At 41.7% G+C, this 72089-nt stretch overlaps 2 protein-coding genes across 2 annotated transcripts in view; one reads left to right on the top strand and one right to left on the bottom strand.

Annotated features, from left to right (window-relative positions):
* Positions 1-20011: 20011 nt before the first annotated feature.
* Positions 20012-44725, bottom strand: LOC143974203 (immunoglobulin lambda-1 light chain-like). The gene is made up of 4 exons (XM_077475357.1): positions 44638-44725; positions 37949-38058; positions 35608-35961; positions 20012-22079 (listed from the first exon to the last, which is right to left on the bottom strand). Exons 2-4 carry the CDS (start codon positions 37995-37997, stop codon positions 21727-21729), a joined length of 756 nt encoding a protein of 251 aa, XP_077331483.1. The 5' UTR covers positions 37998-38058; positions 44638-44725; the 3' UTR covers positions 20012-21726.
* Positions 44726-67245: 22520 nt separating this feature from the next.
* LOC143974194 (lysozyme C-1-like) overlaps positions 67246-72089 on the top strand; it is a 7373-nt gene continuing 2529 nt past the window's right edge. Inside the window, exons 1-3 of the mRNA XM_077475346.1 lie at positions 67246-67507; positions 69224-69382; positions 71091-71169. Of these exons, the coding sequence (XP_077331472.1) occupies positions 67261-67507; positions 69224-69382; positions 71091-71169 (485 nt within the window). The 5' untranslated portion in view covers positions 67246-67260. The remainder of the gene's footprint in view (positions 67508-69223; positions 69383-71090; positions 71170-72089) is intronic.

The following is a 72089-nucleotide window of genomic DNA, read 5'->3' as shown; positions in this document are numbered from 1 at the left end:
ACACACACTTGTGACCCCTGCTGTATATTTACACTGATTCTTGCTACACTATGACTCTAATCAGCTGTTTAAATAAGACCTTAACCACTTACCGACCGGCTCCTGTACATAATATACGTCGGCACTAGGATATCTTTTTAACGGCAGCAGCTGCTGCCACAACCGAGGTATCCATCTTTTCTGGAGACGGTCTTGTTTGCGATAATGGTGGTCTCTGAGGCAGATTCGCCATGAGATCAGCGTTATTGGTGGCGGGAGAGGTCTCTCCCGCGCCTCCCCGCTGCTTACCGGAGCCGTCGGCAGCGGCGAATGCGATCGGGAGCTGTCATGTCTGTGGTATGGAGACGAGTGAGGGGACGATGGCCCACACCCATCTCCATACCATGGGAGGGCGGAAGCGACGTCATAACGTTAGCTCCGTCCATACGTCTTAAAGGCCATTTTTTTTTTTTTTTTTGCTTTTAAGCCCAAATATGAGATCTGAGGACTTTTTGACCCCAGATCTCATATTTAAGAGGGCCTGTCATGCTTTTTTTCTATTAAAAGGGATGTTTACATTCCTTGTAATAGGAATAAAAGTGATCCAATTTTTTTTTTTTAAACAGTGAAAAAATAAGAAAAATAAAGTAAAATAAATAAGAAAACCTTTTTTTTAAAGCACCCCGTCCTGACGAGCTCGTGCACAGAAGCGAACACATACGTGAGTAGCATCCGCATATGAAAACGATGGTCAAACCACACATGTGAGGTATCGCCGCAATTGTTAGAGCGAGAGCAATAATTCTATCCCTAGACCTCCTCTGTAACTTAAAACATGCAACCTGTAGAATTTTTTAAACGTCGCCTATGGAGATTTTTAAGGGTAAAAGTTTGACGCCATTCCACGAGCGGGCGCAATTTTGAAGCGTGACATGTTGGGTATAAATTTACTTGGCGTAACATTATCTTTCACAATATAAAAAAAATTGGGCTAACTTTACTGTTATCTTATTTTTTATTAAAAAAAGTGATTTTTTTTTCCCAAAAAAAACCCAAAAGTACTTTTTTAACACTAATATTCCTTTATTTTGGCTTTTGGAATTTACAAATGCAGCAATTTAAAAATCAGATGTGAGGTTTAGCACTGGGAAACACTTTTTGATAGATAAATAGTGCATTTTATATACATCTATATAGATCAGACCAAAATGAGGGACGAATGAGGCTGAATGAGGGACACAGGGACATTGCTCCAAATCAGGGACGGCCCCTCAAAATCAGGGACAGTTGGGAGCTATGGCTTACGTTCTGGGGTGGTAAAGTGCTATGGCTCATTAAACAGGAGATTCAGTGTTAAGTATTCAGGAAGGATACAGCAAACCCGCTATAAACACCTGAGCTTTTTTTTGCTTGTTTCCCTAAGCCAGACTATGGGGGAGATTTACTAAAACCAGAGCACACGAAATCTTGTGCAGTTGTGCATAGTAACCAATCAGCTTTTAACTTCAGCTTGCTCAGCTGAGCTTTGACAATGAAACCTAGAAGCTGATTGGTTACAATGCACAGCTGCACCAGATTCTGTGTGCACCAGCTTTAGTAAATCTCCCCCTATGTCCAGGACTGGACTGGCCTACCGGGATATTGGTAAATTTCCCGGTAGGCCACCTGCCCTGGGGCTGCTTTGAGCTATGGCTCAAGCAGGGCCACTCCTGCGCGGCTGCACTGCGCCTGGGAACTGAAGCTTCCATGCTGTCCTCCCTTCCCTCCTCCCCATTCCTGGCACACAGCGGACAGCGGGCAGAGGTGATCTCCCCACTCCCGCAGTGTCATGGAGCTGGGATTCTTAGCTGTTCGGCGGCACTGTAAGAAAGTTCCGCCTTCTACACCGGCTTCTGTGATTGACGGAAAACTGATCCAATGGGGCATTGAATCAGTGTGACGTGTCTCACAGGAGGCGGGACTTTCTTACAGCAGCCGTCCAGGCGGGCAATTGAAATCCAAGCTCCGTGACACCTGAGATCATGATCCAGGTACTGATAGGCAGCATTTGATGGGTATTGCAAATTTGGGCTGCTGGGCATCTGGTGGGCAATGCACTGGTGGGTATTGCACTGGAGGGCTGCATCTGGAGGGCATTGCACAGTTGGGCTGCATCTTGTGGGCTGCATTTGGTGGGCATTGGACTGGTGGGCTGCATTTGGCAGGTATTGCACTGGTGGGTATTGCATTGGTGGGCTGCATTTGCAGGGCTGCATCTGGTGGGCATTGCACAGGTTTTCTGCATCTGGTGGGCATTGCGCAGGTGGGCTGCATTTGGAGGGCTGCATCTGGTGGGCATTGCACAGGTTTTCTGCATCTGGTGGGCATTGGTGGGCTGCATCTGGTGGGCTGCATCTGGTGGGCATTGCGCTGGTGGGCTGCATCTGGTGGTTATTGTACTGGTGGGCTGCATCTGGTGGGCTGCATCTGGAGGGCATTGCACAGGTGGGCTTCATCTGGTGGGCCTTATCTGGTGGGCATTGCACTGGTGGGCTGCATTTGGTGGGTATTGCACTGGTTGGCTGCATCTGGTGGGAATTGCACAGCTTTTCTGCATCTGGTGGGCTGCATCTGGTGGGTATTCCACTGGTGGGTTGCATTTGGAGGGCTACATTTGGAGGGCTGCATCTGGTGGGCATTGCACAGGTTTTCTGCATCTGGTGGGCATTGCACTGGTGGGCTGCATCTGCTGGGTATTGCACTGGTGGGCTGCATCTGGTGGGTTGCATTTTGAGGGCTGCATCTGGTGGGCATTGCACTGGTGGGCTGCATCTTGTGGGTTGCATTTGGAGGGCTGCATCTGGCAGGCATTGCACTGGCGGGCTGCATCTGGTGGGTATTGCACCAGTGGGTATTACACTGGTGTGCTGCATCTGGTGGGCTGCATTTGGAGGGCTGCATCTGGTGGGCATTGCACTGGTGTGCTGCATCTGGTGGGCTGCATTTGGAGGGTTGCATCTGGTGGGTATTGCACAGGTGGGCTGCATCTGGTGGGCATTGCACTGGTGGGCTGCCTCTGGTGGGCATTGCACAGGTGGGCTGCATCTGGTGGGCATTGCACAGGTAGGCTGCATCTGGTGGGCTTTGCACAGGTGGGCTGCAGCTGGTGGGCATTGCACTGGTGGGCTGAAGCTGGTGGGCATTGCACAGGTGGGCTGCAGCTGGTGGGCATTGCACTGGTGGGATTTATTTGTTGGGCTACATCCGGTGGGCATTGCACATGTGGGCTGCATCTGGTGGGCATTGCACAGATGGGCACTGGTGGGGCTGAATTTGATGGGCACTGGTGAGGCTGCATTGATGCATTGCTCTCTTGCTCCTGAGAGGAGGTCAGCATCAGCGCCGTCAAGCCAGTCTGAGGGGGGTCAGTGATGTAAGGGGGGAGTGAATACAATGATGTAAGGGGGCACTGATATAAAGGTTTCCCCCTTAAATCAGTCACCCCTTACCTTAGTGTACTCTTCCTGTGGAAAGTGGTATCTGGTCACCAACCCCCCCCCCCCCCCACATTCCCAGAGTCCCTTGAGTCCCCCTTGATAATTACTACACTTTTACCACTTTAAACTGGAACTTGCTCATATATATATATATATATATATATATATATATATATGTACCGCCGACTCCTGAAGAGGACACGCTATGTGTTTTTTTTCTATTTAGAGTTCCTAAAGCCATAGTTGGGTTTTAGGGTTAATTATACCAAATTATGGTTTCAGTACAAGTCTAGCTGGATTGCACTGGGTTCTGCTTGGCCACAGGTATCGCTGTCACCACTGGCAAGTGTGAGAATGCAGTTTAGCTAGGCATATTGAGCGCCATTCTTTCTCGGAACCAGCCCATTGGGAGTATCATCTTGCTGTGCATTCTGGGAGAGGGTACTTAAGGTGCTGACATCACGTGTCTCTGGTTTCCGGTCCAGAAGATCTTTCTGTCTGCTTGGTCCTGGTCCTCCTGACCAGCTCCCATGGCCCTCATGGCCTGGGGTGCGGATCCATCCAATTTCAAGTCTCAGGGCTGGCTAGCCTGAGGCAAAGTAGCGAGAGAGAAGGCCACACATAAGGCTGGCTTCTCAGGAGCCTGGAGGCTCAGTTGAAAGACACCAAGTGAATCTACACTCATACGATAGCTCTCTAAATGAATCTACGTCCCTCAGTTACATTCAAGTCTGTGGCAGAGACTTTATTCACAAGTGTTTTACATTCAAGTCTGTGGCAGAGACTTTATTCACAAGTGTTTTACATTCAAGTCTGTGGCAGAGACTTTATTCACAAGTGTTTTACATTCAAGTCTGTGGCAGAGACTTTATTCACAAGTGTTTTACATTCAAGTCTGTGGCAGAGACTTTATTCACAAGTGTTTTACATTCAAGTCTGTGGCAGAGACTTTATTCACAAGTGTTTTACATTCAAGTCTGTGGCAGAGACTTTATTCACAAGTGTTTTACATTCAAGTCAGTGGCAGAGACTTTATTCACAAGTGTTTTACATTCAAGTCTGTGGCAGAGACTTTATTCACAAGTGTTTTACATTCAAGTCTGTGGCAGAGACTTTGTTTTATTTAAACACTCTATCGCAGTGGCGGCCCGCTCATAGGGGGCGCCCGGGCGCCGCCCCCCCTCTCCCTAGGTGTAAAAAAAATAAAAGTAAAAAAAATAAAAATAAAAAAAAAGTAAAAAAAAAAGTAAAAAAAAAAAAAACGGGCCCTTAAGACATTTAAAAAAAAAAAAAAAATGTCATTTAACAATTTGACATAGTGTACTGTGGCGCCGGTCACAGTGCACTATGAGAAGCGCCACGTCGATGCAATCACAAGATTGCATCCATGGCGCTTCATTTGCGGGTTAAAAACCCGCCTTGCGGCGCACTGCAGAACGCCGACTAGTTTCCGCCCGTAAAATCACTGTGATTCTACGGGCGGGAGCACTGTCATTCTTAGACAGGCAGTCACTTCCGGCTTTCGGCTGCTTCACAAAACCCGGAAGTGACGTCGGCAGCTCCGTTCCTTAGCCCGAGCGGAGCTGCCAGACAGTGAGAGGTGAGTCACCGCATAAAGGCTTTCTAGCTTCTACTTTGTGGAGAATGTTCATGCATTTAGCTGAATGAATGCAAAAAGCTTTCACAGCCAGAAAAGTTTCCCCAGGCCAGGCGACTTTTGCCGTGGCCAATCAGAGAATGAGCTCTCAAGGGGGAACTCCACGCCAAATTTCTGAAAAAAAATTTGATGTGGGTTCCCCCTCCGAGAGCATACCAGGCCCTTAGGTCTGGTATGGATTCCAAGGGGAACCCCCTACGCCGAAAAAACAGCGTGGGGGTCCCCCCAGATCCACACCAGACCCTTATCCGAGCATGCTACCCGGCCGGCCAGGAAAGGGGGTGGGGACGAGCGGGCGGCCCCCCCTCCTGAGCCATACCAGGCCGCGTGCCCTCAACATGGGGGGTGCCTTGGGGGAGGGGGGGCGTTCGGCCCCCCCACCCCAAAGCACCTTGTCCCCATGTTGATGAGGACAAGGGCCTCTTCCCGACAACCCTGGCCGTTGGTTGTCGGGGCCTGCGGACGGGGGGCTTATCGGAATCCGGGAGCCCCCTTTAATAAGGGGGCCCCGGATACCGGCCCCCCACCCTATGTGAATGAGTATGGGGTACAATGTACCCCTACCCATTCACCTGTGAAAAAAAAGTACAAAAAAAACACAACACAGGGTTAAAATATTTTATTGCACAGCTCCGGGGGTCTTCCGTCTTCGGGGGTCTTCTCGCCGGACTCCTCCGCTATCTTCTTGTAGCTCTTTTGCTAGCGGAGGAGTCCGGCTTTCTTCCTCGCCGCCGGCCTCTTCTCCCGACTTCGGGGGTCTTGTCCCCCTCTTCGGTTCTTCTGCCGGGCCACCGCGCCTTCTTATAGCTCTTTTACAGGCGGTGGCCCGGTCTTCTGTCGCCGCCGCCGCCGCCCGTTCTTCTTCTTCTTCTTCTCCAGGAGATGTTGCCTCGACGATCTCCCTGGCCGGAATGCCAGGGACGCGCTGCCACTTATATAGGGACAATGGGGCGGTGTCACATGGGTTGATGTCACATGGCGACTGTGACATCAACCCATGTGACCAACCCATGTGACATCAACCCATGTGACACCGCCCCATTGTCCCTATATAAGTGGCAGCGCAGCCCCTGGCATTCCGGCCAGGGAGATCGTCGAGGCAACATCTCCTGGAGAAGAAGGAGAAGAAGAAGAAGAAGAAGAACGGGCGGCGGCGGCGGCGATAGAAGACCGGGCCACCGCCTGTAAAAGAGCTATAAGAAGGCGCGGTGGCCCGGCAGAAGAACCGAAGAGGGGGACAAGACCCCCGAAGTCGGAAGAAGAGGCCGGCGGCGAGGAAGAAAGCCGGGCTCCTCCGCTAGCAAAAGAGCTACAAGAAGATAGCGGAGGAGTCCGGCGAGAAGACCCCCGAAGACGCAAGACCCCCGGAGCTGTGCAATAAAATATTTTAACCCTGTGTTGTGTTTTTTTTTGTACTTTTTTTCACAGGTGAATGGGTAGGGGTACATTGTACCCCATACTCATTCACATAGGGTGGGGGCCGGTATCCGTGGCCCCCTTATTAAAGGGGGCTCCCGGATTCCGATAAGCCCCCCGCCCGCAGACCCTGACAACCAACGGCCAGGGTTGTCGGGAAGAGGCCCTTGTCCTCATCAACATGGGGACAAGGTGCTTTGGGGTGGGGGGGCTGAACGCCCCCCCTCCCCCAAGGCACCCCCCCATGTTGAGGGCACGCGGCCCGCTCGTCCCCACCCCCTTTCCTGGCCGGCCGGGTAGCGTGCTCGGATAAGGGTCTGGTGTGGATCTGGGGGGACCCCCACGCCGTTTTTTCGGCGTAGGGGGTTCCCCTTGGAATCCATACCAGACCTAAGGGCCTGGTATGCCCTCGGAGGGGGGAACCCACGCCAAATTTTTTTTCAGATTACATAAGGGGCGTGTTTTATGAGAAGTGAGAGGGGCCAAAATGATGTGCGGGGTCATGATGGGCGGGGTCTGGTGCCCCCCATCCAAAAACTTCACCAGCCGCCACTGCTCTATCGGCTGCTAGGCCTAGTGAGAGGAGGTCTATCCGGTAGCTGTGAGAATCCAGTTGTAAGCGGTAATTCTCTGGATTTCTATAGTGAGAGACTTCCTATCTTTTGCAGTTCCAAGAGTACCTCAACTTTCTACCCAACCTTCTACTCTTCTTTGAGAGATTGTTTTGTCTACTTGTTGTCAAATAAATATCCCAAAAGTGGATCCAGTGTCAGTTTCTGCAGTTCTTTGGGCCATCTACCTCGGGAAACCCCTAGACATACACGAGTCAAGAAGGTAACGGTAAGCCCAATAAAACCATCCGCTCCTTCGGAGCTCAGTGCTACATATATATATATCTATATATAAAAAAGCCCTATGTGCTTTAGACATGTGCAAAAGGGAAAAATTCATTTAGTTTCGTTTCGTTTTAATTTGTTAATTAATTAATTTCATTTAGTTATATTCGTTAAATTCGTTAAATTCGTTTTCGTATTTCGTTTAGTTTTCTACAGAATTCGAAAAATCGGTCGCATTGGAAAATATTTCAACCAAATTAAAAAATATTTCTACCGAATTCGAAATGATTTCAACATGATTCGAAATGATTTCAACCGCATTCGAAACTATTTCAACCGGATTTGAAAATATTTTGTGGCCCGACTTTAGGGCTATGTATCTCGGGGTCACTTAGTGCTAGAAACCCCAAATTTGGATATTGTGTTTGCATACCAAATTTGGTGTTTCTAGCCATAAGTGACCCCGAGATATGTGGCCCCAAATTCGGGTCGCAAAATGTAATTCTCTGCTGCAGAAAAGTGCTTGACATTTTGTGACCTGACTTTGGGGCCACGTATCTCGGGGTCACTTGATATGTTGTAGTGCTAGTTCCATTGTGTTTGCATACCAAATTTGGTGTTTCTAGCTATAAGTGACCCCGAGATATGTGGCCTCAAATTCGGGTCGCAAAATGTCATTCTCTGCTGCAGAAAAGTACTTTCATATTGCCCATATCTGGGGTCGCTTGGTGGCAGGTGATGTGGCAAGTGGACAATCCACAACTTGGTCACGCGGCACTCGTGGCCGGTCACGTGGCACTCGTGTCAGGCCACGTGGCACTTGTGGCCGGCCATGTGGCACTCGTGGCAGGTCACGTGGCACTCGGATAATACACAACATGTGGCAGGTGACGTGGCAAGTGGACAAATACAATACACAACTTTTGGCAAGTGGATAATGACATACAGCATATGCACTTGCCTTGCGATCGATATCTGTGACTTCTTCAATCAGGCATGCTGACAACGTCATTGATACCATAAATATAAATGAAATAAGATGTGTGTGTGTTTTTTCGCACTGGTACACTGCAAGTATGAAAAGTTGATGTGACAGATATATATATATATATATAAGTAAGTATAAGTAATTAACCGTCTTCCAAAATTTCGAATTCAAATAGAAAAGATTAGAACAGAATAGAAAAAATATATAATTTAATAGAATAAAATAGAAAGAATATACAACCATCTTCTGAAATTCAAATTTGAATAGAATAAATTTGAATTTCGAATAGTATGAATTCAAATTTTTAAATGAATTAATTTTAAATTTGGATAGAAAAGATTATAATAAAATAGAAAATAGACTAGAAAAACGATAGAACAGAACAGAATAGAATATATTATATTTTATTCTGTTCTGTTCTATTGTTTTTCTAGTCTATTCTTTTATATTCTATTAAAACCTTTTCTATTAAAATCGAAATCATTATATACTAAATACGAATTTCGGAAGATGGTTTTATATATATATATTTCCGACATTTGAATTTCGTATAGAATGAATTCGAATTTGAATAGAAAAGATTAGAATATAAATAGAGAATAGACTAGAACAATAGAACAGAATAGAATATAGATACTATCTATTTCATTTTTTTGCAGATTACCATTTGTTTTAATAAGATCTCCTGCAGACTATTAGCCACTATTTCATTTTTTGCAGATCTCCTGCAGACTATTAGAATCTATTTAGTTTTTTCACCAGATCTCCTGCCGACTATTAGCATCTATTTCATTTTTTGGCAGATCTCCTGCAGACTATTAACATTTATTTATTTTTTAGCAGATCTCATGTAGACTATTAACATCCATTTCACTTCTTTTTTTTGCACATCTCCTGCAGACTGTTAGAATCAATTTCATTTTTCTTTTTTTGCAGATTACTATTTATTTCCATCAGATCTCCTGCAGTATATTAACATCTATTTCATATTTTTGCAGATCTCCTGCAGACTATTAGCATCTATTTCATTTTTATTTTTATTTTTTTGCATTAGAACAGCCATTTCCTTTAGATATAGATGCTAATAGTCTGCGGGAGATCTGCAAAAAATGAAATATATGTTATTATACTGCAGGAAATCTGATGGAAATAAATAGTAATCACCAAAAAAAAAATGAAATTGAATCTAATAGTCTACAGGAGATCTGCTAAAAAAATAGATGCTAATAGTCTGCAGGAGATCTGGTGAGAAAACAAAATAGATACTAATAGTCTGCAGGAGATCTGCAAAAAATTTAAATAGATGCTAATAGTCTGCAGTAGATCTTATGGAAACAAATAGTAATCTGCAAAAGAAATTAAATATGAAAGTATCTATATTCTATTCTGTTCTATTGTTTTTCTAGTCTATTCTCTATTTCTATTCTAATCTTTTCTATTCAAATGCATTCTATACGAAATTCGAATGTTGGAAAGAAATATATATATATATATATATATATATATATTATAAAACCACCATCTTCCGAAATTCGAATTTAGTATATAATGATTTTGATTTTAATAGAATATAAAAGAATAGACTAGAAAAACAATAGAACAGAACAGAATAAAATATAATATATTCTATTCTGTTCTGTTTTCTCGTTCAAAATTTTTTTATTTTATGTTAAAATAAATTACATGTACAGAATATAAGGCAAATTATGTGATACCAGAAATAAAAAGTAGACATATTGAAGTACGGATGATACAAAGCAAAGAAGAATTTCAAGATATTCTCGTGGGAATGACAATAAATGGCCTTATATATTTTAGAATTTGAAAACATTCTTATAGCTGAGTTTTAAACATTTTAATCCCAAGAAAATATAAATATGTCTAAAATAAAATATATGATTTTAAAGTTTTGACCATAACTTCTAAAGTATGTTTATAGTAAGTATTATATAGTAAGGGAAGAACATAAAAGGTATATAGGAGGGGAAGGGGAGGGAATAATTCTCCGGAGGAGGTTTTATATATCATCTAATGTTGTAATTCTATAAAAAATCTTAATCACCATAACAATAAAACTTGGTTGTCAATATTATCTGACGTATAATATTTAATCCAGGGTTTCCATATGATATCAAACTTTGTCATCTGGTTTTTATCTATAGCGTCCATTTTAGCATGGATGAAAGATTGATTCATTCTATGTTTGGTTTCTGCAATATTCACCACATCTGTTTTCCACGCATTGGCTATAGTCTGCTTTGCGGCTATCAGGAGTGTAAGAACTAATTTGAATTGTTTCTGATTCAGAAAGGCTGATTTTAAATTAAGGAGAGCTATAATTGGGTCTGGAAAAATTGGACGATCAAAACATTTTGTAATTATCAGAAAGATCTTTTTCCAAAATGATTGTACAATTGAGCAATGCCACCAGGTATGTATATAAGTACCTTTTTCTGGACAGCCATGAAAGCAAAGGCCAGTGTTGTCTGTTGAGAATTTGGCGATTCTCGCAGGAACCAAATACCAACGTGTGAGAACTTTATATGATGATTCAGACGCCAATATATTTATAGAGGAAGATTTTGTGAAAGGCCATATGTTGGACCAAGACCTAGAATCGATCGTACAATCCAAATCTTTTTCCCACTTGGCCACATATTTAGGTATAACAGTATTAGAATTAGATATCAATTGTGTATACAATGATGTAATACGACCTTTAGCATGTGGTTCCTTGAGACAAAATCTTTCAAATTGAGAAATATTATGTAAGTTTACATTTAAATTGAGAAGAGGAGTATAAAAATCTTTGATTTGGAGATATCTGAATATTTCTGATTGTGGAAGCTTATATAATTCACATAGATCTGTAAAAGATTTTATTGATGTAGTTGAAGTTAAATTATATAGACAAGTGATACCAGCCTTAGACCAAGCTTTAAAGGTTTTGGGATATTTCCAGGCTGGGTAAAAAGTCGGATTCTTGTGGAAAGATAATAGCGGATTTTGTGGAGATTGCAGACCATGTGAATTTCTATACCTATCCCATATAGATAGAGAGTGCTTAGAAATGGGGTTATTTATAGACTTACGATCCGCAGGTTGTAACCATAATATATTGTTTATAGGAAGAGGATCACAGTCTACAGCTTCAATGAGGACCCATAAAGGAATCTCTGTAGAAGAGTGATATTTTGTTAATTGAGATAATTGAGCTGCCTTATAATATATGTTAAAGTCTGGGAATCCCAAACCACCCAAAGCTTTGGGGAGAACAAGTGTTTTTTTTTTAAGTCTGGGTTTTATTTTCCCCCAAGTAAATTTCGTTACTTTTTGTTGAATCAGCCTAAGAAAATATGCAGGAATATGAATCGGGAGAGTTCTGAATAAATATAAAAATTTCGGAAGAACAGACATTTTTATGATATTGATTTTCCCAAACCATGATATCGGCATTGATGACCAATTAGATAACGACCTTGTAATATTTTTTAATAGAGCTGGGTAATTAGCTGCAAATAAATCGGAGGAGTTAGGAGTAAACTGCACACCCAGATATGGGAGGCTATGATCTACCCACTTAAAGGGTAGTGAATTTTGTAAAGATTGTTTATCTTTTTCGACAAGTGAAATGGTTTAACCTCCTCGCGCCCGCCCTATAGCCGAATTACGGCCGTAGAGCAGGCGCGTTCGTTTGGGCGGTCGTCCCTGGACGGCCTGATGTTTACTTCCGCAATGCGCGCCGCCGCGGGCGCGCATCGCGGAAGTTCTGTGTTCGCCGTGTCCCCCGGGGACAGGCAAACACAGATCGCTGTAAACGGCCAATCACAGCGGCCGTTTACAGCGTGATCGGCGTGTCCAATGGGAGATGATCTCATATGTAAACATATGAGATCATCTCGCAGCGCCGCTCTCCTTCCTCGCACAGACAGTGCGAGAGGGGAGAGATGAACGGCTGCAGCGGCAGCCGTTCTGATTCCGGAAAAAAAAAAAAAAAAAAAATGAAATAAAAAGTGCCATCCGCCCCCAGCAGTGCCATCCGCCCCAGCAGTGCCATCCGCCCCCAGCAGTGCTATCTGCCCCAGTGCCATCCACCCCGGTGCTACCTGCCCCCAGTGCCATCCACCCCAGTGCTACCTGCCCCCAGTGCCATCCACCCCAGTGCTACCTGCCCCCAGTGCCATCCACCCCAGTGCTACCTGCCCCCAGTGCCATCCACCCCAGTGCTACCTGCCCCCAGTGCCATCCACCCCAGTGCTACCTGCCCCCAGTGCCATCCACCCCAGTGCCACCTGCCGTCAGTGCCACCTGCCCCCAGTGCCACCTGCCCCCAGTGCCACCTGCCGTCAGTGCCACCTGCCGTCAGTGCCACGTGTCATCAGTGCCACATAGTGCCATCTGTCATCAGTGCCACGTATCAGTGCCATTTGTCATCAGTGCCACCTGTCAGTGTCACGTGCCATCTGTTGTCAGTGTCACGTGTCATCAATGCCACTTATCAGTGCCATCTGTCATCAGTGTCACGCGTCATCGGTGGCATGTATTAGTGCCATCTGTCATCGGTGGCACATATTAGTGCCACGTATTAGTGCCATCTGTCATCGGTGCCACGTTTCAGTGCCACGTGTCATCAGTGCCACGTATTAGTGCCACGTGTCATCAGTGCCACGTATAAGTGCCACGCGTCATCAGTGCCACATATTAGTGCCATCTGTCATCAGTGCCACATATTAGTGCCATCTGTCATCAGTGCCACCTGTCATCATTGCCACGTATCAGTGCCATCTGTCATCAGTGTCACGTGTCATTGTCCTGGTGCTTCAAAAGTGTAATAAATAGTCAACAAGTTAGATGTGTAACTTATGTTCCTAGAACACATGATGGCGCTACCTGCATGTTGGGCCTCTCTATGTGGCCAGGCTGTGAAAAAGTCCCACACATGTGGTATTGTAATACTCAGGAGGAGTAGCAGAATTTTTTGGGGGGTGTCATTTGTGGTATACACATGCCACGTGAGAGAAATAACCTATTACAATGACAATTTTGTGGAGAAAAAAAAAAAAAATGAAAAATCTTAATTTTGCAAAGAATTGTGGGAAAAAAATGACAACATCAAAAAGCTCACTATACCTCTTACTAAATACCTTGGAATGTCTACTTTCCAAAAAGGGGTCATTTGGGGGGTATTTGTACTTTCCTGACTTGTTCGGGTCACAAGAAGCGAGATAGGCCACCAGTACATCAGATGTGATCAATTTTGTGCGATTCGCACCACAGCTTGTAGACTCTCTAACTTTCACAAAGACCAAATAATATCCACTAATTTGGGTTATTTTTACCAAAGACATGTAGCAGTATAAATTGTGACCAAAATTTATGAAGAAAAATTAATAATTTGCATAATTCTGTCACAGAAACAAAGAAATATGCGTTTTTTTTCAAAATTTTCGGTCTTTTTTCATTTATAGCGCAAAAAATAAAAACCCCAGAGGTGATCAAATACCACCAAAAGAAAGCTCTATTTGTGGGAAAAAAAGGACAAAAAATTCATTTGGGTACAGTGTTGCATGACTGAGTAATTGTCATTCAAAGTGTGAGAGCACCGAAAGCTGAAAATTGGTCTGGGCAGGAAGGTGTTTAAGTGCCCTGTAAGCAAGTGGTTAATGCTGAAGATTTTTGAATATTGACCTTAAGGCCCGAAATAAACGAGAATTCTTGTAGTACAACCATAAGATTTGGGGCCGAAACATGTGGAGAAGATAGAAAAAGGAGAATATCGTCTGCGAATGAACAGAGCTTATGATGAAAGCCACCCATTTCAATACCTGTTATAGTGGGTTCCATCCTAATTCTTTGTGCTAAAGGTTCAATGAGTAAAGCAAATAATAATGGCGAAAGTGGACATCCTTGACGAGTCCCCCTCAATATATTAAACTCGTCCGATTTGTACCCTGCATATCTGATATAAGCTTTGGGATCTTGATACAAATTAGAGAGCCATCGTAAAAAATGAGGGCCGAATCCCCATTTGGAAAGGGTATAGTTCATATATGACCAAGATACTGTGTCAAAAGCTTTCATAATATCTAAAGAAAGAAAACAAGTGGGAATACGTCTTTTTTTAGCGGCATGTGACAGGAGTGTTGCACGTCTAATATTATCTCCTGCTTGACGTAATGGAATGAAGCCCACTTGATCACGATGTATTAGATTGCCTATAATAGTATTTAATCTGTTAGCTAGAATTTTTGCTAAAATTTTTATGTCCAAATTTAATAATGAAATAGGGCGATAATTAGACCATATTGAATCGTCAGTGTGAGGTTTAGGGAGCATACAGATAATTGCAGTTAGGGTTTCTCTTCTAAAAGAATGACCTTCCAAAAGGGAATTAAAAGTGAAAAATATGTCAGTTCTGGAGAATTTAGAACTTTCCACTCAAAAAGACTTATCCCCTCCTGTAACGCTGAAACAAATAGAAAATCTGCTTCAAAAATCACTAAAAACCACTGCAGATATCATCACCACAAACCTTACCAAAGAAATTAGAATACTTGGTCAGCGTACATCAGCACTGGAAATTAGAGCAGATGATCTGGAAAATTATACATCTAACATTGCCTCAGAAATTGATTTTCTTAAAGAGGAAAATGACATATTACAATCCAAATTGGAGGATTTTGAAAATCGTGCAAGACGCTCCAATATACGTATTAGAGGAATACCCGAATCTGTGACTGATTTAAACGGTGCTATTACTGCACTTTTTCAAGAATTACAACCAGCTATCCCACTAGAGCGTCTTGAAATGGACCGGGTTCATAGAGCCCTAGCACCAAAGAAAATAGATGGTCCTCCCCGTGACATTATCGCAAAATTGCATTTCTACCGCACTAAGGAACTACTGCTAAATACAGCTAGAAATAAAGATCCCCTAATTTTCCAGGGTCATAAATATCAATTATTCACAGACCTCTCACAGATTACAGTCAACAAAAGAAGAACCCTGAAACCACTACTGCAAATATTACAGCGAAATGACATAATCTACCAATGGGGGCCCCAAAGTCGGGTCGCAAAATGTCAAGCACTTTTCTGCAGCATAGAATGACATTTTGCGACCCAACTTTGGGGCCCCGTAACTCGGGGTCACTTGTTGCTATAAACTCCAATATCCAATATGGATATGTTGTAGTGCTAGTTCTACTGTGTTTGCATACCAAATTTGGGGTTCCTAGCTATAAGTGGCCCCGAGATACATGGCCCCAAAGTCGGGTCGCAAAATGTCATTTTTCTAATTTGATTTGAATTTCGTTTGAATTCGTTAGCATTGTAATTCGGATGCATCTGAATGTCTGAATAATGAAAATTCGTCCGAATTTCGATTCGGAATGAAACTAAATGCAAATGTCTAATGTGCTTTCATATCTGTCTTATCTATATATATCACACTCTTCAAATATGCTTTAAAATGCATGGTTTTCCCTTTTATGAATACGAAAATTACATAATCGTGTTGGACTGGTATAATAATGCTATAGGGCTACGAATTTCAGAAGGTTATATATATATATATTTCTGACATTTGAATTTCGTATAGAATGAATTCGAATTTGAATAGAAAAGATTAGAATAGAAATAGAGAATAGACTAGAACAATAGAACAGAATAGAATATAGATACTATCTATTTCATTTTTAATTTTTTTGCAGATTACCATTTGTTTTAATAAGATCTCCTGCAGACTATTAGCATCTATTTCATTTTATTGCAGATCTCCTGCAGACTATTAGAATCTATTTAGTTTTTTCACCAGATCTCCTGCAGACTATTAGCATCTATTTAATTTTTTGGCAGATCTCCTGCAGACTATTAGCATTTATTTCTTTTTTAGCAGATCTCATGTAGACTATTAACAGCCATTTCACTTCTTTTTTTTGCAAATCTCCTGCAGACTGTTAGAATCAATTTCATTTTTCTTTTTTTTCAGATTACTATTTATTTCCATCAGATCTCCTGCAGTATATTAACATCTATTTCATATTTTTGCAGATCTCCTGCAGGCTATTAGCATCTATTTCATTTTTAATTTTTTTTTTGCATTAGAACAGACATTTCAATGCAAATGTCTAATGTGCTTTCATATCTGTCTTATCTATATATATCACACTCTTCAAATATGCTTTAAAATGCATGGTTTTCCCTTTTATGAATACGAAAATTACATAATCGTGTTGGGCTGGTATAATAATGCTATAGGGCTGGTATGAAATTTTTTCCAGGGCTGGTTTTTATTCCCAGTCCGGCAATGCCTATGTCTCTCTATACAGAATACCATTCTTCTTAATTTATCCTGTTCACACTTACCGTATATGCTACATACTACACTCAAAAAAGTACATAAGCTTTTTTACTAGCATAGTCAGGTGTTTTTTGCTCCATAGAGTTCAATGGGAATGCCTTTTACATCTGAAAATTTCAAAGACTCTGCCCACCTCACTTTGCCCAATCCAGGAAACAAACTCCTGAAGCTGGATACATGTGCAAAAATTCCTGTAATACACCTGAAAAATGTCTGACAAAAAATGCTTTGAAAACTCACCAGGAATACACTCTGCTCAGGTGTGAATGTGGGCTTAAAGGTAAAGGGATGTTTCAGTGTAAATTATACATTGTTACTTTATAAAACACTTTTAGCGATACCCCTAGAGGAGCCGCTGAATTGTTTCATGATTTCTGTACACCTGAAGATGACAAACCTCACTCATCCAGCACTTACCGACACACCTCGTTCACATTGGAGCAACTTTGACAGGTCAAATCGCATGACAAGTCACGCCCATTGTCGGCAATGTGACTGTTCAAATTGATGCGACACCGACTTTGTGGTATCGTTATGAACAAGCAGTTCCTGAACTACTTTTGGTGATTTCAGGTGCCACTTGAATAAACATCTGTGCATGAAGCCGCACAGATGTCTTCCAAGTCACACCTGAAGTCATACTGACATGCGGCTTTGATTTTCAGAAGCCGCTGTCAGTGTGAACAAGGACTAAGGTATTCCAAATAAAATTGACGTCCTTTTTTTGCCACAAATAGAGCTTCCTTTTGGTGGCATTTGATCACCTCTGCGTTTTTTATTTTTTTGCGCTATAAACAAAAAATAGTGGCAATTTTGAAAAAAACACATTATTTTTTACTTTTTGCTATAATAAATATACCCTCAAAAAATATGTAGCGGCCACAACCTTTGCTGTGCGGCCTTGAATTGTTGGGCTTACCAGTTACCTTCTCCTGGCCTGCTCCTCCACATCTAGGGGTTCCCAGGGTTGATACCCAATGACTTGTACACTGACACAGATAAAGTCCTTTCCAAAAAGGTTTATTTTGCAGTAGAACTTTCACAAACACAGTCTCTTAGGGAACAGAGGGCACGGGTGAAGAACTCAGGCACCTTGAACTGCAGATTTAGCAAAGTCTCTATTTCCACCCAGAGAGTAGCCACTCGCAGCTGGGTACTTCAAGGCTTAACAGATCTCTAGCCTGAGATCATGGCAGTCAGCACGTTGACTCAAAACTTGAACAATCAACTGAGAGTATACAGGAACCTTTTTCCAACCATACTTGGAACGTTTCCCGCTTCCTTTGTGGTACTGGAAAATTGTGAATTCGTCAATGTCCTTCTCAACTCAGTAAGCTGGCACTTCTCAGGATGCCACTTGCCGGACCTCCTCCGAAGAGTCCTCCCTGGTCACTTCCACGAGCTGTGATGTCCCTCCAAGCTGAGAGCACACCTGGACACCTTGAATCCTCCCTCAGTTACAGTGCCAACCGGTTCTGAGACTCGTCTATCAGGGGCCACTGACAGGAACATGTTGCGGGATGTCGAACACCCCATGACCGGGAGCCAGAACAGACCACACAGGTCTCACGAACAACTCCGGAACCCTAAACACATGACCCACACCTGTTTAAGTACCCCCTCCCAGACTCCTCAGCGGGTCCCAACACTCCCGCTGATTGGCTCAGAGAGGGCCGATGCCAAAACATCCAACCAGACTTGGTTCTAGCCTGTCATGTGCACCTCACCGTTCACATGACCAGGCAGAACTTCTAAACACTGCCTGGCCAGACTGGTGTTAGGCCTACTTGCAATAATTAACCCTCAGAACCTTTACTGTCCTGAGGTCAAAAACTAAATTTACAATGCGTGTGACATTTGATCCCAAATGTCATCCACTACAAATATAAAAAAACATTTTTTTCTATTCATCTTGCTTTGCACCCACCATGCCATGTAACTCACACACTGAAGGATGTCAGCTGTCCTTAACTCTGGAGGTCACAATTGGGCTTCCGGGGCCCTGGGACTTGGCTACACTAGGGTGGACTGAACTCACTGCGGAGTACTTAGACATGTGCAGAATGAAAAATTAGTTTTGTTTAGTTTCGATTAGTTAGTCACATAAATTTGTTTAGTTAAAATAGTTTAATTGGTGTCATTTGTTTTTGGGATTCGCTTTGTTTTTTTTCCGTTTTCAAATCAGTTTCAAATTCGAATAGTTTTCCAATTTCCAAAAAGAATAAAATAGAATATAAAATAAAGGAATAGAAATATTTTTTTTTCTATTCTATTCCTTTATTTTCTATTCTATTGATTTCTCTTTGGAAATTTGAAAACTATTGGAAACATTTTCGAATTTGAATTTGAAAACTATTCAAATTCGAAAAGTATTTGAAAAGTATTCGAATTAGAATTTTGTCCGAATTTGAATTTCATTATTTCGGATTTGTTTAAATTCAGTACTATTCTAATTCGGAAATTCGGATGTATAATGAAAATTTGTCCAAATTTGAATTTGGAACGAAACAAACCGCATATGTCTAGAAGTACTACATTTGAGCTAATAATCTCCGAAAAATCACTATATATATATATATATATATATATATATATATATATATATATATATATATATATATATGTGTTTAGAAAGCTGTGATTTTCACAAAACACTGATGAATGTAAATCACTGTCATTTAAGCACGTGCCCTAAGAAAATTCACCTGCAGTTAATGTTTGGTGCAAGTCAGATTAATTGCTGAATAAATATACCCCATAATGTTATTTGGTAACACAGATATGTGACCTATTGATTCATGTGAGGCATGATTTTTTTTTCAATTATAGGCAAATTTTATGTTGCAATTTTGTCTTGCACAGTTGTACAGGCTCCTCTCTTTTATTGAAACAGCGTACTTTGATTTCACTGCACACTGCAAGCTTCTCACAATGTGCATTACAAGCTGCAGCAAATTAAATGGAGCCCACCTAATTTCCTGCCTGGAGAACATCCAGCATTACTATCCCTGGCATACCCCATATATTCACTGGATTTCATTTTTTTAAATAATGAAGGCTCAGCGTCACATGTGGGCATTATCACAGATTCCTGTTTGGGGGACGTTATGTACAGCCACTCCCACCAGCTATGATCCGTTCGCATTGCATAGAAAATCACAGAGACCCAGTGATGACATCACAGGGTTTGAAAAAAAGCCTAATGAGAATGGAAAGGTCTTTTAAAATTATTTAATTAATATGATGAGAAGGAAGGAAAGGAAGAAACAGGAAGGCAAAATAAAAGCAAATTAAACCTCAGATTTAAAGAAATATTTATTGATATCACTGTACAGAGCTGTTGCCACAAAGAATATTTACAAAAAATCCAGGCTTCCTGGCACTTTATATAATTAGTTTGGGCCAGCTTAGACCAAACAAATCATTTGCATGCCAGAGGTGATTGGCAATACTGCTCAGGCTGTTGTATACTGTATTAGCTTGTGTTACATGTAGATGTACCAAAAACTTCCCCGGTAATGGCAAATATAGGGAACGTTGCCTGTACTGCATCTCCGCTTTGAGTGAAGCCTTGTATTTTTATCAATGTAGGCTTCCTCTGACTGGCTGAGGTGGAGAGGTGGGTGAATGATGTCACAATCTCCACCTCGACCAATCAGAGGAAGCCTTTTATTCACTGATCCTATATGGCAAAGATTCCGAATGAGAGACTCTCTCTAAATCTGGCAGTAGAGGCCGGTGGTTGTGCTGTACACAACACAGGCTACTACAGTATACAGCTATGGCCTGTCCACTCTGGCATTCAAATGATTTGCTTGGTCAAAGGTGGCTCAAACAAATTATCTACAGTGCCATGAAACTTGGAATTCTCTTCTGTTCCCCTTTGTTGTCTTTGCTTTTAGATATTTTTCTTTAATTGAATGAAAAATACAATGGCACGTGAATTTTGAACCTGTAGACGAAATGAAAGTATATATGCAGTACTGTATATCAAAACCTTTTTTAGTTTTAGATAGAGCAAGGAATGATTGGAACCGCTGTCTGTGTCTCATTGCTGTCTGTGTCCCCATTGGGGAGATTAACCCTGTGTCCATATTGGGGAGAATAACCCTCTCTCCTTGATCTGGTGATCATTGTTAGAGTGACAGAAAGTGATAGAAAATTCTAAATATTATTTTGGTAATGAAGTAGGAGGCGGGGGAAAATTACTCAACTGGTGACACCTGTTCCGGTTACAACTGTCTAAGGTAGTGGGTTGAATGAAAAAAATGATCTGATTTCAACATCCACACACTCATAATGGATGGGGAAATCATCACTGTCAGAATACACTGATCAGCCCTGCAGTCTATAGCCTGGGGAGCTGATCGAGCCGTGAAAATCTGACAGGGTGGTTGTACATAAGTTGATTGGTAGATCGGCTTCAGTATGGCCACAGTGTTCATACACAGATCAAAATTTTGAATTTCGATCCATGCATGGCGAGCTTAAGAGAGGATTTTTACTGGCACTTCATTTTGTGTCTCTAGGACTAGGAGTTAACAGAAATCTAAAAGGAGCAGACATGAAAAATAAACCAGTTTTTTTTTAACCCATTCCAACTGTATGCAAAACTAGAAAAAAGTTATGGCTATGGATACACTTTAAGTCTGTCTCAAACAAAATAGTGTGTGGGTTTACAAACAATGTGCATCTTCCACACCCAAGGTCTTGTGGACCCATTATAGCACCCAAGGTTCACATTATTTTCATTGATTAGTTGATTCTTTCATTCTAGATATTATACCTTTACCTTTATTTAAGATTTGGACATGCCATTTACTGGACCCAAAATGTACATACTTTTCTTTTCATATGTAACAGTTTATTCACTGAGATTAATCTTTTAAATTTAGTTGAGGTGTGGATGTGCCCTTTACTGTACCCACAATATGCAGGACCTTTATTTTGAATTTTGTAATTTACATACTCCGTGTGTGGCAAAATCAGATTCACAATAAAAAATGTATCTTCTAGAGTGTTTTCCATGGCAGTTTGCATTGATCCCCATAACAGTCAAGGTAGTCTTTTGTGATCAGAGTTCTTGAGGAATCGTGACGCACCTCACATGAAACTGAGGAGATGTTCTTTCTGTGGTGCATTGGAAGCTCCAGGATGCTAATCAAGGCATACGAGTTGTCTTCTTCTGACAGCGAGTGTTCTGAAGTTATTATTCCTGGAGTAGACTGACCATCTAACTTCCATGTAACCTCAATGACTGGTGGATAAAAACCACTTACAGAACATGCAAGATAGAGTGGATGGGAGCTTGTTGGAGACACCAAACTGGTCATAATGGATACAGAAGGTGCCTGGACATCTTCACCTGAAAAATATGTAAAATATAAATTCAATACTAAACCAAAGCAAATAAGAATAGTTACTCATAATAAAGATCTAACAATAGCATTCACAAATACAGTTATGCTCAAAAGTTTGCATTCCCTGGGAGAAATTGTGAAATGTTGGCATTTATATTGAAAATGTGACTAAAATATGACTCTTTTATTCAAGGATAGTAATCACATGAAGCCATTTATTATTACATTGTTTTTTGGCTCCTTTTAAAATCATAATGATAACAGAAATTACCAAAATGGCCCTGATCAAAAGTTTACCTACCCTGGAATGTTTGGTCTTGGACAGAAGGTGGCACACACAGGTTAAAATGGCTATTAAAGTATGTGGGTATGTATAGTCAATGAACTGTCTTTTATTCAAGGATAGTGATAACATGATGTAATTTATTATCACATAGTTTTTTGGCTCCTTTTAAAATTATAATGATAAAATAAATCACCCAAATGGCCCTGATCAAAAGTTTACATACCCTTAAATGTTTGGCCTTGGTACAGACACAGAAGGTGCCACACACAGGTTAAAATATAAATTAAAGGTTAATTTCTCACTTTTGTGGCTTTTTAAATCACAATTATTGTCTGTGTATAAATAGTCAATGAGTTTATTAGCTCTCACATGGATGCACTAAGCAGGCTAGATACTAAGCCATGGGGAGGAGAAAAGAACAGTCAAAAGACCAGCATAACAAGGTAATGGAACTTTACAAAGATGGAAAAGGATATAAAAATATATCCAAAGCTTTGAATATGCCTGTCAGTACTGTTCAATCATTTAATAAGAAGTGGAAATTTGGGGGATCTCTTGATACCAAGCCAAGGTCAAGTAGATCAAGAAAGGATTCAGCCACAACTGCCACAGGAATTGTTTGAGACACAAAGAAAACCCCACAATTTACAATAAAGGCTGCTCTGGAAAAATATGGTGTGGTTGTTTTTAAGGCGCACAATATGATGATACTTGAACAAAAAAGAGCTGTGTGATCAAGTTACCATAAAGAAGCATTTACTGCACAAGTTCCACAAAAAAGCCTGGTTACAATATGCCCAACAATACCTTAACATGCCTCATCTGGCTTTTTTATGGCATTGGCGCAGTAAAGGCTTCCTTCTGGCAGATCAACCATGCAGCTCTTTTTTGTTCAAGTATCATTGAATTGTGCTCTTTAAAAACAACCACACCGTCTTTTTGGAGAGCAGCCTGTATTTCTCCTGAGGTTACCTGTGGGTATTTCTTTGTATCCTAGGCAATTCTTCCGCCAGTTGTGGATGCAATCTTTCTTGGTCTACCTGACCTTGGCTTGGTATCAAAAGAGTTTTCCACTTCTTAATAAGGGATTAACCGCTAGCCGACTAGCCGTCGCAGCTATACTGCAGCAGTTTTGCACAGCCGTGCAAATCAGTATAGCTATACGTCGCTTCTTTAAGACATCACAGCAGGCGTGCCCCCACCGCATGTCCCCAGAGCCAATGCACATGCTCGGCGGGCACTTGCGATCGCTCGTGACAGAGCGAGAACCGTGATCTGTGTATGTAAACACACAAATCCCAGCTCAGGGAGAGGAGACATATCGTGTGATCATACTAAGTATGAACACTAATCTCTCTCCTCCCCTAGTCAGTCTAATCCACCCACAGTTAGAACACACCTAGGGAACACAGTTAACCCCTTGATTGCCCCCTAGTGTTAACCCCTTCCCTGTCAGTGACATTTATACAGTAATTAATGGCTATTTTTAGCTCTGATTGCTGTATAAATGTCAATGGTCCCAAAATAGTGTCAAAAGTGTCCAATCTGTCCGCTGCAATGTCGCAGTCCTGTCGCAGTCAGAGCATTACTAGTAAAAAAAATAATAATAAAAATAAATCTATCCCCTACAACTTTTGCGCAAACCAATCAATATACCCATATTGCGTTTTTTTTTTTTTTACCAAAAATATCTAGAAGAATACATATTGGCCTAAGCCGAGGGAAAAAAAAATGTTTTTTTTAACCCCCCTGGCGGTATTCCCGAGTGAGGCTCGGGGTGAAAATTCAGCACCATTAGCGGTAACCCCGAGCCAAACTCAGAATCGCATCGCAAGATGCAGGATGAGTATTCTTACCTTATCCCCTGGATCCAGTGATGTCCCCCCGCTGCTCGAGCAGCTCGTCCTCCGCTCTATCGATCTATCACAGAGCCGAGCTCCGTTCCCTGTGAGCGTTGCAACGCACGGGGACGGAGAACGGAGCCAAATTTAAAAAGTAAAACACACACATTACATACAGTATAATGTAATCTTACAGATTACATTGCTGTATGTAATTATTTCACCTCCCTTTTGACCCTAGTGGTCTGTCCAGTGCCCTGCATGCAGTTTTATATTATAGAAACTGTTCTTTCTGCCTGGAAACTGGAGATTGTCCATAGAAACTAAAACTGTCCCTATACATCACAAGTGTTTTTTGACCAGCTAGAAAACAGCGATAATAAATTAGAATCACTCGCAGAATTGAGGGATAGTGATTTGTGGGGAGATCCATCATCAAATACCGAAAATTAATGACAGTGACAATTCTGCAACTGAGCAAATTTCAGTGTTTTTGATTTGATTACATTATTGCATTTTTATTATTATTATATTATTATTTGGTATAATTCTTTATAGTTATTTATTATATTTTAATTTATGATTTTGTTTTTCAGATTTTATCATACCCGGGATGTCTACTAGACTGATTTGGACAGATTTAAGTGAGTTATTCCTAAGAATTACAGGACTACAATATAAAACTCCAAATTTCCATGCAAAATAATTGTACCGCTTTCAGCACCAAAAATTTAAAATAATCATACCGCCAGGGAGGTTAAAAAAAAAATGGAATATTTATTATAGTAAAAACTACAAAATATTGTGTCTTTTTCAAAATTGTCTCTATTTTTTGTTTATAGCACAAAAAATACAAGCCACAGAGATGATCATTTACCACCAAAATAAAGCTTTATTTCTGGGGAAAAGAAGGACATAAATTTTGTTTGGGTACATCAACGCACGACCGCACAATTGTCAGTTAAAGTGACGCAGTGCCATATCGCAAAAAATTGCCTGGTAAGGAACGGAGAAAATCATTCCAGGGCTGAAGGAGTTAAACAGTACTGACTGGCATATTCAAGGCTTTGGGTATCTTTTTATATCCTGTTCCATCTTTATAAAGTTCCATTACTTTGTTACGCAGGTCTTTTGACTGTTCTTTTCTACCTCCTCATGGCTCAGTGTCTAGCCTGCTTAGGGCTTCCAAGTGAGAGCTAACAAACTCATTGACTATTTATACACAGACACTAATTGTGATTTAAAAAGCCACAAAAGTGAGAAATGAACCTTTAGTTTATATTTTAACCTGTGTGTGGCACCTTCTGTGTCTGTACCAAGGCCAAACATTCAAGGGTATGCAAACTTTTGATCAGGGCCATTTGGGTGATTTATTTTATCATTATAATTTTAAAAGAAGCCAAAAAAAACTATGTGATAATAAATTACATCATGTTATCACTATCCTTGAATAAAAGACAGTTTTTTGGCATGATTAGTCATATTTTCAGTATAAATGGCAAAATTTCACAATTTCTACCAGGGTGCAAACTTTTGAGCACAACTGTATATACAGTGTGATTTCAAAAGGATGGTACAAAAGCAAAGCTGATTTATTCATAATGGAATGAACCAAACACAACATGAAAAGACACATTAAGGGCTCATTTACACTTGTTTCGGCTTCAACAAAATCAACAAGGCTTCGGACAGGCTTTGTTAAAGCTCTCTGAATACTAGTGAAAGCTCCTGTCACTAAGTAAAATAGTTAGCTTGCAGTCCTGTTTACACATGCTTTTGCTTTACTTTGCTTCAGCTTCGCTTCAGAAATTATACCCCATGTAGCATCAGTGGTGCTTCAAACTGTCTTTAACTGCTTCAGCCTGGGAAGATTTTACGCACCTCCTGACCAGCGCACTTTTTGTGATTCGGCACTGCGTCGTTTTAACTGACAATTGCGTGGTCGTGTGACATTGCACCCAAACAAAATCAAAGTCCTTTTTTTCCCCCCAATAGAGCTTTCTTCTGGTGGTATTTATCACCTCTGCGGTTTTAAATTTTTTGCACTATAAACAAAAAAGAGCGACCATTTCGAAAAAAAAAACACAATATTTTTTACTTTTTGCTGTAATAAATATCCACAAAAATATATTAAAAAAAACAAATGTTTTCCTCAGTTTAGGCTGATAGGTATTCTTCTACATATTTTTGGTAAAAAATCACAATAAGTGTATATAGATTAGTTTGCGCAAAAGTTATAGCGTCTATAAAATAGGGGATAGTTTTATGGCATTTTTATTATTCATTTTTTTTATTAGTAATAGCGGCGATTTGCGATTTTTTATCATGACTGCGACATTATGGTGGACACATCGGACACTTTTGACACTATTTTGGGAGCACTGTCATTTATACAGCGATCAGTGCTATAAAAATGCACTGATTACTGTGTAAATGACACTGGCAGGGAAGGGGTTAACCACTAGGGGGCGATGAAGGGGTTAAGTGAGTCCTAGGGAGTGATTCTAACTGTGGCGGGCAGGTAAATAAAACTCATAACATAGTTTTATTTACCTGCTTATCCTGCCATTAGATCCATTATTTTTACTATTGCTGCTAAAAGCCAAACCGTTCCACAAAACTGGTGGTTACAATTACAGCCTGAGCCTCAGCTTCTAAATGATCAGAGCAGCTGTCAATCAACCAGCAAAATAAAATACCAACCAGCAACAGAGATTTCTGTATATATTAGGGCTATTACTGATTAAAATTTTCGTGTTCGATTAATCGACTAATTCCGATTAACTATAATGCACATACAGATCCAACTACTTTTAGCTGATCTCCTTGCATTGCAACTCTGCATTAGTCAGTGGTAAATGTGGTATACACTATATACAATCACCCGACACTAGTTGACACTGACAATACGTTTTAAACTCAAACTGTAGCACTGACGTAAGTAATTTTTTTTATTAAACTTTAAGAAAAACTTAGAAAGTTAGTTTAACTTTAATTATAAAAATTATCTAGTATATTGACTGTCAGTCACTTTATAGTAGGCAAGTAGGCATCACTTTAGTAAGTCACGTAGACATACCAGTTTTTACATTTTGTTGTATCTTTTTACAACAATGTTAAAAACGGAGGTTATCAAATTTGCCTACACTTAGCTCACTGAATTATCCCAGTTAACCACATCCATATTTACCATCAGGCTGTCCGGTGACGTCGATGTCCGTGTCGTCACCGGAACTCCCTGAAGACGGCCGGCGGAGAGGTGAATACCGATCAAAAGAATTTTGATCGACCGAAAAAATTAACAATTAATTGAGGAATTAATCTTTAATTTTCACAGCCCTAGTATATATATATATATATATATTTTTTTTTTACTGATCCATATGCAGTGAATGTTATGTGCCTGTGTGTACAGGCACATTGAAAACAATAGTCTCCATTTACATCAGTTAAATAAAGGCCGGTATACCTAAAAACACTGTGTTTTTAGATATCAATGTGCAATAGACTTTAACTGAAGCTGACTGGATGAAAGCACAGGGGGTGACCACTATCCTGCATGATGGGACACACTGCGAGGGGCCTTCAAATGAATTTCCACACTTTTATACATATAACTTAGTTTAAAAAAGTTCAGAATTTTTTTAAAGAACCCTTGTATTAAATGAGGGCCTCTGAGAGAGCGAGATATTGGCAGAATTATCAGGCATTTATACCAATATGAGAAAACTCCCACGACTTCATTTACAAGGCAAAAAATTGAGTTATTTACATAAATGTAGCATTTAGATAAATTTTAAATATTTGACACTTGTCTAAGGTTGCTGTGCTGCTTTTTCTCGCCTATGTTCAGCTACTGGAGGCTTATCAGTGACACCCAGCAGTATCCTTTATGTTTGATAACTGAACAGAAAGCCAGCTGTGAAATAGCTTACCATTCCACCTTCTTTTCCATTATTTACAGAAATTGTTAAGTACATATAGTATTAAAAACTAGAGATGGGAAGGTTGGTGGCAATTAATTCAGATACAGATTAAATTGATTTGGAGTTCATTAACCGAACAACCCAGACTGCTTTTTTTTATTACCGTTTTTCATTTTTAACATAAAAATAACAGAAAAAAAACAATTCTTCGTCTCCTAAATGATATGCATTTATGGCCCTTTTGCTAAGGGCACACTCGTTTTTGGAAGCTTCGTTTGCTGTTATTTGTTTTTTTTTTTTTTTTTTTTTTAAAGGCAGGGAAAAAAGATTCTTGTTAGCCATAGATAGTAGCTAAAAATGGTGTTAACAAATTACAACACTGTACTGTTAAAAACCCTAATACAAAAAACGGTATGGTCAGATCTGAACTCTTCAAACCGGAAATGTACAAGTAAACCAGTAATAACACTTAGGCCTCTTTCACACGGGGCAGATCAGTAATGATCCGCCCCATGATGATCCACTCGCTCAGCGGGGATCGCTCCGTTGTCCCCGCTTAGCCGGCAGCTCTCCGCTCTCCTCTATGGGGATCGGATGAGCACGGACCGTGTGTCCATGTTCATCCGATCCGCTCTGCAGACGGATAGAAAAATAGGATTTTCCTCCGTCTGCAGAATCGGACTGTTGCGGAGGCGGAGGAAATCGGGTGTCTGCGGATGTTCATTCTCAGACACCCGCTATCCCATAGGGATGAATGTATGCCCGTATTTCATCCGCAAACGGATGGATGAAATACGGACATATCATCCGCATGTGTGAAAGGGGCCTTATTTTATCTTTTATTCTTATGTGTTTTTTTGTTGTTGTTTTTTGTTGTTGTTGTTGTTCTGGACAAGGGCAAAATTTTAGCAGTTCATTTGCAATTCAATTGTTACCAATTACCTGTATCTGCATTTTGCTCTTGAGACACTTTTTGGAATCAATATTGTTCAAATATATTTTTTTGATTGTAACAGGAAGGGCTGTTTTGGGCAAACTGCCCATCCCCTACAATGATTAGTGGAGTTTGCAATGATAAGTAGAAGTAGCAACTGCACATGGTCGCAGTCCTGATAAAAATCGCTACTAGTAAAAAAAAAAAATAATAATAATAAAAATGTCATAAATCTATCCCCTATTTTATAATGGTCTACACTACTATATATAGTAGGTGAGGTGGAAAAAAGACACAAGTTCATCAAGTTCAACCTATGTGTGTGATTATATGTCAGTATTACATTGCATATCCCTGTATGTTGTGGTCGTTCAGGTGCTTATCTAATAGTTTATTGAAACTTTCAATGCCCCTCGCTGAGACCACCGCCTGTGGAAGGGAATTCCACATCCTTGCCGCTCTTACAGTAAAGAACCCTCTATGTAGTTTAAGGTTAAACCTCTTTTCTTCTCATTTTAATGAGTGGCCACGAGTCTTGCTAAACTCCCTTTTGCCATTTTGTAGGCGCTATAACTTTTGTGCCAACCAATCAATATATATATATATATATATATATATATATATATATATATATATATATATATATATTACCAAAAATATATAGAGGAATACATATTTACCTAAACTGATGAAGATTTTTTTTTTTTTTTTTACATTTGGTATATTTATTATAGCAAAAAGTAAAATATATTGTGTTTTTTTTTTCAAAATTGTCATAGTTACATAGTTACATAGGTAAGGCTGAATAAAGACAATAGTCCATCCAGTTCAACTTGTGTGGGTGCATGTGTATCAGTGTCTATAATGCTTTCCCATATCCCTGTATGTTGTGGCCTTTAAGATGTACATGTAAAAGTCTTTTAAAGATATCCATACTCCCCGCAGCCACCACCAATTGTGGGAGAGAGTTCCATATCCTTATTGCCCTAACAGTGAAGAACTCCCTATGCAGTTTAAGGTTAAACCACTTCTTCTCCAGTCTCATTGTGTGGCCCTGTGTCCTTTTACACTCCCTATGACTGAATAGTTTATTTCCTATGCTGGGATCCCCATTGAGATATTTGAAGATCGCTATCACATCTCCTCTTAAGCGTCCTTTCTCCAGCGAGAATAAATTAAGTGTTTGCAGCCGTTCCTCGCAATTGTGGTCCTACAGTCCCCTTATTAGTTTTGTTGCCCTTCTTTGGCCTCTCTCCAGGTCCAGCACATCCCTTCAGGGGACTGGTGACCAGAACTGGACTGAAAACTCCAGATGAGGCCTAACCAGAGTTTTATAAAGTGGGCGAATTATTGTTTTATCCCTGGAGTATATCCCTCTTTTTATGCATGCTAATATTCTGGCGGCTAGTACCCCTAGATCCTTATCCATCCTTGACTTCCCCAGCTGTAGTCCACCTTGTGAGTATTTTACATTTATGGTTTTTGAACCCAAGTGCATTACTTTACATTTCTCCACATTTGCCATTTGTCTGCCCACTCCTTTATTTTATTCAGGTAATTCTGAAAAATGTCTATGGCCTGATGAGAGTTTATTACTCTGCTTAACTTGGTGTCATCCGCAAAAACTGAGACTGAACTATTCATCCCATCCTCTATATCGTTTATGAATATGTTGAATAGAATTGGTACCAAGACAGAACCTTGGGGTACCCCACTCACCACTCCAGACTAGTCTGAGTACATGTTATTTATCATTGCCCTTTGAACTCATCCCTGTAACCAGTTTTTTTACCTAAGTACAAACCCTATGGTCTAAGCCTGTAGACCTTAGCTTGTAAATTAAGCATTTATGGGTGACTGCATCAAATGCTTTTACAAAGTCCAGATACACCACATCTACAGCCCTCCCCATATCTAGATGGCTGCTCAGTTCCCCGTAGAATGTTAGCAGATTGGTCTGGCAGGAACGACCCCCTCATAAACCCATGCTGATTACCACTAATGATATTCTTCTTTTCAGCAAAACTTTGGATGTAGTCCTTAATCATCCCCTCCAATAATTTACCCACTATTGATGTTAGGCTGACTGACCTATAATGCCCAGGAATATGTCTCTGTCCTTTTTTGAATATTGGTACCACATTGGCTTTCCTCCAATCAGCTGGTACCAATCCTGTCAGTATGCTGTTCACATAGATCAGGAACAATTGTCTGGCTATAACTTGACTGAGTTCTCTGAGGACTCACGGGGGGAAAGCCACCTGGTTCTGGTGATTTATTTGTGTTGAGCTTACTAAGTTTACCTTTGGCTCTGGCCTCTGTTAGCCACGTGGATATGTCTTGTGTTGTGCCACTAACACTACAGTCGCTGTCCGCAAACCCTTCTTTTTCTTGCGTAAAAACTGTCGCTCTTCTTTTGTTTATAGCACAAAAAATTTAAATTGCAGAGGTGATCAAATACCACCAAAAGAAAGCTCTATTTATAGGAAAAAAAGGGCATACATTTTGTTTGGATACAACATCGCACAACAGTGTAGTTGTCAGTTAAAGAAATGCAGTGCCGTATCTTAAAAAATGGCCTGGTCATTAAGGGGGTAAATCCTTCTGGGGCTGAAGTGGTTAAGCATTGCAAGCAGCATTGAAAGGTGTAAAATGCAAACGCTGGGGTAAGAATTTTAACAAATAGTTTAATGGGGAATATTTATTTTATTCAGCTATAAAGCACTGAGGATTTAAAACTGCTCGAAGGGTTGATTTTTAATGACAAAAGGTAGAGATTAAAACAAAAAAAAAAACTGTTTTATATTTTCATGTAATTAATTTATTTATGCAGACTTGCATACTTAAAAGGAAAAATATGTGTAGCACTATACCAAAGTACTAAGTCATAAATATACGTGAAAACATATATCCAAAATACAAACTTGGATCTAATTCATATATAATATGTAAAACCAGACATAGTGATCAAAACAATATTCAGTGAATAAATATTATTTTAAAATTATAGTTTTAGAGAGTGTAGTCCATAACCACTTTTTAAAGTGCAAGTGCCACCGCAGTCCTAAAAAAAGAAAATCGGTACCCAATTTAAGTAAAAACTTCCAGAGAAGTGTACTCTTCCCAAGTGCAACACCACCACCACCATGAGAATGGAGGAGGCTTACCGGAGAACTTAGACTTAGCTAGGCATATGCCCCCCAAGTCATAAAGGCTTGTGTACAAAACTTGGCCCGATGAATGTAAGTAGTCCACAGTCTCAGCTCACACCACAATTCATGAGAACATCAATTGGCAGAAGATCGTTATTGTCCAATAAAGGACGGGATAGTAGTATTGTGCGTGGAACCATGAAAATAAAAGTCTAACATAGCGTAATACTGTCATACAGAAAAGCTTTAATATAAAAAGTGAATAAAACACTCACATTTTAAAGGTATCAATCAGCATATAGATAAATGCAAGCGATGTCTGCAAAGAAGTCCACCCAACGTGTTTCGACTACGGAGTCGTCATCTGGGGTGTGGACCCCCCACAGCATCGCTTATAAAGAGATGGTGACCCCCAAGACGTTTATGGCACCAAAACACTTCCACCTGATATCACGTCCGGTTGGAAACCGGAAGGACGTGACTAATTACAGGCCGTTTTTTTTAAATAGTAATTATATTTCTCCTTTAATGCTGTCATGCATATCAAAAATGGGTACTAGAGTCCATTGATAAAAAGACCGCCCCATCAGAGCATCTAAAAACGTATTCTGTCCCCCACTATACTAAGCGTATATTCCAAATAGCCAAGCCTCACTTCTAATGTGCTACCGGCCAATGAGCTGTCTCCAGCTTGGCCTCTCCATGAGAAAGAGGCTTGGCTCTACCCACTTCCGGTTCAACACCTGTCTACCTAGCCACTTTCTGAAAGCGAGGCTTGGCTAAAAAAAACTAAACAGGAAGCACACGCCGACATAGCACACATCCGGTGTGCCGTCGGCTAATCGCAGCACATAACATAAGCGAGGCTTAGTTATCACAGCATCTGATGACTTGCATACTTACCAACTGTCCTGAATTTGCCGGGACAATCCCGATTTTCAGACAGTTGTCCCGCAATGTCTGTATCTTGGGCAGTGTATTGGATCTGGGCATTGGGGGGCATCTGAAACCTCCCTGTCCCAGAACCAAGACAGCCCCTGTCACCTGTAGTCAAGCAGCCAGCTGCCATTCCATGTGGTCTCCAGCCCCCAAGGACACATTTGGACAGCATCATTGTCAGTTTGGGGGGGGGGGAGTGTTAGATGCACTAGCATATTTAGATACACTAAACAAATTGAACCAAATCTCCAGCTAATACTTTATAAGCAGTTACCGTTTTTCCTTTTGAGATAAAGGTTTTACATAAATGAATAAAAGCTGATTATTGTAAACACCCTTGTCAGTGGCAAATGACTTGTCTCAGCACTTTTACTGCCACATCTGCAGGACAGATTGTTCTCTTGAAAAACAACAGACTTACTGGCAGGATCACCAGCTCAAAATAAAGGAAAGAAAAATAAGAAAACAAATGCAGCCGTCACATCTAACAACTGGTAAGCTGCAATATAATAACTGCTTCTGGTTTTAATACTGCTTTAAGTGGGCATAACGATACAATTTAACAGCGCTCTAAAATATTATAATATAGGAATGAATTTTCACATTTTTACATGCACATTACAGTTCCATTCTTGCTATGATGGATAACCGGGCTTAAAACAATGTTTTCTGCAAAAACAGTAATGTACTCCTAAATTTTAGCTTTGTATGTACAAACACACTAAGAGACCCCTCTATTGTAAAATATTCTAAATTGTATATACAATAAACCCTTAACTCTCAAATGTGTAAATTGATATTTTTCTCATTGCTCTATATAATTGTGTTACAGCACTTACTAGAACATTAACCAAGTATAAATGAGATTGCTTTTTATGCTATTATAAATGTTTTCACAGTTTGCACAACTTTCACCCAGGACTTTAGAAAATGTATAAATCCCGAGTGAAGGTTGTGCAAATCTGTGAAAATAATTTTAAATAAACTGTAGACACACTTTCAGTGAACATATAATTGTATCAATTCTGCCTATGGATTTTATCAAAAATATTCGGTGCCATCTAGTGGTAAATAATGTGTAGTTTCATTAAGATCTAGCAGGATGATGATGAATATAATCCAATTTTGAGGGAAGAGAGGGGAGACAGAAGAAAGAAAAGGATATATGCTATATAGCAGAATGTATACAGTGGAGCAGTGTGGAGTATAGAATGCATAATGCAGCATAGCGGATGGGGCAGTGCTAGCTATAGAACGTACAGCACAGCATTCAAGGTAGGGTGGCCCGGATTATGGATTGTACAGCACCAAGTTCAAAGTAGTGCATTATAGGGTATTATAGTGATAGGCAATGCAGGGTAGGTCAGTGCAGAATAGAGTGCAACAACATACAGGGTAGTTTGGCGAGGATCACAGAATGTGAACCACTGCATATTATGCCCTGTACACACAGTCGGACATTCCGATGTCAAAATCCGCCTGATTTTTTCCAAAGTCAAAATCCGTCCGATTTTTTCCAACAGATTTTGGGCCAAACTTGTCTTGCATATACATGGTCACACAAAGTTGTCGGAAAATCCGATCATTCAGAACGAGGTGACGTACAACACGTAAGACGGGACTATCAAGAGGCCAGTAGCCAATAGCTTTCGTCTCGTAATTTATTCTGAGTACGCGTGGCACTTTGTCTGTCGGAATTGTATAAACATGATCGGAATTTAAACAATCGTATTTTGTTGTCAGAAAATTTTAGATCCAGCTCTCAAACTTTGTGTGCCGGAAATTCCGATGGAAAAGGTCCGATGGAGCCCACACACGATCGGATTTTCCGACAACACGATCCGATCGCACATCTTCCGTCGGAAAGTCCGACCGTGTGTGCAGGGCATTAGCGTTGGGTGGCACAGAGTACGAAATGTACAGCTGGGATGGAAGAAATAATGCACAACCCCTGCGAAAGCAAAGTGACGGTGTGAAATAAAGATACTATAGTTCAGCATAGGGGGATAAGAATGTACAGCCTAGAGCAGTGGTTCTCAATCCTGTCCTCAAGTACCCCCAACAGGCCATGTTTGCAGGTTTTTCTTTATCTTGCACAGGTGCTTTAAATCGGAGTCAATGGTTTGGTATTTTGGACAGCTATTTTATCTAAGAGAAACTCCCAAAACATGGCCTGTTGGGGGTACTTGAGGACAGGGTTGAGAAACATTGGCCTAGAATAGAGAATGGGACAGCATGACGTGAAGAATGTAGCGCAAAGCTTTCAGAGTGAGGTGGCATTAAGTAGACCAAGTTCACAAAGTGGGATAATGGCTGCCCTTAGTGTTCTATGCACGCCAAACACCCCCAAAAAACGACAAAACCTTTTTTGGAGTGAAATGTGATGCGTGGTCCACTAAATTGTTTTTAGTAAGCCCGCCTTCCAAGACCATTTGAACAATTTATTTTCACTTACCACCATAAACGCTGAGCTGGGTCCCATCTCCCCAGATGTGAAGATAGGGGCTCTTAGTCATCAAGCACCAGTACAAAGCGCTGTCATTTGTGGCGACATTAGCGATGTGCAGAAAGTGAGTACTGCTGTTGCTTCTGATTGGCCGGTAGCGCTCCAGGGAGGTGTCACCCCAGTGGATGGTGGTGTCATTGGCATGGTGGAGGATATAAGTGGGTGGACTCCCAGGCAGCTGTTTAAACCACTGAACGCTTAAATGCCAAATCTCCTCGCCTTCAACAAAGCAGCCCAGAATAGCCGAATTTCCTTCAGCGACTGAAACGTGTTTATATTGGTTGACTGTGAATTGGGAGGTGCCTTTAATGCAAAAAATTGTACATTTATTAGATATAGAATGCTAATTAAGAACAACACCAAACAATAAAATACCCAGTATTACACAAAAGACCATTTCTGACAGTTTTTCTGAATACCAATGGTTTCATGTTATCTGAGCTGTAGCAGCTCCACCCACCACAGGTTGCCTGCAGAAAAATACAGGAGGAAGCAGAGACAAGACAAGTGACCCTGCACAAAGAGTGACCAGTCTTTTTTAGAGGAACAGTTAGTTTCACACTAGATTACTGTGCAGATCTGGAAGAAATACACAAAATTTAAGACAAAATTTGCTGATCCCAGAGGTCAGTTTTAACCACTTGCCGACTGCGGCAGCATGGCACGGCTGGGAGAAATTACGTTATGTAACTTCGCTTCACCCTGTGGCCACTAGGGGTGCACGCACGCACACCCACTGCTCTTCCACGAAGCCGATGCGAGTGCCCAGCGGTTACGATCACCGTCGGGCTCCTCCGATCACGGCTGGCACACGGAGAACTGGGATCTGTGTGTGTAAACACACAATTTCCAGTTCTCTGAGGGGAGAAGAGACAGATTGTCTATTCATACAGAGTATAAACAGTGACCTGTCATCGCCCCTACACAGTCCCCTCCCCCTTCAGTTAGAATCACCTCCCAGGGAACACAATTAACCCTTTGAGTGCCCTCTAGTGCTAACCCCTTCCCTGCCAGTGCCATTTTTACAGTAATCAATGCATTTTTATAGCACTGATCGCTGTATAAATGCCAATGGTCCCAAGAAGGTGTCAAAATTGTCTGATATATCTGCCATAATGTCGCAGTCCCGCTAAAAATTGCAGATCGCTGTCATTACTAGTAAAAAAAATATAATAATAATAAAAATGCCATAAAACTATCCCTTATTTTGTAGACACTATAACTTTTGCGCAAACCAATCAATATACGCTTATTGGATTTTTTTAACCAAAAATATGTAGAAGAATACACATCGGCCTAAACTAAGGAAAAAAATATATTTTTAATGTATTTTTGGGAAATATTTATTATAGCAAAAAGTAAAAAATATAGCATTTATTTTTTTCAGAATTGTCGCTTTTTTATGGTTTATAGCGCAAAAAATAAAAGCCACAGAGATGATCAAACACCACCAAAAGAAAGCTCTATTTGTGAGAAAAATTTTTTTGTTTGGGTGCAACGTTGCGCGACCGTACAATTGTCAGTTAAAGCAACGGAGTGTCGAATCGCAAAAAAGGGCTCTGGTCGGGAAGGGGGTAAAATCTTCTGGGGCTGAAACAGTTAAACCAGAAGAGGGGTGTAATCTATTTTCTGCATGACTCCATTTTTAATTATTGCATTCCCATGCAGCATGCAATGCAAAACTCCATATATTCCCTAGGACGATAACGACAACAGGGCTATGTTGTCACTGACTCATAACTGACTTTTTTCCCATAGGAGAAAATCTTACAGAGACCCTGTCACCAACTTAAAATATTGCAGATAAAACTACTGAAAGATCAAAGATTTTAATGCATTCTTGCTGCATTTTACGTTTTATTCTCATGAAATCTGAACTTGCTAGAAAAGTTGGCTACTCGAGGACAGTCAATTCACTAGCACAGCCTTCTCCCTCCTTGCATGTCTGTCATAGCCCTCTCCCTTTCTGGGAGTGTCTAATTACTGCCCCTCCTCTCATTTCCCTACATCATGGGTATATTATAGTTGAAATGAAATGCCCGATGACAGGGTCTCATTAAAAAATGCAGCTCTCAGACAGGGCACAGGAATTTCGTTGTTACAGCCATGATAATGACTCAGCAACAATTCACTGATAAAGAACTAGCAGGGGATCAAAGCTGGCCTCCACCCAAAAAAAAAAAAAAAAACATGTTTAAGGTAGTGCTCCACTTTAAAACATAAATATATTTCAAGCCTCATAAAATGGATTTGTACCATGTATCCTGCATATACAGTTGAGTTCACTTACTAGAAATGGATATGATCAGCAGGAAACAAGTGACAGATGGGATCGCCATGGCTGGAGGATGTCTTGGAAATGACAGCTTGCGCTCGTCAGCTCTGAATTATTCTGGTTTCCTGTAAATAACTGCCAGTTACTACAAATAAAATCAGGACTTTATCATAGCTGAATACACTATAGGTTCAGTTGATCAACGTTTTCACCCATGATGCACACAGCCCTCATCAGCCAAGATTCACCCAACTCACATACGTTTCAGGTAAAAAATGGGTGACATTTGGGCACATTTTAGGTGAATATAGATAAAAAGACCCCAATGTTTACATCTTAATTTTTTACAGTTAATTAACTGTTCTTATTTCCTCCCTTTGGTCTGTTAAATATACCATTTGAAGTGTTTTGTTATCTTTGTTAAATGCCAAAAAAAAACCTGTGGGTCCTGTGAGAAATCCAGTGCTGTCTTGTGTACACTGTAGTTTTATCTCAAACATCCTTATCAGGAAGTATCCCAGGACTACAGAACACCTCCCACTACGGTATTAAAGTATTTGAGAACCATCACCTTGAAAAACAACCTATTCAGTTTAAAATAGAAATGAAAGGCATAACATTTTACAAATAATAAATCTAATAAATACCTTAGGTATATTTTAGGTCTGTTACTGATTACAATTTTCGTGTTTGATTAATTGATTTTTTTAAATCGAATAATCGACTAATTTCGATTAATTATAACGCACATACAGATCCAACTACTTTTAGCTGATCTCCTTGCATTGCAACTCTGCATTAGTCAGTGGTAAATGTGGTATACACTATATACAATCACCCGACACTAGTTAGTTTCCACAATCCATGACTTAACTTCACAGTTCACACAAATACGTTTCAAATTCAGACTGTAGCACTGACGTAAGTAATTTTTTTTCCACAGTAGGTGACAATCCCTCCACCTTCGGTCTAACTAATCACTCTCATCCTATGGCATGGTCCCCTGTGCAAACCGGTGGTCATGCAAGCGGGTATCCAAAGGGTTAACACGGACCATAAACTTGTATCACGTCTCCTTAGATCTCAGCAAGGATGCCAGGCCATGGGTAGAAAGAAAAGATCTATGTGCTCAGCGCTTAAGTATAAGATTTCATTTTTGTGTTCAAACACAAACTACTCACATACAGATGATAAAAACACAGCATATAAAGCCGACTTAGTTCCGTAGGGCAGCAGCAGGTGACGTCATGCGTAGCTCCTCCCCCGTACGCGTTACGTTCAATCAGAACTTCGACATCACTGGACTTCTCCCCCCTTCCCTTCATTAGCAGACAGAGGCACTTGAGAAAGGGGGAGGAGTCCAGTGATGTTGATGTCTGTGACGTCACAGGATTTCCGACGGAACTCCCTGAAGACCCGGAAGCCAGCGGAGAGATGAATACCGATCAAAAGAATTTTGATCAATTAATCGAGGAATTAATCTTTAATTTCCACAACCCTAATTATTTTCCCTTTTTATCCCCTCTTTTTCAGCTGCACAAGAAGCAAAAATGCCCAGAGAGGTGGGGGAGGAGAAACAGCAGTGGTTTTCCTAGTGGTTTTCCTAGTGAATGATTGTGCAAGGTGGGGGGGGGGGGGGGGGGGTGGGTGTCAGCACAAGTCTGATCATTAGAGGAGAGCAAGCTGAGTTCTTAGTATATACAAAGAGCAGGGCCAGACTAAGAACATCATGGGCCTGGTGCTGAGGATTTTGGTGGGGCCTTTTATAAACAATAAATAAATAAAAAGGCAAACTATTTTTTGTTATAACAAATTAAATTAAAGAGGGAGAGGGAGGATGAGAGAGAGAGAGAAAGAGAGAGAGAGAGAGAGAGAGAGAGAGAGAGAGAGAGAAAGGGGATAAAAGAGGTGTGAGGGGTAAGGGAGGGAGGATGAGAGAGAAAGGGGGGGATGAGAGAAGGAGGATGCACATGAGCATGTGTGGGAATGACATCAACGCAGCCTGGCCAAGGCAAGTCACCGAAGGCACAGAACCCAGAAGGAAGACCGGGTGAAGATGGAAGTGCCCGGGCCCCACCGGATTGATCACAGCACAGCACTGGAGGGCTCAGTCTGACAATATAAGTGTACCCTAATGTGCTAATATGCTGTGCATACTTGTACATTATGGCATAACCTACCCCAGGGCCTCTAAAAAGTAGTAATGTTAGAAAAGTTTACTACCGCTTTAATATCACAAGAGCCTCTCATGGGGCCCAATACTGACCCTGTGGCCCTTGGGCAGTGCCTAAGTGCATAGTTGTCAACATTTAAAAAATAATTTCAGGGACGCTTTTTTTTACAAGTGCTATATTTAGAGTAGCTGACATCCCCTATGTTCCTCTATACATCACAATAGTAATTTCAAAATTAAATAAGTACTAATAATGGGGCAGAACAAATATGAGGACTGTGAGATTTCCTTTAGTTGAACTGACAAAGGTGTACCCATTCTAGAGCTGGTAACATTGAGGATATTCAGTATAATTTTAAAGAACAGTTTTTGTGGGTAAGAGGCATAGGGGAGGAGTATGGATGGTATAAAAGTGGGAAGTATGTGCAGGTGAGGGAGAGGAATGTGGAGGGTCTAACAGTTGGCACTATGTACATGAGAGGAGTGCACAGGGTATGGCAGAAGGCAATATGTACAGGAGAGGAGTGTAAAGGGTATGACAGTGGGCAGTATGCTCAGCAGAGGAGTGTAGAGGGTATGACATTGGGCACTATGTATAAGAGAAGAGTGTGGAGGGTATGACAGTGGGCACTATGTACAGGAGAGAAGTGTGGAGAGTAGGACAGTAAGCAGTAATTACAGGAGAGGAGTGTGGAGGGAGGGTATGACGGTGGGCACTATGTATAGGAGAGGAGTATGGAGGGTATGACAGTGAGTAGTATGCACAGGAGAGGAGTGTGAAGGATATGACAGTGAGCACTATGTATAGGAGAGAAGTGTGGAGGGTATGACAGTGGGCACTATGTATAGGAGAGAAGTGTGGATGGTATGACAGTGAGTAGTATGTACAGGAGAGGAGTGTGGAGGGTATGACGGTGGGCACTATGTATAGGAGCGGAGTGTGGAGGGTACGACAGTGGGCACTATGTACAGGAGAGAAGTGTATGACAGTGGGAACTATGTACAAGAGAGGAGTGTGTAGGATATGACAGCGGGCGTTATGTATAGGAGAGAAGTGTGGAGGGTTTGACAGTGAGCAGTATGTATAGGAGAGAAGTGTGGAGAGTATGGCAGTGGGCACTATGTATAGGAGAGAAGTGTGGAGAGTATGATAGTGGGCACTGTGTATAGGAGAGGAGGATGAATTAATTTGGGAAGGAAAAATGTAAAGGTTTGTGGAAAGATGTTTAGGGACTGCGTAGTGGTTAAGCGGGCCATACATGAATTGAAATTACACCAATTAAGCAGAGACCAGCCATAGTCGATCTATGTAAGGGCTAGCTGGTTTTACACAAGTCAATCTATTAACCGACTTGAGTACAACCAGCCTGTCAGGTTTTCCTCAAAACAATCAGTGCTGCCAGCTATAGTTAGCAACACTATACCATTGTATTCACTGGCAGAACACAATAACACTGCGGGAGTGATTGCCCCATTCACAGGTCAGCAGATGAGAGGGTGTGTGGGGAAAGGCTGGGGAGAGATAGTAGTCAGTCCCTGGGTAGGCACTGGTTAGTATCAGAGCCAGATACACACAGGTTACATACGCCACGATCGTTAGAGCGAGAGCAATAATTCTACCACTAGACCTCCTCTGTAACTCTAAACATGTAACCTGTAAAAAAAAATGTAAAGCATCGCTTAGTACACAACAAAAAATTGTGCTAACTTTAGTGTTTTTTTTATGAATGAAACAGTTTCTTTCCAAAAAAAAAGTTAGAAAAATTGCTGCGCAAATATCGTGTAACGTAAAAAAGTTGCAAAGACCACCATTTTATTCCATAGGGTGTATGCTAAAACAATATATAATGCTTGAGGGTTCTGAGTAATTTTCTAGCATAAAAAAATGATGATTTTTACATGTAGGAGAGAAGTCTCAGAATGGGCCTGGGTGGCAAGGGGTTAATTATCATAAGTAATATACAAATAATTATTATAAGCACTGTGAGTTCATCCTCTCAGTCTGCTGCAGAGTGTTCCAGCTTGTATTTATACTGGCTGCTCTGTGTGTACCTTATGACAGACTGCGCAAGGAGCCCTGTATCTCCGGAACCATAGATGATAGCAGCCCCATATTTTAACCAGTGCTGGAGTGGGGCTTTAGCTACTTACCCCCCCCCCCCCCTCAAATGTGGGGTCTCTGTGAGGATTGATCGGCGAGCTACAATCCTCAAAGTCAATCTTTTTTTTTTTTGGGCAAATGGGCCTATCTTGAGAAAGGGGCCTGGAGCTGCAGCTCCAATAGCCCCTATGTTAATCCGGCCCTGACAAAGAGAAAAGGATACTTTTTCATACCAGCACATGGTACAGCAGGCACATATAAGAAGTCTGAAATGTTGGGTTTTAATGTTCTTAAGGAAGGGGAGGTGTTTTGTAGCCCTAACCTATTCCTGTCTCAGAAAGAGAATGCTGCTCCTCCATAGATACCAAAAAGTGAGCAGTGCCAGCCTACAGCAGAAAGAGAAAGGGCCAGTTCACACCACATGCAGTCCAGTGTGTTTTTTTTTTCTGCATCATGGAACGCATGGAAAGTAGGTTATATGGTTTCCAATGGCTATAGTTCACACCAGTGTGGTCAGTTCCAGGGCGTTTCAGTTCCAGAAAAAAAGCAGAATATTCTGCATTTTTCCTGCACTGGAACATGGTAAAGCATATAAACAAATGCATTAGAACGCACTGGAATGCATCAAAAAGTACAGTAAAAACAGGAAAAAAAGTATCTGGAATGCATTTGGGAGCGCACTAAAAAATGCATCAAAAATGCACCAGAGCGTGTCAAAAACACACATGAAATAACACATCTGGAAATGATCTGGAGTGTGTTTTTTGTGGTGTGAACCAGCCCTTAGATAGAAGATGCAATTTATTTCATTATTGTTCCACTAAAAAAAAAAAAAAAATGGAAATATAAGAGCTGCCTTTGGCTGCTTCCTTTTAAGCTTGGCTGTCTTTGGCTTCAGTACTTGCGAGATCACTGACCAGGAACAGTCATGATGGATACTCCTCTATGTGCACTCCTAATTTGGCCAAACACACAGCAACTTTCCAGCAATTTGTATCACTTTTTATTGAATTGCACTGCAAACAAAAACCCAGGTCAGTAAATATAGAGCAAAAGAGAGCGCACCCCAGCCTAGTGTAATTCCGTTTAATAATAAATATCATTAAAAAGATAGAGGGTTGCACTTCCCAGGTGAGCAAATGTGGAAATTATTTTGGGATTGGGGTTTCCATGATTGAACCCAGAAAAAATCAGATCACTTTCAAAGACAATTCAGTCGTTTTTTTGTTCGAATTGATTTTAATAACCTGAATAGAAGTTGTCAATTTGTCCGGATTGATCAACCAAATCCCAGTGGTCAATTATATGGGTGGTAGATTGCTGGTTTTGGGCGTCCAATTTAAGGCTAGGTTCCTATTACTGTGGGTCTGGAACGCATACATAATCACACGCATTCCCGACCCGTAGGCAAATGTACTGCCCTTTAGCAGAGTTACAGGAGTGCCATTATTTGGTAATGGCACCGCCACGCATTGGCTAAATTGGCACGCTTTCACACATGAAAATCCACCTGGTGCTGCAGCACCATGTGGCTCAGTGTGGCGCAATAAAAAAAAGGGGGGTCAGGGACTTGGTTGCCAATGTTTCTGTGGGTAGGGCAGCCCATTGAAACAAATGGGCTGCCTACATGCAGAACGCAGGGCGCAATAGTATCAATCTAGCCTCAATCATCTGTTCATAGTCAATCAAAGTGGTAAAATTGCATTAAAATTTTAAGGATAAACTTGTCAACTGGGGATAGCCACACATGGGATGAAATTCAGCCAGTCACCTCTGTAACATTTTGAAAATATGCCCCTTTTTAACCATCCACAACTCTTTCCATGTTTTGCTTACGTTTCCATAATTTATCCCCTCTCTAGTCTATCATAAATGCTGCTGCCAGACTCATCCACCTCACCAACCATGATGCTACTCTTCTATGCTTATCCCTCCATTGGCCCAGCTTGCCGTACATACAGTATAGAATTAAAAAAAACAACATCCAAGGCCATCCACAACTCTTCTCCAATCACCAACCTCATCTGCAGATATTACCCAAATCATCCTCTCTGCTTCTCCCAAGACCTCCTACTCTCTAGCTCCCTTGTCTTCCCATCCCATGCTCATATCCTGGACACCTCCAGAGTTTCTCCTATCCTCTGGAACTCCTTACCCCAATCCAATCTCCCGCTGAGCTTGACTTTAGGCGATCCCTAAAAACTCATCTGTTCAGAAAGAGAAAAAGTACAGTTTTCTGCTAAAAAAAAAAAGGATATTTCCTAACATTGTGCCAAACTAAACTTTAACCCTGTAGCAAACTTTTTTTCGAAAAATACCTGGATATTTTTTTATGGTAAAAATTGTTTCATTCTTTGTCAGTCATTTAATGTCAGCAAGGCAGGGGTTAAGCTTACACCACAAATAGTAGGGCGCATCGCCAGGACTCACCTGATAGTTGCGTCAACTGTCACCTTGCCCAGTAATAGAAACAGTCAAGGCTGTCCTTGGCAGACAAATGTCAGATTCTCATGCTGCTCTGACGGTAGGGAAGGAGGAGGGCGGGACGCACCCAGCTGCACTGAGATGACAGTTACTTGTTTTTGTTCCTTGTTTTTGTGATGGGAGATTTAGTCCCAAAAATAACAAACAAGACCAAAAACATGATGGTTGAGAGCAACCTGTGCAAGCCGGGTTATTATCTGTGATGGCAAATCTTGTACGACTAAAAACATGTTTTTTAATGCTTGTTTAATTCGAATTAAAGAGCGAGTGCAGATAGTGATTAAAATGCAGGCCTGGAAACAAAAGTGACATTTTAATTACAGGTCGAGTGCACTATTGGCTTCTTATAAGTCCAATAATAATTTACTTGCTGACCAAGCCTTTTCTGAAACTTTTTGTTTACAAGTTTAAATTAGTAAGCAAGAAAATTACTTAGAACCCCCAAAAATTATATATATATTTTTAAGCAGAGACCCTAAAGAATAAAATGGCAATCATTGCAATTTTTTATGTCACCCGATATTTGTGCAGCAGTTTTTCAAAACAATTTTTTGGGGAAAAAATACACTTTTTAAAATTTGAATGCAAAAAAACACAATACATAACCCAATTCTTTGTAAAATATCAAAAAGCCGGTGTTATGCCAAGTAAATAGATACCTAACATGTCACACTTTAAAATTGTGCATGCTTGTGAACTGGCAACAAGCTTCGATATCTAAAAATCTCCATAGGCTACGCTTTAAAAACTTTTATAGGTTACTTGCTTAGAGTTACAGAGGAGGCCTACTGCTACAATAATTGCTCTTTCTTTAACGCTTCTGGTGATACCTCACATGTGTGGTGCGAACACCGTTTACATATATGCGTGAGTGACTTACATATGCGTTTACTTCTGCGCATGAGCAGGGCCGTCTTTAAGGCAGGGCAAAAGGGCCAACTGCCCTGGGCCCTGCCATTGTTGTGGGGCCCAAACCAGCTGTCTCATACTTGCCAACTATCCCAGTTTTTTGAAGTTTTAGTCATATGTGAAGTGCTGGTACTAATGCTGCCGAGCTATGCCTTATTGTTGTGTAGAGATGACTCACCTGCAGACCCTGTGTTGGCATGTAAATAACCGTCATTCATATGTAAATAGCGGCGGCATTACTAAGTAAATAGCTGCAGCCAGTGGCAATGATATGTAAATAATGGCGGCATTCATATGTATATCATGGCCCCCTTCAGTGAGGAGATGATGTACTATAACCTCTAGCAACTAATCAGTGAGCAGTAATACTGTAAAGTAATCTCTAGCAACCAAATAACAAGCAGAACTCATTTGCTGTAACCTCTAGCAGCTAATCAGTGAGCCGTAATGTGTGTTGTAACCTCTAGAAACCAGTCGGTAAGCAGTAATGATATGCTGTAACCGCTGGCAACCAATCGCAATTGCTGCCTGATCTGATACAGTAAACAGATTTGAAGTCTAGCTTCTATTTATTGTATGTCTCAGAGCAGGTGGAGAGTGAAATTGCATGGGGGGGGCCCCAATACATTTTTTGCCTGGGGTCCAATCAGTATTAAAGACAGCTCTGCGCATAAGCACAGAGGGATGAGGGAGCTTTACATTTTTATTTTTTTTGTTTTGAAACTGTCCCTTTAATTTATTTATTTTTGTATCACTTTTATTTTTATTTTAGAAGGAATATACACATCCGTAGTAATAGAAATAAGGGATGACGGGCCCCGTTTATGCAGAGATCTGGGGTCAATAGAAGCCCCAAATCACTCCTTTAATTTTAGCTTAGGTGCAAACTGATGCAATGTGGGAACCAGCATGATTACAGCGCCGAAAGTGTTTTCCAGTGATAAACCTTTTATCTGATTTCTAAATTGCTGCATTTGTAAATTCCAAAAGCCATATAAAGGAATAGTAGTGGTGATTTTTTTTGTACAATTCTCCTTTAAGGGGGCATGGCAAGGGGTGTGTCCTATGCCTGCATACCTTTGCTGACAGGTGTCCCTCATTCCCATCTCAAAAAGTTGGGAGGTATGGAAAAGGGTTTGATGACGAGTCTTGTTTAACCACTTGCTGACACGCTCACAGTACTGTTCCTGTGAGCAGGCGGCACTTGGCTGGGTACCAAGTGCTGTGGAAACAGCGGCCACGAGATAGCATGTTCCAGGAAGTGCACCAGTCCCCATGTGTTCAGTGATGTACCAGTATGTCACTGAGCCTATGTGCACTGGCATGCCCCCTGGAGCGCACAGTGGCGCAATCCTATATAATATATATATATATATATATATATATATATATTTATATATATAAAAAATATTATAATATTATAAGTGCCCTTTCTTAAAGATCACACTCCCGCTGCATAATAGCTAGTGGAGGAGAAACAGGCGCACACTAATGTCGCGTACACACGACCGGACTTTCCAGCAGACTAGGTCCGACGCAATCTGTCGGACAATCCGATCGTGTGTGGGCTAATCCGATCGTTTTTCGTTAAGAAAATCCGACAGACCTAGAAATAGAACATGTTTCAAATCTGTCCGACGAACTCAATTCCTATCGGGAAAACCGTTCGTCTGTATGCTGGTCTGACGGACCAAATACGACGCAAGGGAAGCTATTGGCTACTGGCTATTGAACTTCCTTTTTTAGTCCCGTCTTATATCCTCACATTCAAAACGAATGGACTTTCGAAGGGACTTAGTCTGTTTGTGTGTGGCCAAGTCTGTTCATTCGGAAGGTACATCGGAACACCACCGAGAGTCTGTTGGGAAGACCGTTGGACCTAGCCTGCCAGAAAGTCGGGTCGTGTGTATGTGGCATAAGGCTTACCAGTGAAAGGCTGTGAGGTGTCAGGACAAGTCTGATCACTGGAGGAAAGCAGGCTGAGTTCCCACCATAGCTAGAGAACTGAACAGGATGTGTTCTCCTGTTTAGTGTGGTCAGTGTTTAATAGGAAAGCAGTGGGACTGTCAGGAACACCAAGAATTTCACACAAAGGAAGCAATACAAAGAGAACAGGACACTTTTTCATACAATTACATGGTACAGCAGGCACATTCCAGGATTATGAAATGTTGGGTTTACATACAGTATTCTTTAATTTCTTCATCTTCTAAATAATTGTGATAAATTACAACTTAAGAAAACTCGCCATGCCTCTTACTAAATACCTTGGACTGTCTGTTTTCCAAAAAGGCGGTATATGTACTGTCCTGGCATTTTTGGGCTGTCAGTACACCAGGACTGATCAATTTTCAAATATCTATCTATCTATCTATCTATCTATCTATCTATCTATCTATCTATCTATCTATCTATCTATCTATCTATCTATCTATCTATCTATCTATCTATCCATCTATCATAATAATATACACTGATTTTGATTATTTTACCAAAGAAATGTAGCAGAATATATCTTGGCATAAAGTTATAAACTAAGATTGTTTGTTTGCAAAATGTTATAATAGAATCTAAAAAAAACTTGTTTTTTTTTTAGAAATTTTTTATATTTTTTTCGTTTACTGATATAGCAAAAAATTTAAACCCCAGTGGTGATTAAATACCACCAAAAGAAAGCTATATTTATGTGAAAATTAAATGAAAAAATTTAATTTGTAGTACAACACTGTACAGTGTTGCATGGCCGAGCAATTGCCAGTTAAAGAAGCACAATGCTGAATAGCACTGTGAAATGTGGCAGGCAGCTTGGTAAATTGCCACATCCTAGGAATGCCATTTGACCAATTGGAGACTTATGAGCCCACAGGAAGTGAATAAAGATCCTATTTAGTGCTTTCAAGTAGGACGCAGGGACGTTTACTGTAAGGGGCTGTAGTAGGTATAAGATTTGAGGCATAACATTCATTATTAAGATATTACATTACCAGAACCAAGAAAAAGTGCCCAATTGCCGGGCTGAGAGGTCTTGTTGGAACTTTCGAACAAGAGGAGGAAAATTGGTCGAGAACGCACATGCCATATTTTTGGAGAGGTTGAAGTCCAAGTACCTGATATGTGAGTCTGCCCAATTAAAGGGGAAGCCAGATTTAGGAGTTCACAACGTGGCATCTGGAATTATAACATTCAAGACCTTCGATTTCTTGTAGTTAATGTGAACAAGGCACGGAATAGTTCAATTTTTGCCATAAGGTTTGGGAGAGAAATTGAGGGGTTGTTAATGAAAAAAATCAGGGCATCCGCATAGGCTGGGAGGTACCCGGCGTGAGCAGGGCCATTTTAATATTGATTGGACCCCGGGCAAAAATTTTCTTGCCCCCCCCATGCAATTTCACTCTCCACCTGCTGGGAGACATACAATAAATAGAAGAAAGACTTAAAATCAGTTTACTGTACCAGATCAGGCAGCAATTGTGATTGGTTGCCAGCGGTTACAGCATATCATTACTGCTTACTGACTGGTTGCTAGAGGTTACAGCACACATTACGGCTCACTGATTAGTCGCTAGAGGTTACAGCAAATGATTTCTGCTTGTTAGTTGCTAGAGATAACTGTACAGTAATACTGCTCACTGATTGGTTGCTAGAGGTTACAGCACACCATCTTCCCATTGCAGGGAAGCATGATATACATATGAATGTCACCTTTATTTACATATCAATGCCGCTAGCCACATCTATTTGCTCAGTAATGCGGCCTCTATTTACATAGGAATGCCAGTTATTTACATGTAAACACAGGGTCTGCATGCAAGTCATCTGTACACAACAGGGCAGAGCTGAGTAGCCATTGGGACACAGAACAGGACTAAAACTTCAAGGTACAAGGGAATTTAAACTGGGATAGTTGGCAAGTATGAGGCAGCTGCTTTGGGCCACACAACAATGACAGGGCCCAGGGCAGCTGGCCCTTTTGCCCTGCCTTAAAGACGGCCCTGGGGGCGTGAGCCCCGTAATATCGGCATTTGCCCTGATTTTCTTAAGGAGAGGTTCTAATGTAAGCCTGAAAATCGGTGGGTACAGAAGGCAGCCCTGGAGCATCCTGTTGGTTATGTTAAAAAGAGTATATAGGTGTCCGTGTACTTTTACTTGCACCAAGGGGCAGAAGTATATAGCGTTGATCCAAGGCAACATTTTATCTCCTAGGCTCAGATGAGTTCTGTTCAAAAAGGGTCTGCCCACCACATCAAACACCTTTTTGACATTGGTGGATAGTAACATTAGTGAGGTGGAACTGGTTTTGGTTGCATGGATGGGGGCCAGTGCTTTGGTAGTGTTGTCTCTGGCTTCCATGGAGGGGACAAAGCCCACCTGGTACAGTAGGATGATCTCTGGGATATAGATCAGTAATCTTGCTGATAAAATCTTTGTTAAAAGCTTAAGATCTCTGTTTATAAGGGAAATTGGCCTATAATTTTGGCATACCATTACCTTCCTTTTTTATAACTTTAACATGTGCTCTGAGCAAGTTGGTAGGAAATAGGGATCCCGAGCCTATGGTGTAAAAGCCTTTGCAAAGTAGGGTGAGGAAATCTGGACATAGATTTTCTACTGTAGTAAAGTAAAGTGATCTGTGTCCGAAATGTTGCCACTCTGTGTTTGGGAGATGGCCAAGAAGAAGTCATCCAATACGATTGAGGCATCTAGGTCTTCCCGAGTTTGTGACGGGAGGCCGGGACACTGCTTGTAGGCAGGTTGCCTACTCTTGATCAGTTAGTCTACCTGCTTTTCAGGTTGGGAGGAAGAGGTTAATGTTAATACCACATTTTTCTATATGTTTGTGGCTTTTTCTCTGGGGTCCAGCCTCCCTCCTGTGCGTTATATAAAGGGAACAGGTGCAGATCCTGGGGGCAGGACCTAGAATGAAAGGGAACCACGCATGGGGAAGTGGGAACCCTAGAACAGACTCGCAATGCACGTAAGGAGACTCCGAATCCTGTTCTAAGCAGAGTAAAAAACTTTACTGAACATTAGGCAGAACATGTACAAATATGCAACAACGTCCTTTAACCATTTAAAGTTGTTGCGAACCCTTACAGACCACTTTTCCCTACAGGTAAGCCTATAAAAAGGGCTTACCTGTAAGCTTGTTGGAACGCCTCTAAGCTTGTTGGAACGCCGACCCATTGGAATACTCCCAGGTCTTGAAATACTATGTTCGAGCTATCGCCACTTTGGACTTTTCCCTAAGTTGTTACACCTACACAGGTAACCTGGGCAGCCACAGTTACGTTTAGTTAACCACTTGCCGACCAGCTGCTGTCATTATACGGTGCCAAGTCGGCACGTTCCCGAAAATTGTTCTTTTTTCTTTTTTCTAAATTGTCGCTCTTTTTTTTTGTTTATAGCTCAAAAAATTCAAACTGCAGAGGTGATCAAATACCACAAAAAGAAAGCTCTATTTGTGGGAAAAGAAGGGCATCAATTTTTTGGGGTACAACGTTGCATGAGTGCGTAATTGTCAGTTAAAGCGATGCAGTGCCGTATCGCAAAAAATGGCTTTGTCATTAAGGGAGAAAATCCTTCCAGCCCTTAAAGAGGAATTAAAACCTGTTGGGTTTCACTTCCTCTTTATTCCCCTGCAAAGTAAAAGCATAATGGGCTAGTATGCATCGCATACTAGCCTTTTATGTGCCACTTACCTGCAAACGAAGCCCACGATATCCCCGCTGGTGGAAGCATCCATCTTCACCTCTCTTCCTTCCGGGGCCACGGACTTTGGCTCTGTGACTGGCTGGTGTCATGTGATATCACTCCTGCGCATGCGTGCAGGAGCTGACGGTCACGGCACGAGCCTTATAGAAATGGTACGATTGTACGGCAAGCGTATATGGTAAATATCTTCTAAATGATGCAGGTTTAGGAGATATTTCCAATGCCTACAGGTAAGCCTTTTTATAGGCTTACCTGTAGGGAAAAGTGGTCTGTAAGGGTTCGCAACCACTTTAAATGGTTAAAGGACTTTGTTGCATATTTGTACACGTTCTGCCTAATGTTCAGTAAAGTTTTTTTACTCTGCTCAAAACTTGATTTAAAGTTACTCAAGGGGGGTGAGTGAGATCCTGATATATTTCTCTAAGGACCTTGCTTACCAGAAACCAGAAGTAAGAACAGCAACCAGTTGTTGGCATCATACCTGAATAAATAACAGGTTCTGCAGTAGCGTGAAGGATCACCATACGGCTCCCTTCTTAGTTGTCTGTCTCCATTGGTCACTAGGAGATGGAGACCTGATACTTGGTCACTTGGTACCGAACAAGAAGGGTTAAGATGACCGCGCACAAGGTCCGCTCTATGTGATCTTCAGGACCCCATTCTGTTACTGGGAGTGAGAAAGCAGAGTTATGCTAGAGGTGTGCTGACTGGTAGAGTGAGCATGGGCTTTGCATGTCCCTCCTAATGCAACACATACATGGAAGAACTCTGCATACAACACTACACACAAGTGGCTCAACTATAATTTGGGGGTCTACCTTGTTTGACTTTCACATGACCATGACCTTCGCCTGGTCCCGGACATTGGTGAGCACGTGCTCGAGCAAGGTGTTATCTTCTTGCTGGAACAGGGATGACCCAGATCATTGCCTGGTGTAGCCCAGAAGAACCCACCCCTGGGGTAGGCCTCCCATTTGACCCAAACTTTGCACCCAACAAATTAATGGAAAACATGGAGAAAATGTCACCCGCCTGCCCTACACTCTTCTGTCAAACACTGAGAAATTGCCTCTCTAGAGACCGACTGCTGCTTGTTGGGCAGGAGGAGTCAATACTGTAAAGTGAAGTATAATAAACCCCAAAAACCTCAGCAATGTCTGCCATCATGCCTAAGGATTTTGTGTATATACAAATGGCCTTTTGTGCCTGGAGGGCTCGGCCAAGGATCTTACTACATTGGTTTCCGTGTTTGTAAAATGTCTGCATTTTGCGATGGAGGCCTGTACATGGAGCTTGCAAGAGAGCGTTTATGGACTGCTTCCTGTCTATGGATATCTGACAACAGTGTATCCAGTTGTTTGGTCTGAGGTTTTTTTTTACTCTGTAAACCTATTTTTTTTTTTAGGGTTCCTCTAATGTACAATTTATGAGCCTCCCAGAGGATCATAGGGTAACAGTTGGCTAATTATTCATAGTGAAAAAGGTGCATAGATCCTGTAAGACTTCTGCCTGCACTTGCAAATCTTGCAGGAGTTTCATTACACCTCCAGTTCCAGGGCCCTCCTAGTGTGGTGGTCAGATTCATCTCAATTGAGATGGGAGCATAGTCAGAGACTGTGATGATTCCTTTGGTCTCATGCCTGACCCAAGGGAGGGAGGCATGAGAAATTAGGAACAATTGAATACTTAAATATGAGTTATGAGGTTGGGAGTAAAATATGTAGTTTTTTTTTTCTGGGTGAAAGATACGCCATACGTCAACCTGAAAGTGGCGAAGGCCTTTTGAAATATGAAGGCTGTGCAAAATATGGGAGGTACCTCATGAGGTATCCATGATTTCAATGCAAAGTTGATAACCCCTTCCATAACGATAGTGCCCGATAGTGCAGTTTGTTCATAGTGTAATCCAGTTGGACTGGAGAGCCGATTGAGCCTTTTAGATATAGAGTCTGGACTTTTTTGTCCCACCAGGTATCATGTTGTTGTCGAGTTGTGTATAAGAATACTGGGGAGCTGCTATGGATGACTCAAAAACAAAGTGATTTTATAATTTGAGGATTCTATCGGCCCTAAAGCGGGTTTCCTGTAGAAAGCATTTCTGGGCCTTCAAATGCTCTAGGTCTGTTAGGGTTTTGGAGCATTTTTAGGGCATGTTGAAGTGGTTGTAAACCCTTACAGACCACTTTAACCTACAGGTAAGCCTAGATTAAGGCAGGGTGTTTTTTTTTTTTTTAGAGAGGGTTTACTTCCTCTTTGACTGCCTTTACATTCAGGAAAACCTATTTGACTGCAGGGGGAGATTGGGTTGGCACAGCTAAATGAGGGCCTAGTCTGGGTGGAGAGGAAAGATGAGGGTGGAATGGTACAGATGAAGTCAGGTAGAGAGAGCTGGAGCCCTCAGTGGAGCCCCCAGCGAGCAAGAAAAGAAAAAAACAAGTTGAAAAATGAGAAGGGGTACAGGTGTAAAAGTAACCTCTGCTAAGTAACCTGGAACCATAGGACTGTTTTCTGATATATGCTGTAAATGGAGAGGGAGAAGAATGCTGAGCCGCCACCCTAGAAGACCTTGAAAAGAGGTGTATATTTTCCCTACAGACATATCCACTGTTTCTGGGGGCAAAGAACCACAGGGTGGCAGCTCGCTGGTCTAGAACCGTTATCGATACTTCTACCGTAGAGACTCGGTTGGTGAGTTGCTGGAGGTCAGCGCAGATCTGGGTGATCTCCCAGCCCTGCCTCTCTTTTTTCCAGTTTATGGAAGAGTGCCTCCATATCTGTTTTGGTGTGGAGAGCTCGTATCCGGTCCCAAAGGTCATCATCTTCACCACCTGATTGCCAGTTGCAGCAGGCCTGGAGGGGTGAGCAAGGAGTCAGGTAGGGAGACATGAAGGTGAAGCCAGCAGTCCCCAGAGAAGAGCAGATTTCTGTAACCTGCCATGTGTGTCCACCATTGCTGGTTTGGCTTCGATTGTCTGAGGATGAGCAGAGCTGGCAAAGAAACATTTGATTTTAGCTCTAGCAGAGAGCTTCTGTGTATCTTTAGCCTTTTTTTTAGCTGAAGCAAAGCGTAAGAATCGGGGAACTCAAGCTACAGAGGTCTTCACTCTGCCATGTCCAAACCATTCCCCCCCCCCCCCCCCCCACGCAATTTGCTTTTAATTATATCTGAAATGTTTTGTATCTTTTGTATTAATAAAGCATGCTTTTTTAACTTTGCTTGGTTTCATTAACATATTCTTGAGTGCTGTACTCAAAATGTCTAGATGGGAAGTGGTTAAAATAAGCATAACTCAAGTGGTGGATCGATCAGTCAAGTGTGGCTAGGACTGCATGATATCTAAATTCAGCCCTGTATATAATGTTACACTATGCATACATAACACTGTTTTTTTAAACATTAACACATGCTGATAAATGTATGTACATTAAACTCTTCTTGATAAAACATTAGCCTAGGCTCAAACATAAGAGACATGCAGGCAAAACTAGCCGCTCTTTTGCAGGGGTGCTATTAATTCTTAATAGCACCCCCAGGCATCTGAAAACACAGTTAGTGGCAATGATAGAAAGAAAAAATATTTTCTAATTCGAGCTAGTAATAGGAGTGTTATGATCAAAGAATTTGTTTCATGCAACTCTGAGGGCGTGTTCTATATATTACAATGTCTTCGTGACTCAGAGAGCATATTTACCACATTAAAAGTGGATATTAAGGTCATAAGGTTTCCAAGCACTTTTGCCTTTACAATTATAGAGACCCCTGGAGGGCTTGACATTTTGGGGCATAGAAAAAAACTGTAGACATTGGGGAGGAGAGAATTTTCAGAAAAGGGAAACCTTGTGGATATATAGCCTAGTGGATATATGAGGCCTAAATGTAGATATAGATATAAACTGCTTTATAAGTAATTCGTACTAGTTTTCCCCTGGTCCTTTTTGACAATGTTATCATTTACCTGATTCCATAACATTTATTGTTTCATTTATTTCATTTATTATTTTTATATTTTTATCATTTCATTTGTACTGCTATTGCATTCCATAAGTTTTAGTCTGTTCATGTATTTGTTTTTATGTTTATTATTAACTCATTTTAATCATGTTCATATAAATGGAAATGTAGATTTTTTTTTAGACGTATGCTTGTTGGAGTAGTGGATGGTTTCCAGTTGGAGAGGTGCCTGCCTCTCCAGCTTGTTGTCTGCCTCAGCTCCATTAGTGTGAGGGTGGATGCTGTGGATGGTGGTTTAGGGTGTCCACTCACTTGTTGTTTATTGAGGATTAGAACCCATTGTGCTGATTGGGTAGCTCAGGTAGCTCAAGCCCAAACTCAAATGTATCATGCTCTGATGAGAGTGATGGAGATCCAAGCGAAGGCCCAGGAACAAGGGACTCGTCAAGGTGAGCAAAAACCCTACCAGGGGCGAAAGAAGAGATGTTATGGGTGTGGAGAGTTTGGACACTTCCGAGCTGAGTGCCCCAAATCTGGCATCGGGTCTCAATTACTCACTGAAGTTCTGAGAGAATTACAAAAATTACTCTTCCCAAAGCCAGCGGGAAACTCAGGGGACCTCAGGGAAGCAGCTAGTTGAGACTACCAAAGGCAAACTGCGCTCCAAAGCCAAGAAAAAAAAGCAAGAAAAGGAAACGATGCAAGTCATAGTTACATAGTTACATAGTCAGGTTGAAAAAAGACACAAGTCTATCTAGATCAACCACAAAAAAAAGAAATAAAGAAATAATTAATATCACTTAGGAAATAATCCAGGCCTTTTTTAAAGCAATCCGCTGAGCTGGCCAGAACCACCTCTGCAGGGAGTCTATTTAACATTTTTACAGCTCTTACTGTGAAGAAACCTTTCCTTATTTGGAGATAAAATCTCTTTTCCTCTAGACGTAAAGAGTGCCCCCTTGTCCTCTGTGTTGACTGTAAAGTGAATAACTCGACACCAAGTTCACTATATGGACCCCTTATATATTTGTTCATGTTGATCATATCTCCCCTTACTCTCCTCTTATCAAGAGTGAATAAATTCAGTTCCTCTAAACTTTCCTCATAGCTGAGCTCATCCATGCCTCTTATCAGTTTGGTTACCCTTCTCTGCACTTTCTCCAGTTCCCCAATATCCTTTTTGAGAACTGGTCCCCAAAACGGATTGCATATTCCAGATGAGATAATGATTTGAACAGGGGCAAAATGATCTCTCTCTCTCTCTATGGAGTCCATACCTCTCTTAATACAGGAAAGGACTTTGCTCGCTGTGGAAACCCCAGCTTGGCATTGCATGCTATTATTGAGCTTATGATCTACCAAAACCCCAGATCCTTCTCCACTATGGATCTCCCCAGTTGTATGCCCCCTAAGATGTATTATGCATGCATATTCTTAGCCCCCAAGTGCATAACTTTACATTCTCAACATTAAACCTCATCTGCCACATAGTCACCCAATTAGACAGAGCATTGAGGTCGGCTTGTAAATTGGAGACATCCTGTAAGGACGTTATTCCACTGCATAGCTTGGTGTCATCTGCAAAGACAGAAATGTTACTTTTGATCCCAGACCCAGTATCATTTATAAAGATATTAAAAAGTAAGGGTCCCAGCACTGAACCTCGGGGTACACCACTAATAACCTTAGACCATTCAGAGTAAGAATCATTAACCACTACTCTCTGAATTATGTCTTTTAGCCAGTTTTCTATCCATTTACAAACTGATATTTCCAAACCTGTAGACTTTACCTTACACATGAGCCGTGTGCGCGGAACTGTATCGAACGCTTTTGCAAAATCCAAGTATACCACGTCCACTGCCGCCCCTCTGTCCAAGGTTTTACTTACCTCCTCATAAAAAGAAATCAGGTTTGTCTGACAACTTCTGTCTTTCAGGAAACCGTGCTGTCTGTTGCTTAAAATATTGTTTTCCTGCAAGAACTCGTCTATGTGGTATTTTATTATTCTCTCCAGTATCTTCCCAATTATAGAAGTTAAACTAACAGGTCTATAATTACTTGGTAAAGACTTTGTTCCCTTTTTAAAAATAGGCCCCACATTGGCGCTGCGCCAATCCAGTGGTACTATTCCTGTCATTAATGAGTCCCTAAAAATGAGATACAATGGCTTTGAAATTAAAGTCATCTGTTACTTCTACCCCTTCTTTACCTAAACAAGCAAAAGAAACAAAATCCTCAATGAAGGGAAAACAGAGGCAGGAGATCAATGCACACTGAACTAATAGTTAGACCAACTCCATCGCCCCCAAAAAGTTTGGTTAGGGCAGAAACTATAGAGCCACCTGCGAGGAACCTACCAAAGAACTTAGTGGGACCCTCCCCTATAGTCTTGGTACAAGTCAAGGGCATCTATACACAAGCACTACTGGATACTGGAGCTCAGGCGATGTTGCTGTATCGGGATTTCTACCACAAGTACTTGAAGCATATCCCTTTGTGCAAGCTTGAAGAGTTAGAGATCTGGGGCATAGGGACCCAAAAGTGCCCATACGATGGATACATACCCATTAAGATAACGTTCAATCCTGCCGTGGCAGAAAAAACAGAAACTTTCGACATGCTGGCTGTCGTCTGTCCCTCACCTCCTGGGGCAGGCCGAAATTCCTTATTGATAGGCATCAATACCAATCTTGTGAGGAGACTACTCACTCCTCTGGCCTTGAAGGGCACTCCTGTAGGAAAGATTTATCCTCAGCTGAGGCAAGCATTCCAGTGAGTGTTACAAGAGAAGAAGGCACCTGCTGAAGTAGTGGGAAGACTGTAGCGATTGGATACCCATGAGAAGGTGTTGCAGCCTGGGGAGAGGGCCTGTCTGAAGGCTACGGTCAAGCTGTCCTCAGACCAGCTGGGTCCTAATGTGGTGGTAGAGGCTGATTCAGCAGAGGAGGCTGGAATAGCATTGGTCCCGGAGATCGTACCCACTCGGCCTTACGAAGAAATGGGGGACGAATTCCTGGCAGTCTAAGGAACATCACTAGTCACCCAATCAGCCTGAATCCCCGTATGGTGATCAGAAAAGTGAGAACCGCCACCCTAGTGGCAGGGGATGAGAAGAAGGAAGGCGAAAGAAGAACCACAGTTCACTGCCCAAATCTAACCCCTGCTTGGGAGGAGAGGATCAAAGCTTAAATAGCTCGATGGGACAAAATGTTCCCCAAGAATGACTTTGATGTGGGTTGTGCCTGGAGTGGTCAACATGGAATTAAACTGACCGAAGATAAGCCATTTCAAGAAAGGGCCAGGCGAATCCCCTTGTGTGATCTAGAAGATCTTCAAGAGCAGCTGGCTGAATTGAAGAGATCAGGGGTTATTAAGGAGTTCAGGAGCCCCTATGCCTCCTTGATCATGGTAGTGAGGAAGAAGAATGGGTCTCTTCGGATGTGCATTGACTACTGAACTTTGAACTGAAGAACTATCCCAGATCAGTACACAACCCCTCACATAGAAGAAGCCCTACAATGCTTATCAGGGGCCAAGTGAATCAGTGTACTGGATTTAAAGAGTGGATATTACCAGATCCCCATACATCCAGATGACTGAGAAAAGACGGCCTTCTTCAGTGCTCTAGGGTTTTTCAAGTTTGACCGAATGCAACAGGGATTAACAGGGGCTCCTGCTACTTTCCAAAGACTGAGGGACAACCCTGTGGGCGATATGAACTTGGGGGAAGTGTTAGTTTACCTCGATGATATCATTGTGTTCGGCAGAACATTGGAGGAACATGAAGCTCAGTTGGAGAAAGTTTCCAGTGTCTACACATCGAGGGGTTGAAGCTGTTTTTATAGAAGTGCCAGTTCTACCAGACCTCAGTCACGTACCTAGGGCATGTGGTGTCAGCCAGGGGAATAACAACTGACCCTCAAAAGTTGGAGGATGTCACTTCCTGGCCCAGCCCAAATACCGTCACAGAGTTGAGGTCACTCTTGGGTTTATGCTCGTACTACAGAAGATTTGTGAAGAACTTCTCACAGATTGCTCTGCCGTTGAACGAGCTGTTACAGAAGCAAACAGAGGGAGACCAGCAGAGAACTTAGAAGGGAGGCCCAGGAAGCCTCGTTATTCCATCCAGGAACAATGGAGAGGAAAGTGTGAAAGGTCTTTTGAACAGCTGAAGGATAGCCTGGTTGAAGCACCGGTCTTGGCATACGTTGATCCATCTAAACCGTATGAATTACACATGGACACCAGCAGAGATGACCGTAGGCGCCAACCCACAGGAGTGCCAAATTATTACTGAAATTTGACCCAATTACGGGGGCCAGGAATTGCCTCAGCTGACAAAAGAGGACATGAGATCAACGGGGGAAGATCCATTGGAAAGTCTGATAAGGAAATCGCTGTCCACCCAAGACCCTCAGATACTGGTGAATAGCCCCATCAAGGAGGCCAAAGTGATCCATAGAGAGTGGGAGCAAATGAAGTTGGAAGATGGGGTCATATATTGAAGAGGTCCCTATGAGGAACCAGGAGGTGTGAGTCAACTGTTCCTCCCTGAAAAACACTGGCTGTCCATGAGAACAGAGGTGAAAAGTTACTGTCGCTCTTGCATCAGATGCATTCAGAGAAAGACCTTAGCAGGCAGTGCTGCCCCAATGGGCCATCTTCAAAGCCAGGGACCCATGGAGTTGGTGTGCATTGATTTTTTGTGTCTGGAACCTGACCTGAGTGGACAAAGTAATGTCCTGGTTGTGACAGATCATTTCACCCAATATGCTCAAGCTTTTCCCACTAGAGATCAACAAAATAGTACTGTGGCAAAGACTCAAGGGCTGCCTCAGTGCCTGAATTTGGATCAAGGTCAGGACTTTGAGAGCAAGCTTATCAGAGGGTTATGTGAACTCTTGAACATAAAGAAATCCAGGACTAATCCTTATCATTCTCAAGGGGATCCACAACCTGAATGTTTCAACCGTACCTTGCTGAACATGTTGGGGACTCTCCCATTAGGGAAGAAACAGCGCTGGGGCGATCATATTGCTGCAGTAGTTCATGCTTATAATAGCACCTCAATTGATTCTACTGGATCCTACAGACTAATGTCCGGGAGAGAAGCTTGTCTACCTGTGATCTGGGGATGTTCCAGATCTACATCTCCCAAGCCTCTTATAGGGGGTACATTGACAGACTTCGGAAGAAAGTCAAGGAGGCCTCCACCATCAGAGAACAAAGGAACAAGAAAAACTTTGATCTCAGAATGAGGGTTCCCAATTTACAACCTAGAGATTGAGTGTTGAGATCAAGTGTCGTCGCGCAATCTAGGGGTGCCAGGGAAGCATAAGCTGGCTGATCAATGGCATTTCCAACCCTACATTGTCTGTGAATGATTACCTGGGCTCCCTGTGTACCAGAATCGCTCCCAAAGGGAAGACAGACTTGGCATTGAAACCATTTACTGGTCATATCAGAGGCTGTTCGTGTACCCTCATCCCCTTGCTTGGAGACTTATAAGTCCCCTACGCTGAGACCTAGGGCACGGAAAACTTGTGATGATAAAGAATTAACTCTTGATTGGTCATGGGTTTCTCCTTCAGGAGATGTGTCTCCCTTTGCCTGAAATTGATACATCAGATCCACACCCACTGACGGGAAATGAGAAGTTCAAGATGGAACTCAGTGAAGTGCCGAGTGTAATGGATACCCCCACTCCTCCTACTGACCTCACTGAGAGAAAGGCGGTTCTGAAATCAGAACCAGAACCCGAAGTAGAACTTGAACCTGAAACTGTGTATATAATTTGCTGTTAGAAGATCCCTCGTTGGGTTAGTTGTTAGCTGATACAACTTCGACTTTATCAGATGATTAAGTATTCAGTTTATGATACAGTAAAGTGATCCCATAGGTTGTGATCTGTCTTTAGGGACCAAAGACTTTCAAGTGGGTGGGAGGATGTACCAATGTGGACTGCAATTATAAAGTACAGTGTTCCTCTGGTATTTCTATGCATTGCATGTCCCTCTAGTGCTCAGTGTTATCAATTGACATCATATTAATGAGTCAAAATAAAGGGATTGTGGGACTAGTCGTTCTACAGACTGATAATTGCTTCCCATTTCCCTGTGCCTGGACTACATATCCCAGGGATCTTTGCTGCCATCGGAGAGATTGCTGGGAGGAACTATATAAGCAGCCAAAGCCCTGTCCTGCGGTCTCTTCCTCCTGGGCCTGATGCGAGACGGACCTCTCCATGCATGGAGAGAGAGAGGTCGCGGCCTACCATGCGGTGTAAACATTCCAACCAGGATGAAAAGGGCCTAGCACTGCTTGCCATTCGTCGGACATCCATCCAGTACCACATAGGTCGTCTGGCAACCTGTATTCTACACTTCCCATCGGGAGATAGGAACAGCGGATCTGCTGCATGTGTGTCGCTTCAGGAACTGCTGTCTGCTAGGCATTAAATTGGCCTGGTCATTGGTGAGAGGGCAATCGCCCACTTTTATAAATACTTTCTTACTGTTTCACTGGAACACTTTGCACAGACATTTTTACCTTGGGAATACTTTACTGAACCTATCTTGAACACTGTGCATAGACACCTTTTAGCATCTACCATTTCAATAAATCTTATTGCTTGCTATTACATCTTATTGATTACAATTAACCACTTAAGACCCGGACCATTTGGCTGGCCAAAGACCAGAGCACTTTTTGATATTCAGCACTGTGTCGCTTTAACTGACAATTGCGCGTGACGTGGCTCCCAAACAAAATCATAGTCCTTTTTTCCCCACAAATAGAACTTTCTTTTGAGGGTATTTGATCACATCTGCGGTTTTTATTTTTTGCACTATTAAACAAAAAAAGAGTGACAATTGTGAAAAAAAAATGCATAATTTTTTACTTTTTGCTATAATAAATATCCCCAAAAAATATATAAAAATGTTTTTCCCCCTCATTTTAAGCCAATATGTGTTCTTCTACATATTTTTGGTAAAAAAAAATCACAATAAGCGTATATTGATTGGTTTGCGCAAAAGTTATAGCGTCTACAAAATAGGGGATAGTTTTATGGCATTTTTATTAATAATTTTTTTTACTAGTAATGATGGTGATCAGCGATTTTTATTATGACTACGACATTATGGCGGACACGTCGGACAATTTTGACACATTTTTGGGACCATTGGCATTGATACAGCGATCAGTGCGATTAAAAATGCACTGATTACTGTAAAATGTCACTGGCAGTGAAGGGGTTTACACTAGAGGGCAGTGAAGGGATTAAGTGTGTCCTAGTTTGTGTTGTAACTGAAGGGGGGTGGGGACTGTGCAGGGAAGATAACAGACGATCTGTCAGTTCTCCCCTCAGAGAACTGGAAATTGTGTGTTTACACACACAGTTCCGGGTTCTCTGTGTGCTCCGAGCAATCACGGGAGCACTCGCAGTGGCTTGACGGGTGCGCTCGCCCCTAGTGGCCATATATGGTACGCCCTCTAGTGGCCATCTATGGTACAGACGTATCCTGACGGCGATTCACACAGCCGAGCCATGTTGCCGCAGTATAACTGCAACGGCTGGTCGGCATGCGGTTAACAAGCTCATACTTGTCTTTACTCCTTCTTTTCCCTCCCTCCCACCGTGGCGTGGCAAGATGGAGCCTATATCCTGGAATGTACTCAGTCCCTGGAGACAGATGTTGGACAGGAAGAGGATGATATATAGATGAACCAATCATATACACACAAATATGTGATGACGGTTGTTTATGTCACTTTGACTATAAAGGAACTGTAATTTGAATAAAGGAGGGAGTTGATGAGGAGCTTTTACACTGAACACTGTCTCAGTGTTAATTCTTTTGCATGCATGCACTCACATCACATTGAATTAGAGTCAGAGGCAGAATAGAAGATACATTCTGATTTTGTACCAGAAATAAATCCATAACAATATGTGTCGGTGAAAACCATTAGATCTGCAATGGGGACAATGCTGTCATTATTGCTTCAAGGGCCCTTATACCATTGCCATTAAGTCTGACCTCTCATTAGGGTTTAAGGTTTACAGGCTGGGCGAGGTTTTCCCTTATTAAAAGTGTTCAGTACAACCATTTAACCTTGTTTATCCTTTCAGGTGCAAGCAGTACTCCACTGTACATGTGTATATAATAGACTGTTTACATGCAAATATCTTGACTTGTGTTATAGGGAGGAATTCCTTTGCTGAGTTGGCGCTGTTGTCTAAAACTCAGAAGATCTATCACCTCCTTTCTGTTACAATATCTCCTTTGAACTGTCCTAGTAAACATTATCAGAATATAAACGCACAGAGTTGTCTGACTTATTGCTTTGAAGTGGTGCAAAGATGTCTGAACCCAGAGTGTCAGGTGAGTTGGAATGTTCATCAGGTCATGGCAGTGAAGATGAGCAGGTAAATCCAAGCAGCCTCTTAGGGGCTTGTGCTATATATACAGTTTTTGTATGTGTATATATATCTATATATATATCTATATATATATATATAGATATAGATATCTATATATAATATATATTATATTGATAGTAATATAGCAACAGAATTTATTCAATTATCACATTGTTTTTCACATATATTCATAGCGCAGCACTTTATATATACAATGTTTCACACTGGATTACTGCACGCATGTGGAAGAAATACACAAAGCACACAAAAATTCCAGTTATGAAAGCACATGCATGCCACTTGTATTTAGACAATATTGGGCTATCCTGGAGGTTATTATTATTTTGCAGTTTCATACATGCACATGTGCACAATTTGATATTCATCTATGCTCAGGGACATAGTGCTTTGGTCTTTTTATTCTTTCTCTGTCCACTTACCTGTAGGGTACTTCCATTGTACACTGTCCTACATACAGTAGTTGGTAACAGTTTAAAACATTTCCCGAGGCACCTTTTTAGCTGTGCATCCAGCAAACCAGTTTAGGCTGAAATGTACTTTTAAAATGGGCGTGGCTCTACAAGAGCCTTATCATTAACCTAATGTCATACATTAATTAAACATAAAGAGCCCCATTCACACTTGTGAATTGGGCCGTTTTCAGTTAGCTATGGGAAACCCATAAAATGCCAGCAATAGGAGGCTGACAGCTCCCAAAGCTATTTGCAGCCATTCACATGTAATCACTCATTACCTGTGAATGATGAGACCTGGATACAGACCATCTGCGTCTAGGGTTGGTCATCTGCAGGTAATCACTAAATGAGAGATTACATGCAATCAGCCACAAATAGCTATGGGAATTGTCATCCTCCTATTGCTTTCAATGGGGGCTTGCTATCCACCACTAATCACAAATGGCCTCATATGCACATGTAAATGGGACCTATAAGAGAGATGCACTGTAGTTATGGGGCTAAAGACAAATTAAACACTGATAGTAACAGAAAACATGTAAAAACTGATCCCAAAGTTTTAACCACTTGCCGCCTGCCCTATTGGCAAATGACGGCTGCAAAGTGGTTTCAAAGTCCTGACCGGACGTCATAGGATGTCCTCAGGATTTTGAGCCGCTGCGTGCCCCTGGGGCTTAGTAACCAGGAAGAAATTGAGGAAGGTTCTGTGACTGGAGGAAAGAAGGTGAGGTGGTATGAAGGTAGAGTTGCCACCTCATCCCTTTAAACTCAAACACATACTGTATTAATTACACAGGTCCTGTGAGCAGGGGCGGACTGACCATTCGGCCACTCAGGCACTGCCCGAGGGCCCCGGGCCACTTGGGGGCCCCATCAGGGCTGCCAGGCTCAGTAAAACCAGGGACAGTGTGTAAAAAATCTGTGTTTTTTTTTACATCTGTCGCTGAAATGTCCCTTACCGACATCCTTTTGGTCTAAAAATCCTGAGATTATAGCTGCCCAACCTCTCCAGTACCTTCTCAGCCAATAGAAACATGTCTGTGCATATTGTGTGTGTGTGTGTGCGTGTATACTGTGTGGCCCCATAATCTCTGATTGCCTGGGGGCCCCATAATCTCCTATTGCCCGAGGGCCCCATGAGTTGTCAGTCTGCCCCTGCCTGTGGGTGAGTAAGGTGATAATTAAACTCACTTGGTGCCTTAACTGCATTTAATTAGCCTCAGAACCTGTGTAATTCTTATGTGTTTGAGTTTAAAGGGATGAGGTGTCAACCCTATATGAAGGGGCATGGGTTAAGGTGAGGTACAGTCACCAGAAGCATTTATAACTCACCTGGGTCCCTCAATGCTGCTGGTCAGTCTAGAAAGTCTCTGAACTTGGGGCTTTATGCCCCAGCTTGATGCCTGCAATGATATCACTCTCTGAACAGTGACTGTGCTGTTGAAGTGAAGAATAGGAGTTCTTGTCTTATGGATGGACAAGCGAGCATGTACAAGTGTCCCCAGAGCAAGTGGCTTGCTATAGGAGCACTTGGTGAGGGAGCGTGGACCCAAGAAGATCAAGGCTGCTCTGTGCAAAACCATTGCACAGAGCAGATGAGAATGACATTTGTTTTTGTTTTTTAAATAAAAATCAAACCTTTACTATTACCTTAAGCTTTGAATAGAATGGAGAAGAATTATATATTTATGTAGGTTTCTCTTTCTCCATGTTAGCTTTTTCCTCACTTTCTTTACCTGTGATACTAGGACAATCCATGGGGAGTTCAGGGGTCAGCAGGAAAGGTACAGACAGCGAATAAAAACATTTTTAGATGTTCAAACCACCCACCCTCGCTGAGAAAAAAAAAGTGTGTTTTTGTCCTTGCAAAGCCATTTTTTGCTTAGATGAGGTGCAGAGGTGGGGTGGTGATATCACAGTCTCTGACTCATCCAATCAGAGAATGATTTGCAGGCAGTGAGAAAATGCAAAGCTATCTCTGAATGATGCCTGCACTGAGCAGATGACCTCCTGTATTCAGTAGAAAGCAGGGAAACAGCTCAGCACAGGACTCAGAAGCTAGTGGAGATCACTGTGGAAGCAGTGCCTACTACAGCTTTCAGCGGCATTGGCTAGATATGGCATATGTATGGTTACAATTGTCCAAGCTGGACCAATGAAGCTATGAAAAAATATCCATACCGGGAATTTAGCTTTAATGATTTCACCAGGCCAGTGTGCTCTGGAATTTTTTTGTTTTATTCAGTGTTGAAGATTTTCCTAGTTTTAACCAAGAGCAGCCGGTTGTAGTGAATAATGTGGGACTTGGATCACAATTCGGGGAATAGGGTTGATTTACTAAAGGTAAATAGTCTGTGCACTCCAAGTTTCTCTAGATCTGAGGGGGACATGCAAGGAAAATAAAATAAAAAATGCATTTTTGCTTGCACATGATTGGATGATAGAAATCAGCAGAGCTTCCCCTCATTTCAGAGCTTCCCCTTGGATCTAGAGCAACTTGCAGTGCACAGTATTTTTGCCTATAGTAAATCAACCTCAGTGTTACTCTGAATACAGAAGACCTTTGTGAAAGTCACAAAATTGAGTACTAGATTGATCCTTATTTTGGGAGGAGCTGAGCGCCGAGGGCTTTTTCTATTTTTTTATACCCCCTTTCCACCCCATCCAAAAAAGATTTAAAAGCTTTTCTTTTAAAACAGTACAACATATTTGATATGTATTTCAACCCACAGAGTGCATAAGGAAGCAGAAGGGACCCCTGGAGGTCTATCAAAATGTTACAAATACCTAAAGCTAGCCATACATGGAACAAAATTCAACTCCTTCAGCAGCAACTGGCTGAGTTTTGATCCACGTATGGCCGTTCCCGTTTATAAGAATTCTATCAATCGACTTTTCATAAACTGGCTTGTTAGTACATTTTAGCTTGATCAGTGCTGCAGTCAAGAGGCTGGCTGAATGAAAAACAACAAAAAACGGCATCATGTATGGCCTATATTTTCTTCTGACCCAAGGCCAAGCTTACTGTACATAACCAGCAATTCCAATAAGTCTCTGCAATGTGTTTATATAATGCTGGTTAATGGTTAATTATGTCTGATGATTATATCTGTATAAACAAGCCCGCAGACATATATAGCTTGGCTGTGCCAGTCAGTGTTGCTCCTGTTCAGACTACAAACACGAGTCCAGAAACAATCAGAATGAAGACTGTCTTCTGTCTCCTCTTCCTCGCTCTCTTCGCTGCCAGTGAGGCCAAAGTGTTCACAAAATGTGAGCTGGCCAAGGTCCTGAAAGCCGGTGGTTTGGATGGATACTATGGCTACAGCCTGGCTAACTGTACGTATGGACCAGCTACCATTTATCTTCACCATCCTCGACCTTCCATATAAATAGTTTTGGCTTTACCACTTTGACTGCAGTCATTAGATTTACAGCAAATTTGAAATTCACTCAGAGGATTCATTATTGCATGTATATAGTTTAGGAATGGTTCTATTATTGTCAGGGTTGGAGCATGCAGCTCCAGGCGTCTCCAGCTGAAAAAAAAACAAGTCACTTATTCACACTGTATGGATCTTATATTCCAGTTACTTGCAAGACGTCTCCTACCTTTTTATCATATGGTGTGCCTCAATGGCGCTGCCCCCTCTCTCCAGCCACCCCTCTAACACCAATAGATAGATTCACGCATTGCATGAATCTATCTATGGCCGCTACTGCCACCCCCTATTCTGATGGCCGGCTTCTTTTTGGGCACCGGGTGCCTGAATTACAGTTGCAGAGAATTTTTTTGAAGCACCTGATTAGAATCATAGGCTCTATTAGGCGTCAAAAAATGTAAACAGCGAGCGCCATGCTCACTCAGCTGTGTTAGAAAAGCGAATGAATATTCGCTTTCCTAACACTGAACCGCCTCTCCGCCAATGAGGTGCTCGGGTCTGTTACCTGTCACCTGATTGGCTAAAACGACAGGCGCTGTGATTGGACGCCCATCAGTCATCCAATCTTTGGAGAGGAAGGGAGAAGACATCGAGGACATGGAGGAAACCGCTCGCTGCCACGACTCGCTGCCCCGCTGAGACAGGGTAAGTGCTGGGCAGAGTGGGAGCATTTGATGGAACAATGGGAGCATTTGATGGCACAGTGGGAGCATTTGATGTTTTTTTTTCAGTTTGTTTGCACCCCCTCAAAAATTTTGAGCACCAGCTGCCACTGTTGTGCCTACTTTGTCTTCCTGGAAGACCTAAAATAAAAGAGAACCAGCTACTGATGAATCTGAATATACAGCCACAAATTATTCCCAAGGCCTCATGCACACTAGGCATTTTAAATGACGCTTCTAGCGGTGTCCTGTTTCTTTCTGCCTGTAAACACCCCTCAATGTTAGCCTAGGTGGTCATGCACACATAGGCATTGCCAGCAGAATGTACCATGGGATATGTAGTCCTTGCAAATGCAACGTAAGCAGCAGGGGAAGCTGCAAGGTAGGATGCAGGCATGTACTGGCCATCTGGACTTCAAGGAGTTTCCCGGTGGGCTGATGGCTCAGTGGGCCGGTTTTTGTGACAGCCTGTGAAAGTAATGGCTGCGTGGTTCGCCTCCAACTTCACGCAGTGATATGAGAAGGATGAGAAAAATACAGAGGAGAATGAGTGAAATAATAAGAGGTTAGTGAGTACTCCTTATGTTATGCTACTTATGTTTTTTTGCACAATTGCGTATAGTTTATATACTGTTTCTGTGCTTGTTTGCAAAATTAAAGTGGGCCGGTCTGGATGAAGTCCAAGGCCAAATTTTTTCTCCCAAGTCCAGCCCTGGTAGGATGTTGTGGAAAGTGATGGTCAGCAGACGGGCAACTCTCACAACATTAGAGGAGATTTTTCATGTAAGTTTATAACGGATTGTCAAAAAATAATGTAATCGTTAAGAAAATGAATACGATTCATACTGCATCTGACTACTTACACAAAGGTGAAGTTAGAGGTTTGTGAGATATTCTACTGCTACAGTGGACATAATTTAAGCTGTAGCATTTTTCTTTTTTTCTCCTAGGGATGTGCATGGCTTACTACGAGAGCCGTTACACCACTAATGCTGTGAACGACAATGGCTGGAGCACCGACTATGGAGTCTTCCAGATCAACAGCTACTGGTGGTGCAATGACGGCAAGACTTCTGGAGCCGTGGTCGGTTGTAGCATCAGCTGCAATAGTGAGTAACTCCTTGAGAAATTTTGCATAACCTTTTGCCAAGGTAAAAAAAACTGACTTTATATACAGTACATTATGAGAAAGTGATCCTTCTAATATTTACAGCAATGAACCATATGTAAAAGCACATTGTGTCTGTTACAAACAAAACGGTTGATTGATAGAGAGTGTGTGAGTGGAGCAATAACCCAGTCTTACAAGGGTTGCCTAGAGTCCTGCAACCCTAGCCAGATTTGTGCATACTGTAGTACATAAAGTCCTGCTTTCCTCCTGCCCTGCTTCTCCCATAATGAGTAACTCTAAGATATATAAATAAAACCTACATCTTTCTGTAACTTGATCTTTAGTGCTTCCCATGACCAAAAGAGAGTGGGAGCTTCCTGCCTAAACTATTTATATGCTAGCCTATTACCCAGGGTGCCCACTGCTGGCAGGGGCAGGGCTGGCATTAAATTTAAGTGCCACCTGCCCATGCTGGCATCCTACCTATGGAAGCCTAGGCAGCCAATAGGATATTGAAGTGTACCTAAGTTAAAGCCCCTTTTGAAAGTACAGCCTGGACTACATAGAACAATTTGGAAAGCCAAAGGCACAGGACCAATGCAATGCCTGCATTTTAGCCATGGTATTCTATCCCTGTTCTTCTGTGGGATTTCTAGACATAAATTCAGCTGTGGGCTAAAACTTGGATAGGGATGGGGAACTTATAAGATGCCCAGGTGATTAAAGTCAAAGTTGGGACTACTATACATCTCAATATGAACACTCCTCTTCTCCTCCTGAACATCGCTTCCTTTAAGATCATCACTCTTCTCTCCTCCTGCACATCGCTTCCTTTCTCTTTCCAGACTAGCTAGCACTGTAGGCCTGACATTGGCTCAGCCAGGCCTAAAGCAGATACTCTTTACAGGTAGGGACCTCAAGCCCCCTATGGTGTAGCAAAATTGTAGAACAGTCCCAGTGCTAGCTGTCCCTGTGGCTATTTCTCCCAGTACCACCTCTTCAGGCACTGCCAGCCCTCCTGGCTGAAGCTCCCCCTTTACAATGCCCATGCCACCACCATCCTCCAGACTGGTTCTGCACCCATCCCAGACTGCTACATCTCAGTCCTATCAGGCATGCCCCCCAGTCCTTCCAACTGTGTGAACACTCCCCAGCCCTCTTTGCAGATTATGGATTGGTCAGGGCTCCTTAGAACACCCCATGTGGTTTCACCTCCCCTCTCACCTCCAGAAAGTACCAGAAGATTCTGAAATGAATTAGGACACTACCTGTGAGTCACCCATCAATACTTTGAGCTACTCCCAACCCAGATCACAAAAACACACAAATTTACCTACGCTTAAAAAAACCTACACTATTCTAGCACACTAGAGGGTGCTACATTTACATTGAATTTTATTGCAAAAAATTCACAGTTTTCATCCAGGCAGTGGAGACCTAACCAAAACCTGCTAACATTTTAGACTTTGTTGGATGTAGCAAATGTCTGTGGAAGGTAAAGATCACTATCAAGGTGCTTCTGCAAGGCGGGTCTATCTCTAATCTATGGGAATGCAACCAGTGGGACATGTACAGTAATGACGAAACTGTACAGTAATGAGTAAACTGAGTGTATACCTAGCATTCCTTACTATTCCTGTACTTTTTTTGGGGGGAATTACTCGCTATCTAATTTTATAACACATTTTCATTATATTCTTTTCTAGGTTTGATGAATGATGACATTACTGATGACATTACCTGTGCCAAGAGAGTTGTTCGTGACCCCAATGGCATGGGAGCCTGGTACGTACCTTGTTAAATAACCCTTTACTGATGATAATAAGCAATGTCATAGATGTATTCACCTAATACTTTCTTTTCTTTTCTAATACTTTTCTTTACATATTTTCTTGTGGATTTTGTTTGGGGTGTATTTAATAGATGGTGTGATTTTTTTTCTTTGCTTGTATGTAAACTGTAATATTTTGTAAGCAGCTCATGCCTTTTGTATTATGATGTAATATGCTCCAGTAATTTAGGATTGTCTACAGAGGTTTAATGGTGAGTCCTGTGTTCTTATTCTTATCCGTACATTGTACACCTTCCAGACTGCTATGTCTATAAGCCTTAAGGAGGAAGTAAACCCTGATGGGTTTACTTCCTCTTTGACTCCCTGCAAAGGTAAAGCATAATGGACTACTATGCATCGCATAGTAGTCCATTATGTGTCACTTACCTGACACAGGAGCCAGCGAAGTGACCGCTGTCCCCTGTAGTCCGGAGCCTCCATCTTCTTGGTGGGTTTTGCTGCTCCGGCGCTGTCATTTGTCGGAGCCGCGATGACGTCACTCCCGCACATGCGCACGGGAGCCGCCACTCGCGGCATATCGGTGTTAACTGCGGCGCGCTCAGTGCGCCTGCGCGCTGCTGTCTACGGCGCATGCGCCGTAGACAGTGGTGCCTGTCTTTCAGCAAATATCTCCTAAACCGTGTAGGTTTAGGAGATATTTCTTGGACCTACAGGTAAGCCTTAATCTAGGCTTACCTGTAGGTCAAAGTGGTTTGTAAGGGTTTACAACCACTTTAAAAGCCCTATAGTTTTAGGGATGTTTAATCCTGCCCTTCTAGCAACCACCCTGTTTTCAAAGTCTGCCTGGTTATGTTTGAAGCTTTATCCCAGTCATTGGTGTACCAACAAGTCAAAAACAAAAATGGAGTTCCTG

Source organism: Lithobates pipiens, unplaced genomic scaffold (genome assembly GCF_037356315.1).
Source record: "Lithobates pipiens isolate NorthernLeopardFrog02 unplaced genomic scaffold, aLitPip1_a1.2 Scaffold_1, whole genome shotgun sequence".
Classification (NCBI taxonomy): Eukaryota; Metazoa; Chordata; class Amphibia; order Anura; family Ranidae; genus Lithobates; species Lithobates pipiens.
Note: the sequence above shows the minus strand (reverse complement) of the source record. Positions and strands in the feature narration are given on the sequence as shown.

Coding starts and splice junctions, on each gene's coding strand:
- LOC143974203 (XM_077475357.1), bottom strand. CDS start 37,997: ATGGCGATCCCATCTGTCACTTGTTTCCTGCTGATCATATCCATTTCT. Junction 35,962..37,948: donor GCTGATCATATCCATTTCTA/GTAAGTGAACTC, acceptor TTTGCATTAAAG/GCACCTCCCAATTCACAGTC. Junction 22,080..35,607: donor CCAGCTCAGCGTTTATGGTG/GTAAGTGAAAAT, acceptor CATATTTTTCAG/GTGAAGATGTCCAGGCACCT.